Source organism: Rattus rattus, chromosome X (assembly GCF_011064425.1).
Source record: "Rattus rattus isolate New Zealand chromosome X, Rrattus_CSIRO_v1, whole genome shotgun sequence".
Lineage (NCBI taxonomy): Eukaryota > Metazoa > Chordata > Mammalia > Rodentia > Muridae > Rattus > Rattus rattus.
Window position 1 is genome coordinate 24,555,188 of NC_046172.1, and position 72,089 is coordinate 24,627,276.

The following is a 72,089-nucleotide window of genomic DNA, read 5'->3' on the forward strand; positions in this document are numbered from 1 at the left end:
CTATCTCACCTCCCTGGCATTCTCCTACACTGGGGCACAAAGCCTTCACAGGACCAAGGGCCTTTCCTTCCAGTGATGCCAGATAAGACCATCCTCTGCTACATATGCAGCTGGAGTCATGGGTCCCTCCATGTGTATTCTTGGTGGGTGGTTTAGTCCCTGGGAGCTCTGGTTGGTTGATACTGTTGTTCTTCCTATGGGGTTGCAAACCCCTTCAGCTCCTTCAGTCCTTCCCCTAACTCCTCCATTGGGGTCCCCATGCCCAGCCCAATGGTTGGCTGCAAGCATCTGTGTAAGGCTGTGGCAGAGCCTCTCAAGAGACAGCTACACCGGGCTCCTGTCAGCAAGCACTTCTTGGTATCAGCAATAGTGTCTGGGTTTGGTGTTTGTGTATAGGATAGATCTCCAGATGGGGCAGTCTCTGGATGGTCTTTCCTTCCGTCTCTGCTCCACTCTTTGTCCCTGTATTTCCTTTAGACAGAAACAATGCTGGGTTAAAATTTTTGAGATGGGTGGGTGGCCCCATTCCTCAACTGGGGGCCATACCTAACCTCTGGATATGGTCTCTACAGGTTCTCTCCTCTGTTTGTTAGGTGTTTCAGGTAATCTCACCCCCGTTGGGTCCTGGGAGCCTCTTGCTTTCCTGGCATCTGGGACTTTCTGGTGGCTACCCCCTAGTTGCTCATCCCCCTTTGCTGCACACTTCTGTTCAATTTCCCGACCCTCTGTACATCTCCCCCCTCTCCCTGCCTCCTCCCACAACTGATTCTGCCCCCCTTTCCCCTTCCCCTCCTCTCTTCCTCCCAAGTTCCTCCCACCCTCTCTACCTTCCATGATTATTTTGTTTCCCCTTCTAAGAAGGACTGAAGCATCCACACTCTGGTCTTCATTCTTGAGCTTCATATGGTCTGTGAGTTGTATCCTGGGTATTCCCAGCTTTTTCCCTAATATCCACTTATCAGTGAGTACATACCGTGTGGTCTCAGGATGATAACTCTTAAGGTAACTCCTCTTCATGGTTTAAAGTGAAGACTTGTGCTGCCTAGTTTTGTGTCAACTTGACACAAGCTAGAGTCAAGAGAGAAAGGAGGGGAGGGGTGGGAACCTCAACTGAGAAAATGCCGCCATAAGATTGGGCTGCAGGTAAGTTTTGTAGCGTATTTTCTTAGTGATTGATGGGGGAGGGCCCAGCCCATTGTGGGTGGTACCATCCCTGGGCTGGTGATCCTGGGTTCTATAAGAAAGCAGGCTAAGCAAGCCAAGAGGACTAAGACAGGAAGCACCACCCCTTCATAAACTCTGAATTAGCTCCTGCCTCCAAGTTCCTGCCCTATTTGAGTTTCTGTCCTGACTTCCTTCAATAATGAACAGTGATGTGGAAGTATAAGCCAAATAAACCCTTTCCTCCCCAAGTTGCGTTTGGCCATGGTGTTTCACCCCAGCATAGAAGACATCTCTTTTTTCCTCTAAGGTCATGTTTAGATCTACATATATATTGCAATTTTTCTGTCTAATGTTCTTCCTCTCACCTGAAGGCCCTTCTCCCGTAAATTGTATCTTCTGAGAATTGTGTCAGTGTCCCTTCTTCTCTAACATCTGCTATTTTATTATTTAATTATATTTAACAGAAAGAAGGAATGGGTAAATGGAAAGGGGATGAAGAGGGAAGGAAAGACGGATTTGTATCTCTGAGAAATGTTGGGGCATATTTTTGTGCACTGTGTATTCAAATGCTGATTTCTGTATCCAGAGATCCTGTTGCGGTCTGGACTTTGGTATTCCCATTATTATGAAGCATCTCCTGACTCGGTAGTTTGTAAACATTGTACTCCATTGCCTTCTGATTGGTAAAAGTAAAGGGCTGAACAGCCTATAGCTGGGTAGGAGAGGAAAAGGCGTGACTTCCAGGGAGTGGGGGAGAGAAAGACAAGGGCGGTGTGTTTCTCAGGTGTGGACCAAGTGGAGTTGCCATCAGGACAGCACTGAAGAAGGAAGATCCAGGAGAGACTAAGATGGTGGATAACAGGTCACTTGTCTGGGAAATAGGCCAGGTAAGCATTGTTCAGTTAGAATGGCTCAGAATCTGCCTAGCTATAGTGCCTGAAGTTTTGTTTTTTTTTGTTTTTTGTTTTTTGTTTTTTTTGGATTTTATTTATTTATTTATTTATTTATTTTTTATTATTATTAACTTGAGTATTTCTTATATACATTTTGAGTGTTATTCCTTTCGGTTTCGGGCAAACATCCCCTCCCCCTCCCCCTTCATATGGGTGTTCCTCCCACCCTCCCCCATTGCTGCCCTCTCCCCAACAGTCTAGTTCACTGGGGTTCAGTCTTAGCAGGACTCAGGGCTTCCCCTTCCACTGATGCTCTTACTAGGATATTCATTGCTACCTATGAGGTCAGAGTCCAGGGTCAGTCAATGTATAGTCTTTGGGTAGTGGCTTAGTCCCTGGAAGCTCTGGTTGGTTGGCATTGCTGTACATATGGGGTCTCGAGCTCCTTCAAGCTCTTCAGTTCTTTTCTCTGATTCCTTCAACAGGGTCCTGTTCTCAGTTCAGTGGTTTCCTGCTGGCATCGCCTCTGTATTTGCTGTATTCTGGCTGTGTCTCTCAGGCGATCTGCATTACATTTTGATCATCCGTCTTGAGTTTCATTTTTGTTCTAGGCATCTAGGGTAATTCAAGCATTTGGGCTAATAATACTTATCAATGAGTACATACCATGTATGTCTTTCTGTGATTGGGTTAGCTCACTCAGGATGATATTTTCCAGTTCAACCATTTGCCTCCAAATTTCATAAAGTCATTGTTTTTGATAGCTGAGTAATATTCCATTGTAGGATGTACCACATTTTCTGTATCCATTCCTCTGTTGAAGGGCATCTGGGTTCTTTCCAGCTTCTGGCTATTATAAATAAGGCTGCGATGAACATAGTGGAGCATGTGTCTTTTTTATATGTTGAGACATCTTTTGGGTATATGCCCAAGAGAGGTATAGCTGGATCCTCAGGCAGTTCAATGTCCTGCCTAGCTATAGTGCCTGAAGTTTTTAATAAACATAAAGGTGCCTGTGTCATTATTGAGAGCAAGGATGGGCATAGGAAAGCCCTTACTTTTATTCTTTTATTTTATGTATGAGTGCTCTACTGCATATGCATCTGCCTGCCTGAAGAGGGCATCAGATCTCCCTAAAGATGGTTGTGAACCACCATGTTGTGGTTGCTGGGAATTGAACTCAGGACCTCTGGAAGAGCAGCCAGTGCTCTTAGCCAATGATCCATCTCTCCAGCCCCCAAGTCAGTTATTCTTTACATTGGTTCTTGTTCTAATCTGGAAGAGTTGCTGCAAGGTGTGTAAGAGGCTAGGAGAGGTAGGAGAGGAGCTCATGTACCCTGAAAAATGAATATTTTGTGTTTGCTCTTAGCAAAACACAGAGTTCAAAATACATGAAGTTAATTAACAGAATTAATTTTTAAGATGTTTATTTTTGTGGTAATGGAAATTGGCCTTGTACATACTAGGCACAACACTCTACAACAACCAACCCCCCCTCCTCTGTGTGTGTGTGTGTGTGTGTGTGTGTGTGTGTGTGTGTGTGTGTGTGTGTGTGTGTGCATGTGTCTGTCTGTCTGCCTGTCTTATCTGTCTCTCTCTAGGGTATTTGTGTGTGTGTGTGTGTGTGTGTGTGTGTGTGTATGTGTGTGTGTGTGTGTGTTAATGTGAGTTCCAGGGATTGGAATTCATGTTAGACCTACACAGTTTTAACAACTAAGCTATCTCCCTGTACCTTCTCCCTGTTTTAGTTTCGTTTCTGTTTGCGGTAATAAAATACCCTGGCAGAACTATCTTAAAGGGGAAAGGGTCTATTTTAGTCCACAATTCCAGGTTACAGTCTATCATTGTGAGGAAGTCAAGGTGGCAGGCAGTAACTTGAAATAGCCACAGTCAAGAGCAGAGAGAATGCATGCATTCTTGTTAATGCTCAGCTTGCTCTCCACAGTTATACAATCCAGAACTTCCTTGCCTAGGGAATGGTGCCACCCAAGTGAGCTAGGTTTCCCCACATCAAGTAACAAGATAACCCTTCAAAGACATGTGCGCAGGCTAATTTGCTCTACATAATTCCTCATTAAAACTCTCTTTCCAGGAAACTCTAAGTTGTGTCAAGTTGACCATTAGAACTAACCATCATACCCCCATTTAATCACTTTAAACTAATAGATTATTTCTCCAAGGTGAAATGAGCCAATTCAAGCCAGATTAGATTATATTAAAGGCAGGTTTATTCGGAAGCTGCTCTCTGGTGAGTTTACTGATTCCAAGGACTGAGGCCAGGGGAGTCGCCATGGGGATGGGGTGAGGGAGAGAGGAGAGAGAGAGAGAGGAGAGAGAGAGAGAGAGAGAACAAAGCATAATGTCTGGATTATGTAGGGAGGAGCCTCTGGGGGAAGGGCAGCCCAGCCCCTGGGCTGGAAAGTTCAGGAGTTGGAGATAGGGTAAGCCAGGTAGGAACTAAGGTGCTAAGGTGTGCTGGGAGAACCTAGAGGCCAGGTCTGCTTTGATATGTAAAATATGCACCTCAGTCTCTTGTCCTGGTGTCTGAAATCAAACATAAGCATCTTTTGCAGGTTCTAAGACATACGTGTAAAAATTTGCTTCCGCCTTTTGTTTAGAGAAGATATATCCCCAAGATCTGCATGTTTATCTCCAAACTTACCTTTCTTTAAAACTGAATTTATTTTTTATCTCTGTGGTAAAATACATGTACATTTTTACCATTTTAACCATTTTTAATATTAGTCATCCTAAGTCTCTGTAAGTTCAATAATGCTAGATATACTCATATTCCACAAGTCTTTCGAACGTTTTCATCCTGTAACACTAACACTATTTGTGTTAGACTTTGTGTCACTATAACAAATAGTTGAAAAAAGAGGAACAGTTTGAAGAAGGAAATGTTTATTTTGGTCTAAGAATTTAAAAGTTTTGTATATGGAAGTTAAGGGGAACACTGAGACAGATTGTTGGAGTTAAGAAATGTATTCGAAGTCATTAATTCCATGGACAGACACAAACAGTCACATGGCTGTGGCTCGGGATTTCTGGACCCAACACCACAGATAGACTCTGGACACGATGGAGACTCTGAAGAGAAACTGGGTCAAGACAGGAGTCAGGGTTCCTTCTTACAGTTTTCTGAGGAAATAGAAAAGACGTAGAGCATGAGCCTTCAACCAGACTTTCTGATCCCCAGAAGAGGGCAGGAAAGGGATGAGGAGGGTGGTGTGTACCACTGGTAGCCATCCATAGCCCTTTGATGTATCTGAGCCTGAAAACTCCCCAAGTGAGAAATTAAGACACTTGCGAGTCTGTTAGCTAGATATTCACAGGATTGACTATCTCAATAGGTTGCCTGTTTGTATCGGTGGTGCTGGGAAGATGAGGATGACTATTACAAGTATTGTGGTCTAGCCAGAAATCTGGTCTGAGTCTAATAGGTTTTCGTCCATGGTAGCTGGTTCTATGTGTCTGGACCTCAAGTGAAGTAGCACATCATCAGAGAGCAGGTTGGTGGAGTAAAACTGTTCCTGTAAACAACCAGGAAACAGAACAGTAACAGAACTCAACCATGATAGAACAAAATCCCCAAAGACACATTGTCAAAGTTCTACTTCCTCCAGCCAGGCCACACCTTCTACACTTCTACCCCCTCTCAATAATCTATTCAAATTGTGAGTCCATCATTAGATTAAACTACTGATCACATTAGATGGTTAATGATCTAGTCATCTCTGGAAACTTTCATGGGTACTCAGTATAAACGCCTGTGAGCCTCTGAACCAAAACAAGTTGACAAGATTAACCATTGTATCACTACACACAATTCTCCTTCCATTCCTCCTCAACCCTTGGCAACTGTCTAATTTCTATCCCCATGGTTTTAATGGCTTTAGACACATTGTAGGAATGGAATCGTATATTGTGTGTCCTGGAACTGGCTTATTTTACTTAGCAGAATGGCTGCTACCTTCATCCATATCGAACATGCAGCAGGGTTTTCTTCTTCAAAGCTAATCTTCCACTGTACCACATTCCCTTTATTAATTTATCTGCCTTTGGCCATTTACGTTGCTTCCACCTCTTGAGTATTGGAAATAATGCCATGAGAAAGAGTGAGCAAGTTATCTCTCTGAGATCCTGCTTTGGATTCTTCTGAGTCTCTACCCAGAGGTGGGATTTCTGGATCATACCGTAAATCTGCTTTTAGTGGACGTACCTTGACACTTCTCTGCATCCTCACATCATTGTATTCTATTTTTTTCTTGTCTGGTAGTGATATCATGACAGTCATGCTGTGATAGCTCATTGTTGCTTTGCTGTACATTGTCCTGATACTTAGCATTGTTGAGTAGATTTTTGTGTGTTTATTGGCCCCCTGTGTATCTGCTTTGGAGAATTGTCTGTTCAAGTCCTTGCCTCATTTTAAAATTGGGCTATTGGGGGTTTTTATTCCTCAGTTATTGAAGTTCTTTAGTGTATTATGGATATTAAGCTCTTATCATACATGTGATTTGTGATTATCTGTTCCCATTTTATAGTTTTTACACTTTGCTGGTTGCTTTCTGTGATGGGAATTTATAAGCTTATGTTACTTCAATCTTGTTTTGTAGGCTAAATAAAACGCTTCTCATATTTGAAGCACAAGTTTGCAGACAACAAGAAACATTCTAAGATATCTACAAGAAGCACAACAGTGTTGTGGATTCTTCAAAATAATCATCTAAGTTTCACAGTGACGAATTTCTCTCTGTGTTCGTATAACAAGTCTTCTAAACCGCTGTATAAATCAGGAGGTTGAAATCAGGCACCTGTCTTATAAAGAACTTCAGCAGCATGTCTTCTCTGCCTCCCACACACCTTGGCTCATAAGTAAATAAAATCAATTTTATAAAATATTAAAGGGTAATGAAAAGATGGCTCATAAGTTTAGAGAACTTGATACTCTTGAACAGAAACCCACAAGACAGCTAATAACCATCTGTATTATAACTCCAGTTACAGGGGATCCAACACCCTCTTCTGGCCTCATTGGGCACCTAGCTGTATGTGGTGTACAGACATACATGCAGGCAAAATACCCATCTACATAAAGGAAAGATATTATTGGAAATGCTGTTGTACTCTATGTAACTGTATGAACAATGCAAACTAATATTACAAATGACTGAATACTAGATGATTAGTCTTTGAGGTGTATTTCTGTAAATCCAGCATGAAATATTGCTGTATTCTATCACTTCAATCATTAGAACATTCCGTATATGCCTTGTCCTGCCTAGTTTTGTGTCACCTTGACACAAGCTCGAGTCATCTGAAAGGAAGGAAACTCAATTGACAAAATGACTCCATAAGATCCAGCTGTCATACATTTTCTTAATTAGTGATCAATAGGGGAGGGCCCAGTCCCTTGTGGGTGGTGCTACCAGTGGGCACATGGTCCTGAGTTCTATTAAAAAAAAAAAAAGCAGCTGAACAAGCCATATGGGACAAGGCAGTAATCAGCCTCCTCCGTGGTCTCTGCATCAGCCCCTGCCTCCAGGTTCCTGCCCTGCTTGAGTTCCTGTCCTGACTTCCTTGGTGATGAACAGGGCTATGGAAGAGTAAACCAAGCAACCCTCTTTCTCCCCAGGTTTCTTTGATCATGATGCTTCCTCACAGCAATAGTAACCCTAGGACATGCTTTCTATACGACCCAAGCTCTAGGGTAAAACAGCTGACTTTCAAAAATGCAAAAGAAATTCTAGATACAATAAGCCCTTGTTTGCTTGTGATTACAAAATATATCTTTTTTTATTCTTTTAAAGTTTTATTTATTATTGTGTGCATTTATAATGTGTATGGTGTTGTGTGTAAGCGATAAAACATGCTTGGTCAGACAGCAATTTTGTGGGGTTAGTTTTTTTTTTCTTCCACCTTTACGAGAGCTCTGGGGATCAAGCTTAGATCATTAGGTTTACATGACAAGTAGCTACTTGAACTAGCCCGTGATTACAAAAAGTATTTTCTATATACTGAATCGATAATAATTAGGCATATCATATGCTAGTAATAACAACTAAAGATTATTAGTACAGACACACTCACTGAGAAATCTGAATCCAAAAACTCACAGCCAAGTTTTGAAACAAAATGTACCTCAAACTATGGCCAATGTTCAGCTAGGGCTTGCCAGGCTGGGCCATACAAATGTTTTCCGAGACGCCTAGGCTTTGTGTGACCAGTAGCAATACCACTGGGAGCTGTTAGCATCTTGACTATAATCCCCACTTATGATTCTACACAACTATAGACACTAGAAGACAGCGAAAGCTGAGTGGAGTGGCGCGCACTTGTAATCCTAGTAGTTGGGAGGTGGAGGCGGGAGAATCTGAAGTTTCAGACCAGCTTCTGCTACATAGCACATTCTAGTACAATCTGAGCTAAAGGATCCCTTGTTTCCCAAAGAAAAATGATAGCCAAATGTGTCAAGTATACTAGTAGAGTGTGGGACCTGGTACCTGTACTCCTCATGCTGGGGAGACTGGAGCACAAGGATTACTATGAGATCCAGGCCAGCCTGGACTACAGAGTGGGACACTGTCTCAGAACACTCTCTCTCTCTCTCTCTCTCTCTCTCTCTCTCTCTCTCTCTCTCTCTCTCTCTCTCTCTCTCTCACACACACACACACACACACACACACACACACAAAATATCAGGTATAAAAACACAACACAATTACCAACAGGTTGCTATAAGCACACCTTGCATGCTCTGTTAATATTCCAATGACAGTATCATAAGTCAAAGAGCAAATATATTTGATAAGACAAATGAAAGCTGGTTGTGGTGGCACAAGCCTTTAATCCCGGCACTTAGGAGGCAAAGACAGACAGACCTCTGTGAGTTCAAGTCTGGACTGGTTTGCATATTGATTTCCAGGATAGTTAGGGCTAAATAGTAAGAACTTATCTTTAAAAAAAAAAAACAAAAAAGACACAAATTAAAACCAGTAAGTATACTCCTAACCTTTGAAAGCCATTCGCCTCCAAATGATGGTAGCTAAGAGTGGGACCAACACTGAAAAATGAGACAATTTACAGTTTGAGCAAAAGGAAGTTATTGTTAAGTAAAATTCCCAAGAACCTCTCCTTGTGGGTTAAGATCCTGAATTAGGCCCAAACAGAAAAATCAAGATCAGGCACTCACATTAAGCTTCCATTTAACCAAGGGGAAACTAAACTGTTCATCTGATTTTCTGAGAAATAGATTCGAGAGATTTAACTGTTAATGAAGATTCCTCTGCCTTAATCCTGTCATAAGAAAGGGTGACCTCAGGTAACTTGATGTTGTTTTGTTACAGGTTTTTGTTTTTCTTGTTTTGTCTCTTTGTCTTTGCTTTATAAGAAGAGGAATTTTGAAATGTTTTTACAAAAAAAAAATTAGAAGGAAAAGAACCAGAAATGTATACATATAAGTATTATTAAATGCTGTTTTAAAATCATCCAGTTGAAATTTTAAGCTAATATGCATTAAAACAAGGTGCTGCCTAAATATGCTGTCTTAGGGGGAGACTTCGCTGGCAGTCGACTTGGGCTTCACTTGTATATTGAGCACATAGTCATGGCGGAAGGATGAACGGACAGTGCGATTCATCAGAGGCTGAAGTGGGCGGAAGTTGTCCACCATCCTTTTCTCTTTCTCTCCCTCGGATGTGAAAAGCAGGGTCCGAAACTGCTCAAGCTGCAAACAGAAGACATTATGAACATCAATCAAAACCAAGCTTTATATAGGGATAAATGATTTTCATTTTGTTTGTCGTGAGTCTCACTGTGTGACCCTTAGATCTCAATATTTAGACCAGGTTGGCTTCCAACTCCTGGCGATCCGCCTGCTTCTGTTTCCTAAATAATGGGGTTACAGACACGCACCACACCACACCTATTTGCTTTCATTTATATAATCCTACAACACTTCGTCTCAAATTGGATTCAGAAAGAGAACTTATTTCTGAGAGGCGTCTTTACCCCCTTGATAAGGGGTTAAATGCCATGTTGTTGGCATAGTTGTGTGACAGCAGCAGGAAGTAGTGAAAAGGCCAAGCTTTTGGAATCTGAAGATTAGGGACAAAGGCCCTTGTCCCCACATATTAGCTGTTTGCCAAAGGTGAGTTACGTCACCTCCTTGATTCTGAGGTATGTCAGTAGAGAGAAAAGACTAGAAAAATGCTATGTACAAAATGATTCCACTCTGTCATAAGATTATATATATTACAAAATCAGAAGGATTTGCCCAAATAGTTAATAATGCTGAGTGATAAAATGACCAGTGATTAAGATTATAAATGTAAGATAACATTTTAATTGTTTCATTAGCATATATGAATTGTATACTATAATGGGTTTCGTTATGAAATTTTCTTTTTTTTAAAGATACCATGACTGTGGCAATTCTTTTTTAAAGAGATATATATGGTGTGTGTGTATGTGTGTATGTGTGTGTGTGCGTGCGTGTGTGTGTGTGCATGTGTGTGTGTGTACACTGTAGCTGTCTTAATGCACACCAGAAGAGGGAATCGAATCCCATTACAGATGGTTGTGAGCCACCATGTGGTTGCTCAGGACCTCTGGAAGAGCAGTCAGTGTTCTCAACCACTGAGCCATCGCTTCAGCCCATAAATTTTTCTTACATGTAATATATTTGATCCTATTCGATTTGCTGCCCCCATCCCCATTATCCTCTACTTCTACTCCTGCAGGTCCTTTTGAAAATAAAGGACTAGCCCACACCTATCAAAACCAAAAGGGATGGCATTGAAAGTAACCACGGCAGGGACTGAGCCTCAGAGCAATTACCATTGTACTCCAACAAGTTCAACACAACCAAGTTGCTCAACAAATCAAGGCTTATCTAACATTGGTACAGGACAGCATAAAAAAAAAACAAAAAAAACACCCTCTAGAGTTGGGGTTGAAGCTCAGTGGCTAAAAGCAGCAGCTGCTCTTTCGGATGTCCTGAGTTCAATTCCCAGCACCCACATGACAGTTCACAATTGCGTATAACCATCATCCCATGGGGTCCAATGCTTCTGGTGTGCAAGATGTATATGCAGACAAAATACATGAATAAATCTTTAAAACAAACAAACAAACAAACAAACAGAAAGCCACTGCAGACATAGTTGGACTTCCTGGCAGCCATGGTATTACAAAATAGATGAGGATTAGATCTCATCCTGGCAGAGAAGGGAGAAATCTGTGCTGTGGGAGTGGAGGAATATTGTTTCTACATGAAGTTATCTGGTGTCATAAAGAATGATGCCAAAAAGCTAAAAGAACGAATAGAATCACAAGCCAGATACCACCCATCAGGCTGGACAGGTTTGGGGGTATTTGGGAGAACAGGAATAACCCCCTTTATATTGAGCCCTTAATCTTGATAGTTCTAGCTCTATTTTCAGGCTTTGTGTTTTAGAATTCCTCTCTAGTCTGTTGCAGCAATGAGTTTAAGCCCTTATGTCAACTATCACTGAGCTCCTGACCAAGGACCACCAACCCCTCAGAGTCCTAGAAGCAGATGATCCCACAAAGCCAATGTATGGTCTTGAGGAACCAAGATACTTCTATTAAGTCAAAAGACCTAGAAAAAAATCCGCTTCTCTCCCCCTTACAGTGAGTCCTCAAACACAAACCAGTTAAGACAGAATTGATGGCCCTGTCACCACTTCTTTCTATGCTTCACTATCGGGAAAGACAGAGGGTCTGGATTTAAAAACAGGGTTTGCATGAAATTCCAGATGGCCTTGTTCATCCTGATCAGACATACAAAACCCAGAGAAGAACTATTTTCTGGGACCATCTATTTTCCTAGATAATCTGGCTTGAGCAAATAAATTCAGGAACGAGAGTCTACAGACCCTACACAGGCCCCCAAAACCACATCAACGTCCTCATTCCCAAACCCATCACCCATCTCTTAAAGGGTTCTAGCTAACTCGTTCCCTTCACAGGACCTCTATCCCCTGCCTTTTGCTGTTTGAAATAAACAATCTCCTCTGTTGAGGTCAAACTCTGATCTCCTTCCGGCCTCCTGTTGCATTACTCTATGCTCCAAAAATCTAACACTGTCCTTCTTCATAACTACTTTCATATCTTCAAAAATACTATATGACCCAGTGAGTTTCTTTAGGGTCACTTACAGGAGGGTGAGCACCTGACCAGTGGCTAAGCTACTGAGGAAAATATCTCTTCCTCTTTCCTGACCTTCTTTTTTTCTTAAAGATTTGCTTATGTATTTCAGGTATGAGTGTTCTGTCTACATAAACACTTGCATGCCAGAAGAGGGCACTAAATTTCATTGTAGATGGTTGTGAGTCACCATAGGTGGTTGTCAGGAACTGAACTCGGGACCTGTAGAAAGTACTCTTAACCACTGAACCATCTCTCCAGCTCCTTCCTGACTTCTCTTCATGAAGGATGGTAAGCTGTAAAAAATGAAATAAACCCTTTCCTTACTATGTTAAAAGTTTATTGAACATTCTTTACATAAGCCACTGACGCTCCGGCTTACTTTTCAGTGTTACATCAATTTTTTTAAACACGAAGGGTAAACCAGGCATGGTAGTGCATGCCTTTAATCTTAGCACTTTACAGAGAGAAACCATGTCTCAGAAATAAATAAATATGAAGGATAGGCAGTATGGCGGACTGAATGTGTAGGTTACAGAGACCAGGCTTATGAGGGGTTCAGCTCTGGACTCTCATTTCTCCGTGACTGTAAGTCTGACCATAAAGAAATGTTTCAACGTAGTCTTATAAACTACTTGGATTCCTTCAGACCTCCAGTTTTCGTTCCTAGTTAAAAGAGCCCCATTCATTTTGCACTATGAAAGGATTTCCCTGTGCTGATTTTTATGGTGCTTTCCTGGTTTACAGAAGCCCGACAAAGGGTGGCTTCTCTTCTGCAGTGCTGAAGGTTAATGTGGGGGCCTCGTGTGTGCTCGGTAAGCAGTTTACCGCTTAGCTGTATCCCCGGCTCCAACTGTGCTATTTTTGTACACATTCCTGTATAAAGTTTGAATGCTAAATCCTTTTACCACCCAGCATCGCCCTTACCACACTTTATGGAATGCCCTGTCCTTTGTCCTCACTGAGCTGAGATGCCCTCTTCATCATAAAGTAAATTCTCTTATAGGCCGGACACAGTTTTGAACTTACTACTTTCTTCTTGCCAAGGCTACTTTTTCTCTGTCAGCTGGACTGGGCATTGCAGATAGCTGGCTAACTGATTTCTGAGTGTGTCTGTGAGGGTGCTTCCCTGAAGAGATTTGCACTGGGAGGCTGAGTGAAGCAGATGGTTTTCTTCTAGGAGAGGGTATCAGCCACTGTGGAGAGCCTGAATAGCCCCCAAAAGTAGAGGGCTCACTTTTTCTCTCTGCTGACTGGTTTTGCGGTTTGTTTTTGAGAATCTTAAAAAGCCTAGGCTGGCCTGGAACTGTCATGTAACTGAAGGTGGCCTTGAATACCTAATCTTCTGGTGGCTACCTCCCAAGCTCTGGTGTTTACAGGCTGAACCACCACACCTGGTTTGTGTGGAATTAGAGAACCTACTGGTTTGGATTAAGTTCCTGCCTGAGGTTCCAATACCAACATAAAAATTAAGAGGCAGGAGCTGGGGGGGGGGTGGCTCCTCAGCACAAGCACTTGAGAGACAGAGGCAAGCAGAACTCTGGAAGTTGAGACCAGCCTGGTCAGCAGGGGCTACATACATACATACATACATACATACATACATACATACATACATACTTACAGCCTACATACATAAAGAGACCCTGTTTCAGCACAAGAAAGAAAGATGGAGTTGGAGTCCTACTAGACTGATATTTCACCAAGAGGAAACTAAACTGTTTATCTGACTTCCTGAGGAATAGAGATTAGTGAAATTTAACAGCTAAATCCCAAAAAGGCCATTTCAATTGGTGTCGTGATAAACATTCCTCTGCCGTAATCCTGTCACAAGAAAGGGATAACTTGATGCTTTTTGGTTGTGGCTTATTTCCTGATTGTTCTGTCTCCTTTTCTATGTGTTACAAGCCCCACCATGTCTGGCTTGAACTGCTTTTGACCCGAGCCAGCATCCATCTGCCTCTGCCCTGGGAGCTCCGAGTTCTCAGCCCTTAAAGCCCAGATCAGAACACACCACTGGCTTTCCAGCTTTAAGGCCTTCGAGCTCTCACCTCTTGGGTACACTTCAGTCTGGAGACAGCAAACCAGCTCTGTCAGCTCCATAATCACAGGAGCACAAGAAGCCTGGCTCAAGAGAAGCCATTTTAATTCATCCCTATTTCTCCCCTCCTCCTTCTTGTCCTCTCTCCTACTCTTCCTCTTCCTTTCTCCTTTTCTCTCTCTCCACTCTGTCTCTCTCTCTCTTTGTCTCACTATCTCCCATTGGCTATGCATCTCTGTGTCTAAACACACTTTTTCTTGATTTTTTTTTTGTTATTTCTATGCCAGTACCAGGGCATTTAGTTTTTGAAGCTTTATAACTTTGTGAAACTAATCACTCCTTTGCTCTTTTAGAAATCTCCCTGGCTATTTATGCATATTTTGGACTCAGATTTTTATGTCTGGGGGCTGGAGAGATGGAGCGGTAGTTAATGGTGCTTGCTATTCTTACAGAAGATCCGAGTTTGGTTCTCAGGACCCACTCTAAGCAACTCATAACAGCCTCTAATTCGGCTGTAGCTGACACCCTCTGCCTGGTTTCTGGGAGCACCCACACACATGAGTGTGTGCATATACACAATTAAAAACAGAATAAAATGTTGAAGAGATGGCCCAGTGGTTAAGAGAACTTGCTGCTCTTGCAGAGAACCTGAGCTCAGTTCCCGGCACCCACATTGAGGCTCTTAACCATCCCTAAGCCCAGTTTCAAGGGATCTAACACTTTCTTCCCGTCTCCCTGGACACTAGGCTCAGATGAGATATACTCACATGCATGGAGGCAAACATTCGTATATATAAAATAAAAATAAACACAACTAAACCTTTTTTAAATATTTTTTTAAGATTTATTCATTTATTATATATAAATACACCATTGCTGTCTTCAGACACACTAGAAGAGGTCATCAGGTCCCATCACAGATGGTTGTGAGCCACCATGTGGTTGCTGGGAATTGAACTCAGGACCTCTGGAAGAGCAGTCAGTGCTCTTAACCACTGAGCCATCTCTCCAGCCCCAGAAGTAAACCTTTTAAAAGTGATTTATTTACTTTAAATCCTATTGACGTACTTATAGGAGCTAAATTAAATTATGGAGAATAAACAATTCATGGAAAATACAACAATTTTAGAAAAAAACTGGCATCTTTATGATGTCTCTCTAGCCAGTAATAGAGTATGAATTTAATTAAGTCTTCTTCAGTGTCCCGGAAGATTTAAGTTTTATTGTTAACACTTCTTGTGTTAAACAACTCAAAGGTATTTTATAGTTTTATTCTGATCATATCTAGGCCTTCCTTCCATTATATTTTTGTATCATTATATCTTTGACATATATTTAATATATATTTTATTTCTATGCATTAGTATTATATATAACCCACCAATTGCTAAATTACCTTATTTTGTGCTATTTTCTAAACTGATTTCCTCATTAATTTTATTTTCTGATCTGATCATATTGGAAATTTCTATAACATTTTTTTCATTGTGGTTTTTGAAACAGGGATTGAAGGCATGTGCCACTTCACCCAGCTCTATAACATATTTTTTAGGAGGGGAAAGTTGGTACATTGCTCAGCCTGCTTTTGAATAGCTAGCCTCAAGTAATTCTTCTGCCTGAGCCTTCTAAGTAGCTAAGACTGTAGGCATGCATAGCACATAGCTAATTCTAGAATATAATTTAATATACCATTTAATATGGTGATAGTCATTTCCAGTGGGCCTGGTGTTATGTACCTATAGTCCCATCATTTTGGAGATAAAGGTGGGAAGATTAAGAGTTCCAAGTTGTGGGGCAGGAGACCATGAGAGGTAACCTGGTTCCTGGTTGAGCTAAGGCTAGGAGTCCCAGAGACCCTGGTAGGACTTTGCCTGCTCCCAGAAACTAGGCCCCTGTCACTAACTGCAGCCCCCCCCATAGATTTGTGGCCATTAGTCACATAAGGGCAACACCCCAAGCCTTTCCACATGTGGATGAAGCATCCCTAAAGGTCATATAGGCTCAAGACAGAGATCTCCATGCTAATGAGGTACCTGGAGGTCTGGAGGACTTACCCAATAAGCTTCCCTTCCCAGACATGCCTCCCCACAAAAGGTATTTAACCTCAGGCCCACTTTCCACCATGGCAATAAATGATTTGGAATCAAGGACTGTCTCCTTCCATCAGGATGTGCAGTGGGGGAGCCATGGAGAAGGCCTTTGCCTACAGAGCCACTGTTTAATTTCCCATAGATGTCCTCTTTGCACTCTCAGTCACAAGTCACCAAACCAAGCCTGCAGCCTGCTGTCAAGCCAAGGACTCTCCTGGTGGGAGCAGCCAGAGGGAGTGCTCCCCTTCCCACACTCACACCCGCCTCCCTCAGGCCCCAGGCTAGATCCAGCCCTCCTGCCCAGGTTCTGTTCTCAGCTCTCTGCGACTTCTAGTGGCACCTGAGTGTCCTTGAGCCTGGGAACCCCAGGGCCCTAGCCTCTTCTCTGGCTCTGGGATGCCCCCCACCGCCCCACCCTCGGCTGTCCCCATTTCAGATTGTGCTTCCCTATCCCTGGAGCGGTGTCCTGGGGCTTCCCTATGGCCCAACACTTGTCCAGCATGGAGTAAGTGCAGTCAAACTTCTCTCATCCCACCTGGCCTAGTGGCCAGGCCCTATGGTAGAGTAGACTCCGGACCCACAACCCTACAGCAGTCATCTTTAACTACACAGTGAGTTGGAGGACATATGAGACCAAAAAAAAAAAGCACTTCCAGATTAAACACAATTATTGGTATTCTGTATCCTTGAGTTTACACATAAATATTAGAAAAATACTGTTGGCACTCAGGAGGGAGAAGCAGGAGGACATTGTAATTTCAAGGCCAGTTTGGTCTAATAGTGAATTCTAAGTCAGCCTGGAAACTGCTTCTATTAAACGTGTACTGATATTTTTCTTGTCATTATTCCCTAACCAATATAGTAAGAAAATTATTTACATAGCATTTACACTGTAGGGCAATATAATCTTTTAAAAAAAGTAATATAGATGTGATTTAAAGTGTATTGGAAGATGTATAAAATATAGATCTGATTTAAAGATGTGTGTAGTCTATATGCAAATTTTAAAGTCTTATGCAGTGCCATGTAAGGTCCTTGAGCAGCTGCATGCTTTGTATATTTGTGGTTCTGAAACAAGTCTTCCGCAGCAACCAATGGATGACTATATTTACTTTTGAAAATATACTAATTTGACTTTTTTGTTTATGAAAGTGTGGGGTGTGTGTGTGTGTGTGTGTGTGTGTGTGTGTGTGTGTGTGTGTGTGTGTGTGTGTGGTGTGTGCCTATGAAGGCCAGAAGGGCCAAGGAGGGCGTGGGATCCCCTGGAGCTGAAGTTAGGGGTGGCTCTGTGCACTACTGAGTGCTTGGATCTGAACACCCGTCTTCTGGAAGAGCAAGTGCTCCTAACAGCTGGGCCACCTCCCTAGCTCCTGTATATACTTTTGAATAAAGATCATTTGGCCATGTTAAAGTCTCTATTCCTCTGTATTTTATTAAAACTTATTAAGGACAAAATAGAGCTGGGCAGTGGTGATGCACACCTTTCATCCCAGCTTTCTAGAGGCAGGGGCAGAGGTAGGGAGAGCTCTGTAAGTTTGAGGACCAGCCTGGCCTACATAGCAAGTTCCAGGACAACCAGGGCTACACAGAGAAACCTTGTTTCCGAAAACCAAAAAGAAAACAGCAATGAACAGTTACAAGCATCCTTCTGCTTCTGCTCTAGAGCTGGGTTCTGTTTCTAATGTTCTATTTCACCTTTCTTTATCCTTATGTATCTATCAGTCTAAAGTTTACTTTGCTAGGAGCAATAGTGTATTGTCAGTTAGCTTGCCTTCAAAAACAGAGCTTAGAAGTTTTGTTTTCTTGTGTAAGCGCTTTGAAATCAATATGCATCCCACTATATAGCAAGTATGAGAAAATATTAGGAACTATCTGTTTGGAGCAGGGGTTGCTGGGAGTTGAACTGGGACTAAGGTAGATTCCAAGCCCATGAGTAAATATTATTCCACTTCAATCGTAAACTAAACAAGACTGCGTTATAGGTATAGTAATTGTCACTTCAACCATCTCTCTAAGGAAATATTAGACCATAGGTTTATTACTTATTATGAAGAAATATTAAAATTTCCTCACAGTCATTATTAGAGTCTCTCTATCCTCTGCCTTCACCTGGGTCTTTATTTTAAATAGAGATTCACAGTTACTGAGGAAGCACACAATTCCTAAGCAAATATAGAAGCAAATAGCATATGTCCTTCTACGCTTTAATTCTTTTTCTTGACTAAGACTGGGAATATAGTCCCAAATGCTTGCCTCGTGTGTGCAAACCCCTGAGTTCAATCCCCATCACCACAAAACAATAAAGCAAGCACACAAACCGTTCATGCAAAGTTCCAGGCCAGCCTAGGTTACATGAGCCCTACTTCTCCCAAAAGAAACAAGCAAGCAAACAAGAAAGGATGATGTGATGACTCGAGCCCAGCTTGAACAGGCAGATTACCACTCCTCAGACGGAAAATGTACAGGGAATACCTGATTGTGGTCGACCTCAACTGGCTGCTTCTTAATGATCCAGGTAACAGACTCTGAGAGGGGAGGCGTAGTGAGAGATCCAGAGTAGGTCCAGTAATCTGGGCAAGTAGGCATCAGACAGGAAGGGTCAAATGATCCAAATTTCACCAGGGTATCCTGTCCAAAAGAAGGATTTTCTGAGTTATTGGATATGGTGAAAGACTTGGTTATCAGGCAGTGAATCTCCTGGAGTATCCAGGGACCAAAAAATGGTCCAGGAGAGGTTAAGGGGAGGTTAAGATTAAGGGGAGGTTAAGACAATTTCTGAAACAATCATCAAGACTTAACACAAAACACACCGTGTATTTCTGACAGTTTTCTCTAGGAAAACAGAAAAGGTTCTTCAATTCTCTTGGGGGGTGTTAGGTAGTGGCTGTTCATAAACAGACAGGCTTCTCTGCTTCAAGAGAGACGAATACAAATTTGTCCTTTTTAAAACTAGTACAGAGCTAGGTGTGGCTCGTAGGAGACAGCTTGCCTGGCATGCTCAAACCCTGAATCGCCTGCACCGCAGTGAAAGAGAAAGGGAGGGAGAAAGGAAGGCAAGAAGGAAGTAAATGCCAGAAGCCTGGACAAAGGAGAAGGAAAGAAAGAGGGAGACAGGAAGAGAGGGAGGGAGAGGACCAAAGGCAGAGAACAGAGGCCTGCTGTAGTGATACCCGGGAAGCAGCCCCTATGGGATTCTGAATATTGAAGAATTCATCTGGGGAGCTGGACTAAGGATCTGGAATTCTCCACTCCTGGACAAGTCACGTCTCTGTGAATGTTTTTCTCCCTGCCTACTGGTGGGAGGTAGCTAGAGGAAAGAAGGTTGCTCTGAGTGTTCCTACAAAGACGCAGAAGGAGCTGGTATCAGGAGCAGAGTGGGTGCCTCAGTCAGCAACTGCTCAGCAGACCCAGAAAGCTCCACTAATGCAACTCTTCTATGATCAGGCAGGGTTTTAACACAGTAATCACCACCAATACACCACCACCATACACCACCACCTGCACCAGCTCTCCCGCGCCACTGTTGAAAGAGACCCACAAAGAGTCCATTTAATTTGTCTTCCTGCTTCAAAGTGTGTTGTCTACTCCAAGATTCAAACATAAAACATACTTCAGGCGATGTAAGGGGGGAAATTACCTTGTGCTTAATTGATGGCAAAGTGTCCACCAATTTCTGCAGTTCTTTATGATGTTTACCTAGCTAAAAGAAAAAAGAAGAACTGTTATACACAATGGCCACTCACTGTAGAAATCCAAACAGAATTCGAATCAAAATTAACCACCTGGTGGTTACATATAAACAAACCACGGGACAAAAACTAGACTCCGGCTGGTAATTACAAATATTATAGACATCACTAAATTAAATTAGGCACAGAACACGATGAACAGGCTGTTTGCTGACAAGAGCAGCGTGTCTAGAAAAAAGCGTCTCCTGCTCCCATTAAGTATCACCTTACACTGATTTTTTTTTTTTTAGTGTTTTCAAATTTATTTTTATTTTATGTTCATCCTTGTTTTGCCTGCATGTATGTGTGTGTGAGGGGGTCAGAAGCTCTGGAGCTGGAGTTACAGACAGGTGTGAGCTGCCACATGGGTGCTGGGAATCGAACCTAGGACCTCTAGAAGACCAACCCCACCTCCAAGATACGGTCTTACCTTGTAGCCTGGGCTGGTCTCGAACTCTTGATCCTCCTGCCTCAACTTCACTTGCCTGACGTGGCTTGTGTCTACTGTGCTTGGCTGTGTATTTTTTTAAAGGTTGATTTTCTTTTTCTATGTATGTGTGTATGTGTAGGGATATATACATGTGTGGGCAGATGTTCACGGAGGTCAGAAGAGGATGCTAAAGCCACTGAAGCTGGAGTTCCAGGCAGCCGTGAGTAGCCTGATACCCATGCTGGGAACTAAGATTCAGGCTCTTCTACAAGATCAGCAAGCACTTTAAACTGCTGAGCCATCTCTCTAGCCCCTGGACTACATTTATAAACCATTTGAAATATATTCATAAGAGTTTTTTATTTTAATGACTGTTTATTTTTACCATATACATGGAAAACATGCATGCACACTTAAGAGTTTCATTCTGCAGTCCTGGCTGGCCTCAAATTCACAGAGATCCACCTACATGTGCCTCCTAAGTACTGAAATTAAAGGAGTGTGCTATCATACATGGCCTGGTACTAATAATCTTTTAAAAATACTAATTATATATAATAATAATATAATAATAATATAATAATATATAATAATAATAATATAATTATATATAATAATAAATTTTATTGTGATTTTCCATACATATATGTATATCATATTCTTTAATAATATCCATTCCTCTTTCCCCTCCCTCCCTTCTCCTCTTCCTCTTTCCTATTGATCTCAATGTTCTTTTTTGAGACAGATTCTCTGTTTTGCCCTGGATGGTCTGGAATTGGCTCTGTAGAGCAGGCTGTCTTTGAACTCACCTGCCTCTGCCTCTGCCTCTGCCTCCCAAGTGCTGGGATTAAAGGCATGTGCCACTATACCTAGCCCAATGTTCTTTGTTGAAAAAGATTTATTTATTTCATTATTTTGGTTTTTATTTTTAGTGTGTGTGTGTGTGTGTGTGTGTGTGTGTGCGCGCGCACGCACACACACGTGCATGTGAGAGAGAATGTGTGTATGTGTGTGTGTGAGAGAGAGAATGTGTGTGTATGAGAAAGAGAGAGAGAAAGAATGTGTGTGTGTGTCTGTGAAAGAGAGAGAGAGAGAATGTGTATATGTGTGTGAGAGAGAGAATGTGTGTGTATGAGAAAGAGAGAGAGAAAGAATGTGTGTGTGTGTGTGAAAGAGAGAGAGAGAGAATGTGTATATGTGTGTGAGAGAGAGAATGTGTGTATGAGAAAGAGAGAGAGAGAAAGAGAGAGAGAATGTGTGTATGTGTGTGTGAGGGAGAGATAAAGAGAGAGAGAATGTGTGTGTATGAGAAAAAGAGAGAGAGAATGTGTGTGTGTGTGTGTGAGAGAGAGAGAGAGAGAGAGAGAGAAGAGAAGAGAAGAGAAGAGAAGAGAAGAGAAGAGAAGAGAAGAGAAGAGACGAGACGAGACGAGACGAGAAGGTTAATGTACATACGAATGAAGGCATTCAATACCCCTGGATGCGGAGTTATAGGCAGTCATAAGTTGGTGGATATGTATGCTGGTAACTGAACTGGGTCCCTATGTGAATAGCAATTATTCTTAACTACAAGCAATCTCTATGATTTTTTTCTTAATTCTAAATTTTTTCAAATAAAAAACTTAGAATGTTTTATCTTTTCAGTGACACAATATGTCATTTGAACTTGGTAAAGATGAGTTTTTGTTTGTTTGTTTGTTTGTTTGTTTGTTTGGGACAGGGTCTCTCTTTACAGTCTTAGATGTCCCAGAACTCATTATGTAGAGCAGGCTGGCCTTGAACTCAGAGATCTGCCTGCCTCTGCCTCCCAAGTGCTGGGATTAAAGGTGCACCACCACATCCAGCTTGATTTTTTGTTTTTACCTTTAAAAATACACCTATCACAGCCAAGCCATTTTCTTCCAGTGCTGCATCCTCAAAACTTTCAAATTTGACTGCATTCCAATGTACCAAGTGCAGCTGAAACAAGAGTAAAAAAAGAAATGGCTTTATACATGACCGTGTAGGATTGGTCCAAAATGACAACCCCATCCAACATGAAACATTTAATCTTGTTTCATCAGCCAAAATAGAGCCACTGAGATGTATATGACAGTCTGGTGTGAACTAAGAACAACATAAAGAATGAGAAGAAGGCTTTGTGGCAAGAAGAGCAATATTACTTTGGAAGAAGAAGGTTTGTTAACGGAGAAAAAATAAAATTCACATAGGAAAGTAACTTTGCAGAGAGGGATCAACATTTCTTCATTCCCATCCTGATTTGCATGAAATACTAATATCCCAAATCCATTTGCATCTAAAGAGAGAAGAAGTTTATATTAAGAGAAATGCACTCTCCCTGTGAAAATTAGATGGGAACTAAAGACAAATTTCTCCTTGGAGGGATGATCACTTAGAATGTTTTCCCTTTTAGCATCACATTTGAAACTAAATTATGGGAAAAGTTGCACGGAGAAATTCTATTTGTTTGTGCTCAGCGTGCATTTCCATAGCAGTCATTCTTCACCACCATTCTCAAACCACGGCTTCATCATCGCCTGGCCTCCTGCAAGTGAGCCCCTGCAAGGCCCTAGTTAGCTACCCCCTCTCCTGAAAAGGAGCCCATCTGTACGTTCTAGTGCTTTGGCCTTTTGATCTCAGAACCTTTTGGCACTTTTCCTGTTTCTCTCTCTCTTTCTTTTGCCATCGCTGTTAGTCACTTAGGCTCCCACTATTTCCCTCTTGGATAAACCCAGCCTTACAGCTCTACAGTAGCTCATGTCTCTAGGAATAATTGCACTTAACTCAGAATTCGGAAAGATTTCAGTTGTAACTTTAAATATTTATTTATTTTATTTTATGTAGATGACTCTTTTGCCTGCATCTATGGCTGTGTACCTTGTATATATGTCTGCTGCCTGTTAGCGCCAGAAAAAAGGCGTCAGATCACCCGGGACTAGAGTTATAAATGGTTGAGGTACCAGGTGCATGTTGGGGAACTGAATTCAGGTCAGAGGACAAGGGCTCTTCCTAACTGCTGACCTATTTCTCCTGCCCCAGAACTCAGTTTTTTTATCTTCTTGTGGTTTATTTCATGTATGCTATTTAGAATGGATATAATTTTTACATGTCTAAGATGGGAAGACTGAAGTATGTCCCCGAACAAGCTAAATTGGATTTAAAGCATTGCCTGAGACTTGCTGATAATTTATTTGAACTAGAAATCTCAGAACAATCCCCCATCTTTCCACATCCATTGCCTTTAGGACCTTTTAAAACCTTTGCTGTTCAACCCAGGTGTGAACACCTTTAATTGCAGCACAGGGGAGGCAGGGGCAGGAGAAATCTCGGTGAGTTCAAAGCCAACTTGGTCTACATAGTGATCTCCAGGACAGCCAAGATTACAAGAATACCCTGTCTCAAAACAAAAGATAAAGAAAAGAATAGAAGGAAAAGAAACATACCTCTGCTGGGTAGCATTTGCTGTCCACAGTGTGCTCGGAGCCCCAAGCATCGATGGCCCCCCAGTGAAAATGAAACTGCTTCAGTCGGTAGTTGTGTTCCAGGGGTCCTCCCTCAATTACTGAAAGACACATCCAGCAATTCAGGGAACACGGGGGAAAAGGTGGGCCTTGCCCTTGAATAATTCGGACTATGTGATATCACATAGATAAAGTTCACTTTACACAGCTTCACTAATTTTTGCTTCTGTAGATTTTGGCCTCAAGTTTTCCACTGTGTGAAATACAATGCAAATTTCTCTTGGTGTATTTACCCAATTCAATTGGAGGAACGTAAACTATGCAGACAAAAGATACTGTAAACATTTACGGTACTCTCTTGGCAGAGAGCATGTTTACCAGCTAAGCCATCTCACCAGCCCCTCTCTTTTTCTTTCTTTATACACTAACACCTTCCTTTTCAACTTTCAGGGTTGTTTGAGACAGGGTCTCATTATGTTGCCCTGGGTGGCCTGGAACTTACTCTGTAGAGCAGGCTGGCCTCAGACTCGAAGAGATCCACCTGCCTCTGCCTCTGAATGCATGGATTAAGGGCAGGCATCACCATGTCTGGCTCTTTTCAACTTTGGGGTTCTTTTTGGTTGTTCGGTTTTGGTTTGGCTAATTTTTTTAGATTAAAAAAGTTGTTTTATGTGAATGGGTGTTTTGCAAATGTCTGTGCACCACTTGTGTTCCCGGTACTTATGGAGGCCAGAAGAGGGTATCAGATCCCTTCAAAATGGAGTTACATATAATTGTGAGCCATCATATAGATGCTATAACAAACCTATTTCCTCTAGAAGAACCAGCGTTCTTACCTGCTGAGCACCCTCCAGCCCCCTCTCCCCAAGATTTGAACATACTAGTGTTTTTCTTTTTCACTTTTGTTGAAATGGAATAGGAAGTTTGCAAGTCAAAACGTACCACCAGGGAAATGTGGCCAAAGAGTACACAGTTCCAGTTAGATAAGTGAGTTACATTTTCAAGACCTACTACACAGCATGGTACCCGTAGTGAGTAGCAGCATCAATTCCAAATGTTGTAAATGAATATATTCTAAATGCTCTCACTACAAATAAATAGCATGTGAGGTGATGGGTATGTTGACTAACTCGATATCCTCATTCAACAATATCTACATATACAAAATACCACACTGTATCTCATAGGCATATATTGCTACTGTCAATAAAATAAGAAACATAATAATTACCACCCAGCTCCCTTCAGATAGAATAAACCACACACCGGGAGCCATCACACCGTTTGCCACAGTCTTTAGTGATGAATAATAAACAAAGGATGTTTTGTTGAAATTATTTTTTTTCTGGGAACCAGTGAAATCAATATAATATAAAAATATTCAATATTGCTACTTATGTCCACAAATAATGGAGTCTGGCAATCCCAAGGACCAAATACACTGATGTATTATGCAGTGGTTAGCTCTGAATCCCACTGGCCTCTCAAAATTTCTCACATGCTTTCTTCCTCAAAAATTGGGGAATGGAGAACTGGGGAATGGAGAACTGGGGGTAGCTGCCAGAAAGTCCCAGATGCCAGGAAAGCAGGATGCTTCCGGGACCCAATGAGGATGCGATTAGCTGAAATAGCCAACAAAGGGGAGGGAGAACTGTAGAGACCATATCCTGAGGTTAGGCAAGGCCCCTGGTTGGCGGATGGGGCTACCCATCCATCTCCAAATTTTTAACCTAGAATTGCTCCTGTCTAAAGGAAATACACGGACAAAGTGTGGAGCAGAGACTGAAGGAAAGGCCATCCAGAGACTGCCCCACCTGGGGATCCAGCCCATCTGTAGACCCCAAACCCAGATACTATTGCAGATGCCAAGAAGTGCATGCTGACAGGAGTCTGATATAGCTGTCTCCTGAGAGGCTCTGCCAGAGCATGTCAAATACAGATGCGGATGCTCACAGCCAACCATCAGACTGAGCATGGGGACCCCAATGGAGGAGTTAGGGAAAGGACTGAAGGAGCTGAAGGGGTTTGCAACCCCATAGGAAGAACAACATGAACCAACCGGAGCCCCCACCCCCAAGAGCTCCCAGGGACTAAACCACCATCCAAAGAGTACATATGGAGGTGGCTCTAGATGCATATGTAGCAGAGGATGCCTTTATCTGGCATCACTGGGAGGAGAGGCCCTTGTTCCTGTGGAGGCTCTATGCCCCAGTGTAGGGGAATGCCAGGGCAGAGAGGTGAGAGTGGGTGGGTGGGGCAACACCCTCATAGATGCAGGGGAAGAGGGGATGGAATGGGGGGGTTGTGGAGGGGAAAGGAGGAAAGATAACATTTGAAATGTAAACAAATAAAACATCCAATTAGCAAAGAGAGAAAGAAGTAAAAACAAAATAAAATTATTAATAAAATTGAAAAAATTTGGTGGTGCCAAGTGTGGTAGGCATGCACCTTTAATCCTAGCACTCAGGAGGCAGAGGCAGGTGGATCTCTGGGAGTCTACATAGCTAAAACCCTGTCTGAAAAAAACATGGGAGGTGTGGGGAAAGACATTTTCATTAAGAAGCAGGTAAAGTTACCAAGGATAAGTTTTCTTTGGAGGGCAGGGGCGAGGTAGTTAGTGACCCAAATCTTTAATTTAATAGGAGCACAATACTATAATGAACTGAAATAAAAACACTCCTCCTAAAAAAGAAAGCAATCGTTTTTTTTCTGGAAATAGGGTTTTATGTAGTAGAGGCTGGCTTGCAACTCACTACATAGCAGAGGATGACCAAGAACTTTTGATCCTTCTGCCCCCACTGCCTAAGTGCTGAGATTCCCCATGTGTGCCAGGCCTGTTTCGGTGACAGGATGACCTACCTGTAATTCCAGCCTAGGAAGGCATAGACAGGAGATCCCCAGAACAAGCTAGCTAGCAAGACTAGCATTAGTAGCAGGCTCTCATTTTAATTGAGAGACCAATCAAAAGGGAGGAAAAATGATTGGGGATGACCTCTGACATCAACCTTAGGCTTCCACATGTACATGTGATACCACGAGTATACAAAAACAAACAAACAACAACAAAATCCCTCACACCATACACATACACAAAACATGGAAATGGGAAAAATAAGTTAAAGCCAGACAAATTCATACAAAAATACACATTTTCATCCTGACTTACAATGAAACTCCCCTGGCCATGATGGGTACACAATCTCACTGGACACCATGCTGGGTGAGTGAAAAAGCTGCCCCCTTGAAGTAGACTTACATATTCTCCTTGGTTGACCTGTTCCTCAAACTCTGCCAGCCTCATTAATTCTCATTGGCTCCATGGCCTGTAGATTTAACCATGTTTTTGATCCCTTGATCCCTGGGCCCAAAGAGGTTTGAGGACCAAAATTATCTCTGGCACTTTGTGTGCTTAGCATCAGATCTATGTCAACTGTACAATCGGGAGAAGCAAGGCAGGGAAGTGTTCTACCACATAATATGATTGGCAGGGTGCACTCTGAAGGAAAAGAAGTGTGAAATGAATTAGTTGTCTACCTGTCACTGAGACCCATGATAGGCAAGGAGTTAGATATGAGGTAACCAAAGAAACAGCAGCTGTATGTTGGGAATTGTGTATCGTGGGTTGGGAAGTAGGAAAGATGGGAGGAAACCAATGATCTGAACCTGCACATTGGGAGCCAACCTCCTATGGTTCTGAATGCCCCTTTGGAGCTAAATATTCTTAAAGCTACAGTTAGGTTCGTCCCCATATATCAGAAACCCAGGCCACAGAAAACAAAGGGACTGGCTTTCCACCTTGCCGGCTTGCTTGTTTGCAATGCCTGGTGAATTTCCTCAGTTGCTAGACGTGCTCACTAGCAAAGAGTCTGCTTACAAGCTCCGGGATTCACACGGGATCACTTGCACTGCGAGTTTTTAGAAAAAGAGTTATTTTTATTGTATGTGGATGAGTGTGTTGCCTGCATGTATGGATGTAAAGCACATGAGTACTTGCTGCCCATGGAGTTCAGAGGAGGGTGTCAGATGCTTTGAAACTGGAGTTACGGGTGGTTGAGAATCACCATGGAGGTGCTAGGAACTGAACCCAGATCTTCTGGAAAGGCAGTAAGTACTCAATGAGCCATAGCTCCAGTCACACGTGGTGGTTTTGATGCTCCCTTTTAAGAGGATCATGGGAAGAAATACCCTAAAAGGGAGATCTGGCCTATCATGATTTGAGAGGGGACTAATTGTCACCTTACTTATATGACTATGGCACCCACCTCATAAATATTGATTAAAACGTCTTTAAAATTCAGTGTAGTGCTGGTACCCGACCTTCAGTCCATCTTGGTTTGCCTCATTCTCTTCTGAGTGTACGGCTTGCTTTACTTCACTTAAATAAGCTTCTGCTTGAACTGTCTACATTTCACCTGAATTCTTTCCTTTTCAAAGACAAGAACCAAGGAGAAGCCTTACCCAGCAGCATCATTTGCCACCTGTGCTGTCAACCTATAACTTGATGGCCAGTCATCCCCATCCCTGGGTATTCATACAGTTGTATGATCCCCTCCCCTGGGTGTTAACTGAGACTCACCACATGTTTCTAAATAAGGAATTGACAGGATGTCTCTTTGGGGATTGGGTTATAAAAAAGACTGCCTGTCATCCTGCCTGCCCTCCCTGACTTTTCTCATATGCTTGTTTGCAAAGCTTGATGGAGCCCCCTGCCACGTGATAAGTGGTCCTATGAGAAAGTCTTCAGGACAAGAAAATGAGGTGGTCTCGAGCTATCGCCATTTGAGTGAGTTTGCAAAAGAATCCTTTGCCTAAGGAACCTTGAGATGAAAATGGAGATATAATGATACGTGCTTACAGCCTTGTGAGAAAATCAGGTGCAGAGCACTCAGCTAAGCTGTGTCCAGATTTTTAGTCGGTGTGCATGGTATATACAACTCTCCCCTAACCAGCCCCTGCCATACCTATTAACTTGCCCCGATACCACCTCCTGCCTATAACTGACACACACTACAAACATCACACAGTCTCACACCTCTGTTAACGTGGAGATCCCCTATGTGTCACCTCTTCCAGGAGATATATATGTATATATATATATGTATATGTATATGTATATATGTATATATATGTGTATATGTGTGTGTGTGTGTGTGTATGTGTGTGTCACAGCTCTTACTTCTATACAGTAGCAGCACCCCTTTCACTGTACTATAAACTCCTTAAGACAGGAGTCAAACCTTCTTCCTGTTTCTCTTTTGAGTGCCTGGATAACTTTGACCCGTGCTGAAGCCCTTGTAGGAGAAGAGACATTCTCAAGAAAAACACTTGTGCACTCCCCTTCAGTCAGTTTGGAAGGCCTAGAATGGGATCTGTTATTAAATCTCTCTCTCTCTCTCTCTCTCTCTCTCTCTCTCTCTCTCTCTCTCTCTCTCTCTCTCTCTCTCTCTCATACACACACACACACACACACACACACACACACACACAAACTTGACTCAAATTTAAATAAAAACTGTCTCCATAGCTTCTTCAACAAATGGGGCTGGGAAAATATCCGCACACAGAAGAATGGAAGTAGATCCCTTTTACCTTGTATAAACGTCAACAACACAGCAGGCATGGTGGTGCATGCCTATAATCTTAGCACTCACGAGTTTAAAACAGAAGAATCAGGAATTCAAGGCTATGCGAGACCCTACCTCAAACAAATAAGCACTCTTGCCCCCAAATGAACTCTAAATAAATCAAAAGTAGCAATATAAGACCTTAAGGGGCTGGAGAGATGGCTCAGTGGTTAAGAGTACTGACTGCTCCTCCAGAGGACCAAGGTTTGATTCCCAGTACCTATATGGTGGTTCACGACCATCTGTAACTCCACTTCCAGATCTGATGCCCTCTTAGGACCTGTGTAGGCACTGAATTCACACATTACAGAGACATAGGCTGAACACCCATACACATAAAATAATAAATTTTAAATTAAAATGTCCTTGAAAAGGGAGAGGGAGAGAGAGAGGAGAGAAAGAGAGAGCGAAGAAGTAGAGCAGAGAGAGAGAGAGAGAGAGAGAGAGAGAGAGAGAGAGAGAGAGGAGAGAGTTTTCAGCTAAAAAGTAAGAAAATTGTGTCATTTGCTGGAAAATAATGGGCGTGAATCTTGAAATAAGCCAGACTCAGAAGGATAAGTAATCATTTGTGGATACTATTTTTATAGATATATAAAACCATGTAAATATACATATATGGAAGGAAAAAAGTAGCAGGAGGAAAGATGGAGAAGGAGTGGGATACGGGGTCCCTATGCTTAAAATATATGATATCCTTTTAAGTTATCTTTATGAAACCTAACGTTACGTCCAATGAATAAAGACGCATTAAAGAAAACTGCCTGTCTAACAGAGATAGGAGGCAACCCTTACTTCAGCCCCTGCTCCCAGGAAAAGAGCAGGCCCTTTTGTCATCCCAGATTTTAGTGGTCTTCTCTCAAGTCTCGCTTGGCCCTCCAAAGACCCACTTTGGAAATTGTCCCATTGATTTTCTGTTCAATTTGTTATCATGTTCTTCTCTCTTGCTTTGGGTTTAACTTCTTCTTCTGTTGCAATGTCCTAGGGTGGGAAGGAAAGTTTAGTGATGGGACAATGCTCCTCTCTGCTATGGACCTTTTCATCTAGGACTTCCCTCCAAATGCTCCTCCAGCTGCATCCTGTAATGGCTGCCAAGGTGTTTCTGCCCCATAACTTCCCTGGCTCCTTCTCCTCCACTTTACTCCGGATCTTACAACATACTCTGCAGCAGCAGCATGTCGTGGGGCATTTTCGTTTATATACTATTTTGATATCCATAAGGTAGGTGCTCCTTCTAGAACTGTTTCTTGCTTTTCATCATTTCTAGGATGTCTTTGCTTCCTTTCATTGTTTTCTTTATTGTTTGCTCATTGGCTCTAACTTTTCCCTCTTTAAGTGCTATGGATTGTTTTTGAAAAAGGTTGAAGAAATAACAATGAAGAATAAGCAGGAATTTAAGAGGCAGTCAGTCACTGAAAGGAAAAAAAAAAGAGGGAGACAGAAAGTCAGGTAATTACTAGAGATTGATGGTATTCTATAGGAAAAAATAATCAAACACTATAAAAAGAGGTGACATTTTTAGCCTTCTCCAAGAAAGTGAAAAATAAGTAACTTCTTTAGAAATTTTCTTGCGTGTTTATAAAAACAAATATGACCAAACCATAGGACCAACTTTTACACATCCACTCAGTCAGAGAGGCAGGACCTGAGGGGTCTTAGTCAGGCAGCTCTATAGTCCCCGATTACCTATTGCACGGGAAACATGAGTCATTTGTCTCCACCTGACACAACACACGCAAATGAACAGAATAAGACTTTTTAAATCTACAATTTGAAAGAAAAGGATGAACTTAAATTAAAACAGCCATTGAAGCCAAGTTGTGGCACACCTGTAATACCAGTACTTGAGAGGCAGAGGCTGGAGGACATGGAGTTCAAGATCATCCTTGGCTACATAGAAAGTTGGAGGCTACTCTCAGGTACATGAGATCCAGTCTCAAAAACAAAACAAAACTGAGTCACAGCTATTTAACTCTGAACACTTTTGGCTTTAACTCATTTTGTTAAGAAAACCTATTGACCAGCTTCCTAAGATTCCCCACTCAATGCAGCATGACAACTGTCCACACGCTAGGTCTACCAAGGGCGTTCGCAGCTCACCAATACCCTAGAACCTGCAGAAGAAAAGAAAGACTACCAGGAACTGTGATAGACTCAGCTCTGAAGGGACTTTGTAGTGTACCCAGAGTGAATTATAAGGATAGATACCCACAACTGCTCTGACAGAGATGACACTGGAGCTCCAGTATAGTCCCAGGGAACATTGAGATTTAGTTTGCTGTTTTGAAATTTTCTGGAATTCTTACACATGGGGGGTAATAGACTTCCAGGTAAATGGCAACAGACTCTAGAGTTTTGGGGACATTATGAAAACAAAGTCCATAAATCTGTAAGGAAAAGAAGCAAACTCCTTCTTAGTTTGAGGCATGATAAGTAACACATTCTGTGTCTACTCTAAAGAAAAAATCAGGGCGGGGTGGCAAGATGGCTCAGTGGGTAAAAGGAGTTACTGTGCAAGCATTAAGACCCAGGTTTTAAACCCTAGCTAGCATCCATTAAAAAAAAACCTGGGCATAGCTAGGCTTGCTTGTAACCCTAGCACTGAAGAGAGAAAGAAGGTCTCACCAGTTCAATGGCTGGGCAGTCTGCTGAAATGAAAGCACTGGCTTCAGTGAAAGGCCCCCATGTGCAGGGAATAAGGTGGCTACCAATAGAGGAAGACACTGCCATCCTTTCCTGGTGTCTGTATGCATGTACACAGGTACCCATATCTACATATATTACACATGCCTGCCTACTATACACATAAGCGCTTTACACAACACAGAGCAAAACAGAGGGGGTGTGTGGATTTTAGTCCAAAAGACAGGTTTAGATGCTTCCTAAATCATAGCAGAGAAGGATGCTAGAAAGAAGAGATAGAGACAGGGAAAAGACCTAGAAGAGAGGTCTTTTTGCTCTCCATGGAGCCAAAAGGACCAGAGCACCATATCTAAACACCAAAGAATTACAAGCAAATGCAAATAAACAAAGGAGTAGCTGAGATCTGCACGCCAATTAATTATGTGTATGTTTTTTAAGTTACACTTTTTTAATTTATCCAGCATCACTGTAATAGAATCGCCTCATATTCATGAAAGAAAGCCATTTTCTCTGAGCTCAGGAGCTGTCAACATCAGTTTGAATGGTATCTGGTGTCTGCTAATGTTCATGAATGGTGGTCTGTGTGCCTTGTAGGACATTGAGTACCATCCCTGGTCCTGAATCACTAAATGCTACCTTTGTTCTCCTTCGCCACTAGTTGGAATACTCAAAATGCCTACAGAGTTTTCCAAGAATCCCCAGTCCAGGGACCTGGGGAGGAGTGAAGCAATCGGAGGATGGTGTCCAAACTGCCCCTAATTGACAACCACTCTATTAGCTATACTATTTTGAATAATAATTGTTTCAGAGTAGTAGTTAGTAGACATCATCAAATCACAGTGTTCTGTTGTTGTTTTGTTTTGTTTGAATTGGATCTTACCATGTAGGCATGGCTAGCCTGGTTATCACTATGGAGACCAGACTGGCCTTGAACGCACAGATCCACTGGCTTCTGTGCCCAAGTACTGGGAGTAAAGGTGTATGTCACCACGCCTGGCAGACCTAAGTAATACACTTTAACAAAACTAGCATAATGTAAGTTTCTTCCTTCTCTGTGACGCGTCTTAACTATTTAAAATCATAATCTAGCAAATACATAAATATTATTTTTTTGCCCCATTTCAGGCAAATTGCAATCTGATACATTAAATGTGATTAATATTTCTATTTAATATGACGGTTCATGTAAAGTCAGAAAGCAGAGGGAAAGTTGTACATATTGAACATATACATAGAAAATAAATTTCTAGCAAAGTTAAATTTCACATATTCTCTTTTATAGTGGATATAGAAGGCATATGTAAGCAATAAAATATCACTTAAATTGGATGGAAGCAAATGATTATACAAACATTTTACATATATTCAAAAAGTAAATGTGAGTTTCATGCCACTGTTAATAAAAAAGGTCACTAGTATCATGGAGATAGAGAATACATGATGTATTTTTTTCAGATTTATTTATTATATATACAGTATTCTGCCTGCGTATGCCTCATGCCAGAAGAGAGGCAGCAAATCTCATTATAGATGGTCAAGATCTTTGGAAGAGCAGTCACTGCTCATACCCTCTAAGCCATCTCTCCAGCTCCAGATGTGCTCTATTTTGATATAATGTAGTTCTTTTCACTATACAAATGACTCCCAGATCTTTCCTTTACCTGATTTATCTGTAGAATCTTCAAAATTCCACAAGAAAAGGAGTACCCGGCTGTTTTCAGATGTGGAGGCAGGTGGCTGGGTCATAAGAAATGGTGAGTGGTTTTAAGCCAGGGTCATAAACACTGTCCCTCCATCGGATGTTGATAGGTGACTGCCGTCACCTGCTTAGGAACAAGGTCCAAGTTCTCCCAGAGTGGAGGTACTAGGAAGAAGCAAGTCCAGGCAGTGTAAGCAACTGCTACCTAGTACATAGACCAACCCATTTGGGAAGAGCACTTGAAGGGGCAAGACAGCTCACAGTCTCAGAAATTAGCTATTTGGGGCCTTAATCAACTGCGTAAAGAAAGCAGATCATGGCAGGTCAGAAAGCACATTGTGGGGGAACGTTCATTCTGTCACCTCAGAAAACCAACTCATCTCAGCCTGTTTGCTAATGTGATCTGAAGCCAGTGCCATCGTTCTGAGGAATCGGCACAATATCTGGAGAGTAGACTATAGAAAGAGTTTTCACAAATGGTGTTGTTTGTTTCATTGCAATTCATTGACCTCCAACCACCTAAACAAAGTCAAGTGAACCTTCAATAAGGGACTTTATCTCAACAAAGGAAACAGGGTTAAAACTGTTGGAAAGCACCCTTTAGTTCAGTATCGTCAGTTTTCGGTTGCTCGGCTGGTGTAGCCTGCCTCTTAGGCAATGACTGCGTCACATAGGTGTGCATGCTTCATTAGCCTCTATAATCATCTGTGAGGACTAAGCAGCCACCTTCTAAGACCTGGGTGAATACCAGCATTGCTGAAGTCCCCAAAGTTCACATTTTTCCACAAGAATGTGCACACTATCTCTTAAGGTATATACATACAGTTTGTCCAAAACACGTACTGGCTATCTGGCTCATGCCTTCTTCCATAAAGCCAAGCCAAGGTTTTGGCAGTAATGTATCACAGACTTCCTGATGAGAACACATAGAAGCCTATTCAACGACACAGAAATGATGAACAGAACCCACATCTATCAGTTTGGGGTGATCTCCCTTGCCAAACTGAATAGCTGCACCCAGAAGAATCCAAGTAGATCTACATCACTCCACACAAAACTCGAGTCCAAATGGATCAAAGACCTGAACATAAAACAGGATACACTGAACCTGAGAGAAAAGAAAGTGGGGAATGGCCTTGAATGCATTGGCACAGGAAAACATGTTCTCAACAGAACGCCATTACCACAGTCACTGAGATCAACAACTAATAAATGGGACCTTATGAAACTAAAAAGCTTCCGTGAGGCAAAGGACACCTGAGATGGGTTGCAGATGCTTGGCCCAGAGAGTGGCACTATTTGGAGGTGTGGCCATGTTGGAGTGGTTGTGTCATTGTGGGCATGAGCTTTAATACCCTAGTTCTAGCTGCCTGGAAGCCAGTATTCTGCTAGCAGCCTTCAGATGAAGATGTAGAACTCTCAGCTCCTCCTGTACCATGCCTGCCTGGATGCTGCCATGCTCCAGCCCTGATGAAATGGACTGAATCTCAGAACCTGTAAGCCAGCCCCAATTAAATGTTGTCCTTATAAGACTTGTCTTGGTCATAGTGTCTGTTCACAGCAGTAAAACCTAACTAAGACAGCATCTTTGCAGGTTTTTTGGTCTCATAATGTAGAGTTGGGGATATATATATATATATATATATATATATATATATATATATTTACATACACACATATATATGTAAGTAATTATGTATACATACATATATATCCCCAACTCTTTCTCTATATGTATATATACAAACACATATACGTGTGCATGTTATATATGTGTATATATATGTATATATACATATATATGTATATATTCCCTTTTCCTCCTGTAAGTCCTTTGTGTATATATTATGGCTTACAGTTTATTGTTTTTATGGGAGTTCTAAGTATGTGAATGATTGGGCTGCTGTATCTACATCTGTTTTGTTTTTATGCCTTCTGCTCTTTTCCTTCTGTGTGTTTCGTCCTATTCCAATGTGTTAGTTTTTATTATTTTATTATAATTTTAGAAGCCTGTTTTCTAGCCTGATCCATAGAATGAGTTACAGGACAGCCAAGGCTAAATAGGCCCTGGAAAATAAAAACTAATAAGAATGATAATAATTAATTAAAAATGCCAGGCATGGTGGTAGTGCACACCTTTAATCCCAGCACTCAGGAGGCAGAGGTAAATGGATCTCTGAAGTCAATGCCAGCCTGGTCTATGTAGTGAGATCCAGGACAGCCAGGGTTATATAGGGGTTATATAGCCCTGTCTCAAAAACATCAGCAGCAACAACACCAACAATTATAGGAGCGTCTCTATTTTCTACTGAGAGACAGAAACATGGCGCTCTGGCTGTTTTGGAACTCCCACTGTAGACCAGGCTGCCCTCAAACTCACTGAGATCCACCTCCTTCTGCCACCAGAGTACTGGGATTGAAACTGTTCACCATCATCTCCTGGCCAAAAAAAAACATATATTTTCAATAATAGGAAAACAAATAGAAGCACCAAGAATGGACAGATTTAAGGCCAACCAGAAAAGAAGGCTGCAGACATGGGTCCAGAGTATCTGAATTTGGTTCCAGGTACCCACATAATGGGCCCCAGCCACATGTTAACTCCAGCTCGAGAGGATCTGTCGCCCTCTTGTGGCCCCTGTAGGAACTTCCTCAAGTACATAAACATACATACATAACAAATTACACATAAAAGTATACGTAAATAAAAATCAAATAAAACCTTTTTAAGAAGCCGGAGCTAACACAGATGGACAGAAGTTAGTACCAATGTCCCGTGCACCTTGTGTACGACAGCTGTGCCGTTAGCCAGGAAAATCTCCCATATACATTGGTGCCATCCTCACCCTAGAAACACAAGGACAGAATCCTATCGCTGCTTCGCTATTATGGAGAAGATATTTCACTTCCTTTTAATTTTGCCCAGAGCCAAATTCTCCCAACTTGGCTTTAAGTTTTTGTTTATCTGATTTTTAGGTGCCCCACAGTTATGTACTGAGTATCCCTTGAGGACGTAGACCAGCTGTTCCTCAACGGGAGAGAATCAGGCCCCAAAGAGACATTTGACCATTGCAGTGCCTCGGAGTAGGGTTCTACTGACACCTACTGGACAAAGGCGAGGTAAACACCCTTCCCTACACAGGACAGGCAAAGATTATACTGCTGGAAATGTCCGCAGAGCCAGAATTGAGAAGCTTTCACTTAGAGCCCACAACTATACATGAACTCAAAGTTTGATTCCCAGCCCACTCAGTTTCAAAGATCCCCGACCCAAGGAAACCTCCTGTTCTTGTCCCTGTGATAGTCACTAATATACCTGAGAAGACCATTCAAAAGGCAACAAGTGAGAATGTCCTGTGAAGATGACGGAAGAACTGGAATGCTGGTCATCAAGTCCCTAAAATAAGGTCCTCTGTCATCCTTGATAAAGATTTCACTGGAACATGGGGAACTTAAGCTCTTACATTTTTTTAATTCCCCCTCTCCCTTACTTTCTCCTTTTAAACAAAAAAGCAGATGGAACTGAGTTCCTGGCACTCTTCTGCCTTGAGAGAGGAGGATTGTGTTGTGTTCTAAGAGGTCTTATTTTCACATTTCTCATAGAAAATAAAACAGCAATGTTTGGGTCAACTACAGCTCAACTTGGTAGACTGAGCTTGTCCATGAGAATCTGTAATCACTGTGGTAGTGGTTCAGTGGTATCTGGTTCATCTCCCAGGTATTGTACCCTAGGTTCAATCCCCAGGACTGCAAATGATAGGTATTATATAGTTATTATTATAATAAAAGATTCTGCAGCTGATAAACACCAATACTTATTTGTCTTAAGATTGATTTTTTTTTTTTACTTTTATGAATGGGGTTGTTTTGCCTGCATGGCTGGCTGTACTACACGTACCTCTTCCTCCCCTCTAAACTTTAGATTCCATGTTAAGCATACATTTGCTCTTAACTCTTATTCATGTAGCTTCAATCCCCAGCACCTCATAAATGACGTGTGATGGTGCATGCCTGTAACCCCAACACTCTGGAAATGGAAGCAGGAGGATCAAAAGTTCAAGGTCAGCTCCATTCTCATAGTGAGTTTGAGGTCATCCTGGGCTACAGGAAGCCCTGTCTCAAAAGAAAAAAAATTCACCTGGTAGGTGGGTTTAAGCCCCCACTGAAAGCTATGTTGCCCCCACTTGTCTGCTCTTACTCACTACCACTCACTCTCTTGTTGAAACAAAACTTTACTCTTAAAATTTTAGTTAAAACAAAACACAAAATCTCAGCAACATGACTGCCTAAACATGACTCAACAAGGACCACAGCAACAGATGTGCTATGGTGGGCAGGGGAAAGATTACAACGACTCAACCCTAGACAAAGGTGCAGGTGACCGAGGAATCTTGAGAGCAGGAGAAATGGTCTTCCCCAGGAAAGAGCACACCAAGTGACTATCCAATACCAATGGTCATCCCTGAAATCATACACGGAAGTAACAATATACAGACTGAGCAGGTTGTACTTACATATTTAGGAGTGTGTGTGTGTGTGTGTGTGTGTGTGTGTGTGTGTGTGTGGCCATGAATTTGAAAAATAGCAAGGAGGAATACATGGGAGGGTTTGGGAGGAATAAAGGCAAGGGGAAAATAATGTAACTATATCATAACCTCAAATCTTAAAGAAAATTCAGGGGGGAGCATTACAGATGTTGGCCAGAAAGAAAGCAGTTCAGGCCCAAGTTACTGCAGTCCACTGAAACAAGGCTTGCTAGCAGTCGGGACAATGTCTGGAAGCTCTAGAAACATGAGGAGGAAGTTATGTGGTTGATATGGAACCTACATGGAATCTCAGTGAAAGGAACAGGGCTACTGACACACGTACAGCTTTGGGACAGGAAGACAGCCTGTAAAGAGATGCTGTTCTCCCCACTCCTCCCACCTCTCCTCCCTCCCATCCTCAGGCACTTTGTCACTGAATTTAGAATAGCTCAAAGTATTGCTCTGGTTCCTCTCTGCACCGGAGCTTTTCAGTGTGATATTGACTTAGCTCAAGAGGCTGCTGTAAAACGGAGATGTGCTATAAATGAATGACACTAAGGTCTTTCACAAAAGGCTTAGCACAAAATCATGCAAAAAACTCACTTACAGTTCTTAGAGTGGTTTCATGTTAGAAGTATAATATCTTTGATACAGTAGGTTAACTAAAATATATTAGAATTAACTTATCTAATTTGTACTTTAAATTATTATTTATTGATTGATTGATTATATATGGGTACTTTGCCTACATATATGCGGTTTTGTCTACATTTATGTCTGTGCAATGTGTGTATGCCTAGAGCTTGCAGAGATCAGACATCAGGTGGCCTGGGACTAGAGTTACAAACTCTGGTGCTAGGAATTGAACCTCGGTCCTCTTGAAGAGCAGTCAATGTTATTAACCACTGAATCATTTATTTGTACTTAAAAAAGCGAAGTCACTAGAAAACAGAATTGCTTACATGACTCACATATGGTTCGTGTTACTCATTTATTATGCAGCACCATTTATGAATAATTTTTACACTACCTGTTAAATACATCAACATCCAGAATACAGTGGATTAAAAAAAAATCACCAAACTAATTTCCTTTTCTGTTTTCTAACCCACACTGCCTCTCTATCCTGTCTTTTTCATGAGGAGTGTGCTTTTCCCACAGAATCAAAGACTTTCGTAGTAGGTTTTGGCCTTAAGACAGGGGTATGAACAACGGAGTACACAGGCTCTCATTAAAGCCTTACCGACAGTCACAGAAGCACAAATGGCTTTGCTGGACTATCAGGCTTATGGGGGAAACCCAGAAGCTGAACTGACCAACCAGTGGAATCACATGGCATTGTTACCTCAGAAAATAAAGCCTGCATTCCCTGTGTCTAGCTCCAGGGCTTCCTGTTAGTTCCTGGGAGCCAGAGATGGCCTTAAACTCAAGAAATTCCAGTGAACTCCCAGTCTTAAATACAAATTGAAACATCTGGGGCATTTATCATCAAGGAGTTATCAATGTGTGTTGCTGTCAGGAACTGCTTTCATCACCAGGTCACCTATGCATCTGTTGCCATGGCAACAGCCATACATTCCCAGCATACCTTTGGTTCAGCTCCCACCTTCACCTGGGAGTGGTTCTGTCATTTCAAATAAAAGGCAGACCTATCTTGCCCCTCTTTTCTTTCTCTCTCTTCTCCTTCTCGGCCCCTGCCCCAGGTCTCCACCCTCCCAATAAACCTCTCCATGTTGTCCTGGTGTGGTTTGTCCGAAATTTCCATCCCAACAATGTCGTTTTGGTTTGGTTTAGTTTTGAGACAGTTTCTCACTCTGTAACTCGGGCTGGCCTGGATCCACACTCCTCCTGCTTTACATTTCTGAATATTTGTGTTGGAATCACAAGCATGGGCTGCTATATCAAACATAAAAAGACAAAGTCAACCAACCGACCAAAGGACCTTTAAATAGGTTGGAGAGCACCTGCCTTCTTGCAGATGACTCAAAGATGGTTTCCACCACCAACATGGAAACGCGCAGCCACCTGTAACTCCAGTTCCATTAGATCTCACTCCCTCTTTTGGCCCCAGAGGGCACCCACACACATGTGGCACACACACACACACACACACACACACACACACACACACACACACACGAATCAATATAATGAAATTAAATGTATAAAAGAACAAAGTCTTAAATGTGCTTATTGATTTATTTTTGTCTGTTTAATTATGTTTGTTTGTTGATGCTGGGATTATCGTATACAGCTTTAGCCACCATCCACCATGCCCAGCTAAACAGAGATTATTAACAGAACTGGAGATTATTAAAAGACATTTTTTTCTTCTTTTTTCTTTTTTTCGGAGCTGGGGACCGAACCCAGGGCCTTGCGCTTGCTAGGCAAGCGCTCTACCACTGAGCTAAATCCCCAACCCATTAAAAGACATTTTTAATGTAGTTTTTTTTTTTTTTTTGGAGACAAGGTCTTACTATGTATCTGGAACTCACAGAGATTTGCTACCTCTGCCTCCCAAGTGCTGGGATTAAAGGCATGTGCCACTGCTACTGGTTTAATATAGAATTTTATGGATGGAAGTTACAATTAAAAAAACAAGGCTAGAACAAGATATACCCAAGTATGAGCTTCTTAAAGAGAGTCACCTAAATAAGCTGTTCTCCCCCATCAGATTATATATGTATCTATGTACATACATACGTATGTATGTATTTTTATTCTTGTGTCTCTATATGGGATGTGTGCCTAAGGAGGCCAGAGGGTGGTGACAGGTCCTCTGGGGCTTGAGCTGTCCAACATGGGTGTTGGTCTTCTGCAAGAGCAGCTTAGTTAAGCAATCTCTGTAGCCCCCTGAGCAAGCATCATAAATAAAACAATGTTGTGAAAACTCCATACAGAAACATTCAGTAGAATTTCTTTTGAGGATGGAAACTTCGAGTATGGCCAACTATTATGCACACAGGGTTCTAAAATATTAATGAATTTAAATTGACATGTAAATACATGAGACTAGTGACAACATTTCTTTCTGTTCCTTTTTGTCATTTGTTTCTTCTTTTGTTTTATCTTTGTAATTTCATGTTTTTTAATGGCTGTATTTGATATAGTGCAGGTCAATAATTTTAATGTTCCTCTTCCTTGTATAAAAGAAGGCAGATGTGATACACAGCTGTAATCCCAGCATTCAAGAAATAGAGACAGGAGAATCAGAAATTTAAAGGCAAACTCAACTACACAGAAAGTTTGAGGCCGATCTGGGGTATATGAAACCCTGTCTCAAAAAGAGCGAAATCCAAATAACTAAATAAATACCTAGAGAAAGATGGAGACCATTAAGCAACACTAATGTAATAACAAATCTGTCCCATTTTTATCGTCCATCATCTTCTTTATGCCTTTCATTAAATTAAAAATCACTAAGTCATCAAATTCATTTTCCTGTGTTTTAGGATCTTATGCCTAATTTTTTAATGTAACAATTAAGGTAAATGGCACTCTGAGAGAAACTAATTTTATTTTCATCTCTGGCAATAGGTATGCAGTCTATTAAGTCTTTAATAGTTCCTGATTACATCTCAGGAAAACAGTAAACAGCAGTTTGAATAGACAGCCATGATTACTGGACAGGGAAAGAAGGTGAATGGCGATGAGCTTCTGCATTTTCCACAATCTCCTACTTCCTTTATTCCTTGGTCTGTTTTATATTATAAAGGTCAGATTGGAAGCTGGGTGTACAGATGTGTGACTGTCACACTGGCACACCCAGAGACTAAGGCAAGAAGATTATCCAAATTTCAAGGCCAGCCGAAGGCTAGAGAGAGGGCACAGAGGTCTTGAGTTCAATTCCCAGCAACTACATCGTGGCTCGTGACCATCTGTAACAGGATCCAATGGCCTCTTCTGGCATACAGCATACATGCAGACAGAACACTGTATACATGATAGATAGATAGATAGATAGATAGATAGATAGATAGATAGATAGATAGATAGATAGATTAATAAATGTAAAACAAAACCAAAACTTCTCAAGACCATACTGTGCTCTAAGAGTCAGAAGCTACGTAAGAGCAGACAAACAGTGGATAAAATGGTCAGATTTGACCTCTGACACAAGTACCGAATCTATGAAGATGACAAACAGGATGAAGATAAGAATGATTATGACACTAAAAAGAAGCAGCCAGAACTGAATTTCTAATCTTTAACATCCTTTCCTGTCTCAGAGTAGCCAGCCTTCTGGCAGGCTATTGAGTTGTCAGGAACAATGAGTATTGTCTTTCCGACTATGCAGGGGTAGGATATAGGCCTGCAGACAGGGAAATATGCTCAGTGGGGCAGCAAAGATATTCTCCTGCCCAAAAAAGGGTTGGGATGCTGTTATATGCCAAGGGTCAAATAAAAGGAAACTGCCCAGTTTTCCCCACAAACTCAGAAACAACAACATGTCTGAGTTTGAGGGAGATTACTCAAGGAAGGTTGGCCCTCTCTGTCACTACCATCTGCTGCAAATACTGTCCTAATGTTATAGCACATGGAATTTTAGATGTGTAACTTTTAACCTTCTGCTAAAAAATAAAAGAAGAAAACTTTAGTAGCTGGATGGGTATGACTAATGTTTTCCATCTCAGGCCACAGACGACAAAGTACTGAATACACAGAAAGCCACTCTGGCTAGTATGTGGGCATACTTGTAGGAAGCCACACCCAACGAGCAGAAATTTTTTATGACTCAGGCCAGTTTCTTTTAATGAGAAGACACCCAGGGCTGAAAGTAAGGGAACTTTCAGTTAACATAGATTTATAGAGCAGTTTCAGAACCCCAGGCTTACGTGAGATTAACACTGTCATTGGCAAACGTTTTCTTTTACCTATCTTTTACATCTGGAGTCAGAGAGAAACTTAGGTCTCACTGCAAACCAGCATTCAAAACGTTTGTATGGTGCTTTGTTGAGTTGTTTTGTCTTCTGGGAGTGGAAATTTCCTCTTCAGTGCTAATAGTTAGCGACCTCATCTGCCCATAAACTCAAATGAACCGTGTCACAAATGTACACAGCATTCTTTCTCCTCATCTCAATGGTTGGTTCTTCTCCAGAGGGCAATTTTGTTCCCTAGAATTCATTGAGGACTGTCTACTTTTGGTTTTTAAAACTGGGGGGTGGTGGTGGGAGCCTGGGATGAAGGGAGTAAATATCTTCCCCCACAGCCCTGCACCCATGCTAAGGTAGACAATCCCTGCAACACCATGACATGGGCAATAACTTGAGTCTCCAGGGGAGCAGCAGGGCACTGAAGGAAGAACATTTCATCTCCTATGGTTACAGCAGAGCACACACGGGCAATACGGTCAGCTAGAATTAACTCCTGGATTTATAACGCCACACGGGATATTTTGGAGCATGAACACAATGGCTCACTTGCAAAACCTAACATGCAAATTCTATAAACGTCAGATGCAATGCAACACCTGGGCAGTGGTGGTGCACGCCTTTAGTCCCAGCACCCAGGATGCAGAGGCAGGCAGATCTCTGTGAATTTGAGGCTACTCTGGTCTACGGAGAGAGTTCCAGGGTAGCCAGGGCTACAGAGAGACTGTGTCTCAAAAGATAGACAGACAGACTGACTGACTGACTGACTGACTGACTGACAATCGATCCACTGTAACAATTTGTAGTTTGTAAGTCAACCTTAGTCAAAGGGAATGAGATAAGATACCAGACTTCAAGACATTTCACCATCTTCACAGCCCTTGTTCCCTTTCAGCATGCTATCATTTAGCACGCTAAAACAGGTGGAAAAGGACTTTCCATGTCTGCTGTCTTTACAGTCACCTTCACAGTTCTTAAGGTGTAGGAGCCCACACTGGAATGTCTACAGGTGATTAGCAAGCAACCTTTTTACTCTCTTAAAGGAGTGGAGTACTCACAGGCTCGGTTCCTGGTTCTGTATGTGCAGGTATACAGACTGCAGGACCTCAGTGGCACCAACCTCGGAACCCGGAACCGTCTCCACAGCAGCGTGCACGAAGAGACTTGTAGACTCACTCTCAGGTGACTCATCACTGTCATCTTTAGCTTGGAACACTCAGCAATGGCTAAACAGCTCGGGAGCCTAAAACCTGGAGGAGGACAGAGGAAGGAAAGCTAAAGGTGACAAGCAGCGAAAAGCACAAGGAAACCTGGGAGAGAACAACACTGGGATGGCTGGTGCCCATCCCGATGTGGGGGAGGGGCAGGGAGAGGCGATAGTTCATTCACTCTTGTTCTTCAAACCGAGTGCCTTGGTGGCATGCAGGGCTCTGAGGACTGACTCAAGAGCTTGGCAGTTCCCTCAGACTTGGCAAACGTTAGAGGCCCAGAGAAAAGATTCTTCTTCGTACATATAAATAAAGACTGTGGTTCCTACCATACCTTCAAATTAAAAGAAAATGTATTGTCTCAAGTCGTAATTAGTTATCCAGTATGGTATTTATATATGGGAAGAGTTCAATGATTAATGCTCCTTTCAGGCAGCCTGAATAAGAAAATAAATCATTTCTTTCTGGCTATTTTTTTTTTAAGGAAGCCAGAAAGAAATGATTTATTTTCTTATTCAGGCTGCCTGAAAGGAGCTTGCTTTAAAAAAACAAAACAAAAAATAAATAAATAAAAAACTCCACAAAAACAACAACAGCAAGGGCTGGAGAGATGGCTCAGTGGCTAATAGCATTAGCTGCTGATCCAGAGGTCCTGAGTTCAATTCTCAGAGACCACATGATGGCTCACAGCCATGTAATGGGATCAGATGCCCTCTTCTGTCTCATACTCTTCCGTCATAAGGGCACACATGTAGAGTGCTCACCTACATAAATAAAGAAATCTTAAAAAGAAAACCAACAGTAAGTACATCTACCAGTGGTTGCCGGTGGTTTGGAATCAAAGCTTAGTGAGGCCTGTGGCTCACCAGTTTTTCATGTAAACTGGCCCTGGGTTCTGGGAGACATGGACAAACGTTAAGTCTTGGCTTTGTGTACCTCACATCCACTGTGAATATCTCAGAAGCAATGCTTTATAAGTGTTACTGTAGGTCCCACAGTTCTGGTGACATCCAACTAGGAAAGTTCCTTCCAACAGGTCCCTCACCCCTATTCACTATTTAGCCCACTCTTCTCCCAAAGCCTTTGTAACAAGTGAACAAACAAAGTTCTGGAATTAAAAAAAAAAAAAAAAAAAAAATGACGTCTTTCAAAACCATCCATTCCTAAAGCCACTCTTCTGCCTTTTGTGCCTGGTCAATCCCTTCTTACCTTTGTGAGCGATTACAGAGCCACTTCCTTAATGCTTCCCCTGACCCTGTGCTCACCATGTTAGCCTAACATCCTCTTCTTGGTACTTATCACAGTCGCATTAAGTAGCTAATGAGAAATGCAGTTTACAACTCCATTCTACCCAGAGCCTAAGCCCCAAGTGGGAGAAGTTGTATCTTTCTTGGTCAGAGCTGCATCTCTTGGGGGCAGTGCCTTACAAAGCATGGGTTTGGGGACTGGAGAGCAGACTGAGCAGTTAACAGCATGGGCTGCTATTCCAGAACACTTGGATTGGAGTCCCAGGACCCACATGGTGGCTCACAACTATCTGTGACTCCAGTTCTCGGGGATCCAAAGCCCTCTTTCTGGTCTCCATAGGCTCTATAAACATGTAGTAGTACACAGACATACATGCAGATAAAATACCTATATACAACATAACATCAAAATATAATAATAAAACATGGATTTGAGGATTTGAGAAGGTTTCCTTATAGTTGGTAAAGTTGTTGATACCAATTTTAAGTACTGAGGACTGAGACATGATAGGCATTTGGAACAGTACTAATGGCCTTTCCTAGGGTTTTGTTTTGTTTTGTTTTATTTATTGTAGTGTTAACTATCCCAGGGTCTCAAGTATGCCAGGCAAGTTCTTTACCACAGTTATACCCCCAGACCGCATTGTTTATATTTTTGATATACCCTTTCAGAGGAGCATCTCATATCTCTTCTTCTAGGACCTAAAAGATCCACTAAGTCTTGCTAATCTAATAAGAAAATCCCAGAGTGTGACCCCAACCTAGGCACTCAAGGTGGGAATTCTCTCAACGCCTTTTGTTGCTGTTTCAACATTTATTATCATATCATTTCCTTTGTTCCAGATACTGTGTTGGATATTGTGATTCAGAGTGACAAAAGTCATACAAAGATAGTAAAACCTGATACATGCTTTTATGTTATTCTGCTAGAGGGAAAAAGCCTGTTTCCCCTCTGTTGCTGTATATTTCAGCTTACACTTCCAGGTCGCAGTCCATCATTAAGTGGATCAGGGCAGGAACTGAAGCATGAGCTTGAAGCAGGATAACCATGAAAGAATGCTGCATGATGGCTCGCTTGCTTTCTGGCATGCTCTGGCTCAAGCTCAGCTAGCTTTCTTATATAGCCCAGGACCCAGGGATGGCCCAGGGAATGGTGCTGCCCACAGTGGGCTGGGCCCTCTAACATCAGTTAATAGTCAAGACAATCCCTTATAGATACAGACATAACAGAGTTGACAGGTAATGCTAACTAGGACAGACTCACATTTGCACATTAGTCTTTACCACCACTGCTGACTAAAACATAAACAAGAAAATATGCCATTAGTACCTGTTTGTTTTAAGCGAGGGATATTGTGGTGAACAAATACCTTTTTTAAAAAGTCAATGGCTTTGTCATTTCTACTTCAAATGCAATCTACACCAGACTTGTTGACTGGTGGAACATGCTAAACATCTTTTGGGACCCGAGTGTTTTAAAGATTGAAAAATGTTGATCAAAGCCAGTGTAATGCTATGTGCCTATAATCCCAATACTTTGAAAATGGAGGCAGTAGGATCAGAAATTCAAAACCATCCTTGGTTACATAGTTAGTTTGAGGCCACCCTGAGCTACATAAAACCCTATGTCAAAAAGGGACATGGGGGAGCACGAGAGAGCTCAGTGGGTAAAGGTAAAGGCCATAGAAGCCTGGGGACTTGAGTTTGATCCCCATGGTGGAAAGACAAAGCTGATGTCTGGAAAGTTGCAGAACTTGTCCTCTCACTGACACATGTGTACATACCCACCCATGCATCAAAATAATAATAAATATGAATTTAAAATAGTCTTGCTCAGAATGACTACCAAAATACAACCTAACATCCTCTACATGTCACAGCTGAAACAGAGTGGGCAGAATTTCTCATATGTTGTAAAGTAAAATGCATGGTCTTACCATGAGGTCTGCGCTGTCTTATATGAGGTTGAGCCAACCCCCAGTAGTACTGAGAAAAGGAAACCGTCCACAGAGGCTGATGGCTGCTAGGACGTGAGCGAGAAGGAAACAGTAACGGGACACTTAGTGGGCAAGGGGTTGGTTTTGAGGCGATGGAATATCTTGGAACTAAATAGAGGTGATGGTTGGCCAAAACTGTGAAGAGTGTAAGTGCCACTGAATTTTTCACTTAAAGAACTTGGGACTTTTTTATCTCAACGTTTGTATTTTTATAGAGCCAAGAACCAGAGAAAGATGCAGCAAACCATTTCACAGTGTTTACCATTTACAACAGCACCGTTTCAGCTGGTGATGGAAAAGGCCGCCCTCAACGGTTTGAGCTTGCCTAGGGAGCAAAGGCACACACACACACTCACACACACACACAGAGAGAGAGAGAGAGAGAGAAAGAGAGAGAGAAAGAGAGAGAGAGAGAGAGAGACAGAGACAGAGAGACAGAGACAGAGAGAGACAGACAGACAGACAGACAGAGACAGAGAGAGAGAGACAGAGAGAGAGTGAGAGAGAAAGAAATTGGTAGAGTCTCCAGGAGTATTTCAATACAGACTTGAAGTGTTCTTCCCAGGAAGAATGTAAGATGAAAAAAATGAAAATTACACATGCAGAAAACTGGCCTCCTGACCCCCTCCCTCCAGTGACAAAGCACGGAAGCAAAGGATGCGATCCTATTCCCCTCTCCTCTTCAAGCCCATCCCTGCTCACCAGCAGCCAGAAGCTGGCTGCTTCCCTCTGTACTGCTATCCCTAATCTTGCTCCTTTCCGTCTATGAGGGAGGAAGGCGGGGAACCCTAAGTAAAAGGAGAGAGAAGTCACCAGCAACCACAGCGGTGTCCAGTAAAAACAAGAGCAGAGCTACTTCCCATAGTTACTCTACAAGGGGTAGTCAAAGGCTCCAGGCAGAACAGTTAAATGTCAACAAACCAACGCCCTAGGCAGCCTCTCACCCAGTGGCCAGCATGCAGTGAGCATCACTTTGTCAAATGCACATCCTGGAGCAGCAAAGGGCGTCCCTCAAACAAGAAGAGAAATAAGTTTGTGAAAGCCAGTGAGAGTCCTCATTTTCAGTCCTGACTCTCGTCCTAGGGGTTTTGCTGGCGATTTCTAAACTGTGTGTAAGTTAGCTCAAAAAGGTATTTAAAATTCTCAAACCAAAGTTAAACTCAATTTTTTTATATTATCATGATTTTGAGTGTATATATATTTGGATAAAGCACATATACCAAGCCTGATTCAGTATTTGAACATAATCTTGTAAGAACTATAAAAAGATTGGCATGCTAGGGGTGGGGAGACCGCTCAGCCCGTAAATCAGCTGGTACGCATGTGTAAGGTTCTGAGCAGATCTCCAGCATCTGTGTAAAAAGGCGGGGGTTGCAGAGCAGGCCTGTAATCTCAGGGCGAGGTAAGCAGAGAATCTCTACAGCTTGCTGGTCAGCTAATCTAGTCAACTTGTGAACTCTCAGTTCAAAGGTCTCCCAACCTTAGGGGTTGGGATTTAGCTCAGTGGTAGGCGCTTGCCTAGCAAGAGCAAGGCCCTGGGAGTTCGGTCCCCAGCTCGAAAAAAAAAAAAAAAGTCTCCCAACCTTGTCTTTAAGAAAAAGGGATGACTGAGGAAGATGCACACACTATCTTGAGAGTGTCTTAACATAATAGCTTGTTTTCAAATATATTCTTTAACTGAATTAACTGAGCAGCCTTACAGAACAATAGCCCACTCACCACCTCAATTCATCATCTGATTCTGTTTTCTTTTCTTAATCTTTTATTATGGAAAACTTCAATTTCATATAGTGGGGCCGCTGTACTTGCATGCATGGATTCAGCCAAACATGAATCAAAAATATTTTTTTAAAAGAATTGCACGTGTTGGACACACCACTTATATTCAGTTTGAATTATTTTTATAATTTAAAATTGTTTTTCACTGGTTGCCAGGGCACAAACCTTGAGAGGCTGACGTAAGAAGATTTCTAATTTGAGACTAGTCTAGGCTATCTAGTAAGACTCTTTACAAAAAGGGGACAACAAAAAAAATGAAAATATTTAACATAATAAGTACTTAAAATTAAGCACATTTACAGAGGACTATAAGATATTTCAATATGTGTATATATGTTGAGTATATCATTTTATACAAAAAAGTTGAGCATCTTCAGATTTTGGTTTCTGAGTATTTCATACCATCATTCCATGAATATTAAAGGATGACTGTATAATGGGAAATACTGTATTAAACCCAGCTACGGATCCAACATTGTATTTCAACAATTACCTATCCACTAATAATCATGATTTTATTAAAACTCCCACTTCCTCTTGGGTCCTATTAAAGATTTTTAAAGTTTATTTGTATAATTTATGTGTATGTGTCTGTGTGTACCACATGCATGTAGGAGCCTCAGAGGCCAGAAGTGGGTGTCAGATCCCTATCACCACCTCCACCACCACCTCCACCACCACCACCACCACCACCACCACCACCACCAAGCTTGAGTTATTTGTAGTGTGAGCACCTGGCGTGGATTCTGTGACCTGAACCTTGGTGTTCCGAATCAGCACTAAGAGCTCTCAACTGCTGAGCTCTCCCTCCAGCCTCTCTCTGAGTTATTTTAAAGCAAAGCTTGGATATCTTATTAATTTGCCCTGTGGCTGTATTTTCATAGGAAAAAAATCCTGTTTCACAATAAAAAGAAAGTAAGTAGAATCACCTCTGATGGTGTGAATTAGAGGACATGAAAACTATCAAATTTTCAAAACGTTAAGAAAACTAGCACAAAGCCCATTAATCCTATAGAGTATCAACCTTAGAGTAAACATCTTAAGGTTGGGTGAGAGTTCAGATTAAAAATCTATGTTTAGCCTGAAACTGTATACTGTTCGGCTGCACTGAGGTTGAATAAAATGATTATGTGAATTGAAGAGCGCGAGGTTAGGACTTACCCTTACACTTAAGCAAGAATCAGCCAGGCGGCCATAGCAAGCACTCTTAATCCCCGCACTCTGGAGGCAGGAGGATGTGGAGCTCTGTAAATCTGAGGCTAGCCTGGGTCTGCAGAACTAGTTCCAGGATATCTACGGCTACCCTGGCCAGGGGTGGGATCGGGGGCGGGGAGGGGGGGCAAGTTAAGCAAGAATTCAGAACTAGAGGAACAGGAAGCACATTTGTTCAATAACACCGTGAGTTCAAACAGTGCAAATAATGAGAAGAAACTCTGAAAACTTTAGCATTACATAAATACTACAAATGCTAGTATGATCCAAAGCCAAAATGCTATTCATGATATCAGCCCGAAAACTAAGAAGATATCAGTTTTGGATTGTTATTTTGGGGCTTTCTGCATATGTGTGTGTGTGTGTGTGTGTGTGTGTGTGTATGTGAGTGTGTATGTGTATGTATGTGTGTGTATGTGTGTGTGTATGTGTATGTATGTGTGTGTGTGTATATGTGTGGTTGTTGTTGTTGTTGTTTTCTTTTGTTTTTGTTTTTTGAGAATGTCTAACTCACTTGGTAGCCCTGGCAGGCCCAGAACTGGCTACATACACCACTGTGACCTTGAACTCAGAGAGATCTACCTGCCTCTGCCTTCCAAGTACTGGGATTAAAACATGCATAGCCATGCTGGCTTCCCCTCACTTTAGGGTTTTTTTTTTTTTTTTTTTTTTGGAGTCCAAGTCTCACTCCGTTGCCCTGTTCAGGCCGGAACTCACTAGGCAGCCCAGGCTGGTCTTGAACCTACAGGGAATCTTTGCTCCTTTGTCCCTAGTGTGGGGGTCTAGGCCTGCAGTGCTACAGCCAGCAGTTCGGGATGATTTTAAATGTCATTTTTAAAAGCCAGTAATACCAAACAACTGCAACCACTCTGGATTTCCTCTAAAAACTGATTTGAAACTAACGTGAAATTTCAAAAACTATCAGGAGATATAAGGGAAACTTGCTCAGCTCTGTGCTTTCTCTGAATTGAGTTGCATTCCCACACTGAAGCAACAGTGGACAGCACTGTACTTCCACACTGATGAAGGAATATGCCATCTCCCCACCCCCAAAACTTGCACTCTATGAGGAAAACCAAATACTTTAGTTTTTCCTACCTTTAAAAATGTATGATAAAACATGCATAATTACCATTTTAACCAATTTCAGTTCTACAAATTCAAGAGCATTCATAAAGCTATGTTGCCATCACTCCTATCTGTGCTCAAACCGATTTCTTCATCGCCAGTGTAAACTCTGTACTTATTAAGTAATACCTCCTCCCCACCCCTTGCTCATCTCTAGACTATGTGTCTGTTTCTTCCTTTGTGGCCAGTGTAGTAGAACAGGAATCTCTTCATTAAGCCTAGATGCAATGACAGCCACAGCTTAGTACAATGAGACCACAAGAGGCAGGGGTTCTAAGTTTTAGGGTAGAGGCATCAGAGAGGATTCAACAGGAGGGGTGAGAGTAGAGAGAAGGACAAGGAACGTTTCCGGCACAGTGGTGACACGAGGAGGGTGGGTGATCAGGCACCAAAGCCAAGGAGGGCAATTGATGTCGAAATGGGCAGAACTTAGCTTTATCCCTCGAGCAATGGCAGTGTTGGGTACATAGGCAAAGGCTCCACAGACAAACTGACTCCTTTCTTGCTAACCGTGTAAGTGGGAGACTTAGTAACGTTCAGGAAACATAATACCAGGTACAGTGTGTACTCAAGAGAAGGAGTATGCTAGCTCAGCCTTCAAATGGAAGGTTGTGATAAGACAAGGCCAAGGGTACAGTGGCTGGGCACAAGAACTGAACAAACAGATGCATGGCCATACACATGGCCAGAGCACAAGTTCTGCACAGGTACACTCTGGGGACCTTAGACCTGTCAGCATGCTTCCAAGAAAAGTCTTGCCTATGGCTTCATCCCTTCACTCAGTCATCAGGAAACCCCTGACGTAAGGCTGGGTTATTTGGCAAGCAGAGAATGAAGAAAAGGCCTTCAGGACACCTTGCTGAATGCCTCACACTCAACAATCACCCTGTCAGGTAACAGGGTTGTATGTCATGTGACAGGTTCATGGTCCTGTCCCAGAAGCAAGGCCTATGCAGATCAAGACTGGCTTTCTTAGGGGTAGGGGTCCGAAGGCTCTAGAAGACCTAAGGTTACCCTTACACTCTTTGTAATTCTCCAGAAGGACCTGCAGTACTCTGGAAATCTGCACCTCTGTTGCTGATATCCCTGTACGGGGCCCTGACTCTTCAGACTGTTGTGTTCTAGGGGAAAAAACAAACAACAGGACTGAGGGTGCGGCTCAGCTGGTGCTGTGCTTGCCTAAAATGTATGAAGCCCTGTGTTTGATCAATAGCACCCCCCAAACAGCACATGGTGGCTCAGGACTATTGTCCTAGTTCTCAGAACTCAGGAAGTAGAGGCAGGAGAACTTTAAAGTCATCCTTAGAGCTACGTAGGGAGTTCAAGTCCAGCCTGGGTTATATCACACACACACACACACACACACACAGGCGTTTATGTGCACATACATACACATACATACAAACACATATACACACACATATATTGCATGAGGCCACAGATATATTTATATATTACTATTAAATATACTTAATTCAAAATCTCTTTCTTGAAACTAGGTGAAAAGATATCTGAACCTCCTTTTCAGCACCCCAAGTCTTCTATGAATACCTAAAATTGCACTGGCCTAGGAGATAGCAGGGCTTCAGTTGAAGGCGGGGCTGGATGAGGATCTGAGATTCGATTGGGAGAACATAAGTGTCCAAGTGGCTAGAAGCGTTTTGGATGTCCTTCCATGTAATGGATTATTTCTGGTGGCTCTGGCAGCAGAGCACAGGACAGGTAGCAGCAGGCAGAGGAGAGCCAGAGAAGTCAAGGAGAATGTGATTATTTCAGTCACCCTTTGTTCATTTTTAGTTTCTTCAATATAGCCACTGAACATCTGTTAAATGCCAGACACTCTTCTAGGCTCAGGGGAACAAAGCAAAGATGTGAAGCTTAGGTTTTAATAGGAAGAAACAGATAGTAAACAAGTAGTATGGAGTAGTCAGTTATAGAGTCTATTCAAGTATGTTCAATGAACTATAGATCAGGACATAGTAAATCTGGAGTGCCACCGGACTGGGAGTGTTATATTTGGCCTAACTGACAAGGTGACATTTGAGATATGGACTGAAAGGGGGTACTGTTAAACACCCCTTTTGTTAAATAGCTTCAAGAAGGGGAATTCTAAGTAAACAAAATGTTTGTGCAAGATCCAAAAGTAAGAACACACTGGCCATATTAAAGGGGCAGTAAGGAGGCTAAGAAGGCCAAAGCAAAGTGACCAGGAAAAAAACAAGGAGCCAATGAGATCCAGAGGCAACAGATGTCACATACTGTAGATTTCTTGACCATAATAATGGGCTCTTTCTCTAAATCAAGGCTGATCAAAATTGGCATTGTTAACTAGAAGACTTCTGGTTTCTAGGGACTGTCTTGTGAATGGTGGGGTGTTTATTTGCATTCCTACTATCTTAGGCTTCAGTTAGAAACTACTAGCACCTACACCAGAGTTGGAAAAACAAAATTATCTCTGTACATTGCCAGATGTTACCTGGTGAAAAAAGTTGTCCCAGGTTGAGAACAGTATTCTCAGGGAAATGAGGGCAAAATGAGGATTTTTTGACCAAAGGAATATATATGATATATATGTGATATATGATATATATTATGTATATGTATGATCAATATATATATATATATATATATATATATGAATGAATGATTACTTACTATTACATACTAAAAGTTGCCTTGGAGCTGCATATGTTACACATCTATAATCCCTGAACTTGGGGAGCTGAGGCAGGAGGATCATGATGAGTTTGTCATCAGCCTTGGCTGCAGAGCAAATTCCAGGCCAGTCAGAGAAAAACAAACCAAAAAAGCAAATGAACAACAGCCACAAAATGGCCCTGAGAGTGCTGGGAATGTAGCTCAGTGGTAGAATGCTAGTTTGATATTAAAAGGAAGGGAGTAGAGCTCGCACTCAATGAACAAATAGAAGAAGGCATCAAGAGTGTACAGCTGGCAGAATAAAAATTAATCCTTGAACAGAGAAACAGAACCTGGCATGAGAAACGAGGAAACATGGCGGTCTTACCATCTATTATACCCAATTGGAGACACCAAGGGGAGAGCCAAGAGGAAAGCTCCAAGGTAATTGGCAATGCATTTCTGGTGCCCGGAGCAGTTAACAAAAAACACACACACACACACACACACACACACACACACACACACACACACACACACACACAAATCAACTCCCTCCAAGAGTTACAGGTGTACCAAGGAAGGCTGGCAGAAAGGGACAATTAAGGGTGCACCTGCCCACAAAGGAATAATGAATCCAGACAGAACTGAAAGTTGATGGTCAGGCATGAACAGAGTTTGAAGAAAATCGAAGTAAGTAGAAATTCAGCTTAATTACTGCTAGGCTATACTACCTATAACAATTCTTGATCTACGGTCAATCCTTTCTGTTAAACTGAAAGTAAATTTCTTGAGAGTTATTTATAACTTACTTATTGAACTCATACTGTCCAATCTTGTTAAACAGTAAATAAAGTTTAACTACCAAACATACCACATGATCTACCACAACATATTACTGCGTTTCATGAAAAGTCACCCATGTCTCCATTTGCTCAGAGAGATGTACCAATGTGCCATGGGGAAGCTAAGTTTTCCACACAGATGTGCCCTTTGCTAGCACTGATTCTTCATGTAAACCCTTGGATTTTATTGACATGTCTGATGTTTTGTAGACTTAGAAATGTATAGAGGAGAAAGTGTGAAAAGGTACTAAAGAATCATTGATAAACTGTGTATTTACTGTGATAAGTCATGTGAACTCTGCCTGATTTAACTTTCTCTGTGCAAAACAGATAGAAAGAAAATGTACTCTGAATAAAGGTTACAATCACATGGAAAGAAACTGTGCATTTCTCATCAGATTGACTCCTGATTTCAACAGGAAGCAGGCCTTTTGCAACTCCTCAAATCTGAATTAGAGATTATCTTGCCAAATCTTGATGGAGAAAGCCCGTTTCCTCCTCTCACCCACTTCTTCCCTGGGAGCATGACTCCCATCTGAGAGTGGTACCTTGCTGCTTTGGGCTTTCAAGGCATTCTAGCCTGATTTTAAAAGTTGTGAATTAAGGACAAAACTCCTAAGAATAAGAAAATTTTTTCTATGTCCTGTGAACATCAGCTACTCTGGGTATTGTGCAGGGATTGCTCAGAGATCCATGGCAGTTTCACCCACAAGAAAAAAATGGAGCTTACTTCTGTTCTGTTCATAATCTAGTCAAGCCTTTGAACATGTAAAGACACCAGATTACCGACAAAGGAGACCAGGAAGCAGAGAGCAATGTAGTTTTCAATGGCTAAGAAGGCACCCATTGTCCAGAACTAAGGTGTGCCCATTAGCGCCAAATGTTTCTCAAACATATAAAGGGAGGGCACTGAAATTAATATCGAAAAGCTGCCACCAGCTCCAGGGCAGAAATACTTAACAAGGAATGTTGCAAACAATAACAGCTACCAACCATTCTATATTTTGGAGGTAGCTCTCCTCTAGGTCTAGGGCGTGGCATAAAAAGTTAAGGCTACAGTGAAAAAGTTTCTGATTTTTGCAAGCAGTGCTGTGATAGTGCTCCACAGCTTAGGGATGGCTGTGAGCCTGTCACCAGATCCGGGCTAAGTGGGGGTGGGGATGAAGAAGAAAACACCAGAGTCTTAACTGTGCCTCAGTTTCTATGCAACCTTGGAACTGATAGCAATTACCCATGTCTCCCAGCTGTTTTTTTTAAACAGGATGAACATTTTTACTTAGGTTCAACCAACTCTGGCAACATGCCCTCACAAGGGACTGCTCCTCCTGTGCCCCACCCCCCAAATTCTCTCAAGTGAAAAAAAAAAATGTGGAGGATTCTGGTGACTCCCAGTAGTAAAGAAAAGGGGTTAGGGCAGAGAGGACGAAGCCCAGTTAGGCTCGCTGGAACTGAGGCAAGACTAGCAGAACCAACAGCTGTCACTGCCGAATTTGTCGGGAGTAGAGTTGCGGTCCTCTCTGGGTCTTTTCAACCTCCCTGAGGTTCCCACTCCATTAGGCTGCCCATCCTTACCTGGACGTTTCTCCGTTTGCCCAACAGTCCTTAACAAGTGCCACCGGCAAGTTAGCTTCCCAGGACCTGCGACTGGCTACTGTCCATCAAGGCCTCGCCCCTTGGCACCCGCGCCACGCCTCCCAGAAGCCACGCCCCCAGCACTTCTAGCACCACAAGAGCCATTAGGGACCGCCCTAATCCCGCCCCATCTAGACCTGGCGTGCCTCTACTCAGGCTTAACAGACCGCTTCGACTTAAGCCACGCCCCTCAGCCCGAGCCACTCCTCTGAGTTCCTTCAGAAGGGGAGGGGGGGAAGGAGAACCTCCCAACCGGGGTCAACCCTGCTTGCTCCCTTCTCTGCCTGCCACAGGCAACGTTTCTGGGATAAAAGCAACATTTCTTGGATAAAATCAGAATGCTGGCCCAAAAGCCTGGTCTAAAAAGTGTCTTTTCTCAAGTTTCATCCATTTTAGAATATCATGATTTTGACATGCTAGGGACAGGCGACATCACTAGGGAAAGAAATGCTGGATGCTTTCTTTCCCATTACCATTCAGCTCAACTTACCCAAGTTTCTAAACATCCTCTGAACTTGCACTGTGGGTTCATGGTTCTTCCAGCCGGTTTGTATATCCTTTTAAAACGAGAAAGGAGCTGGAGAGATGGCTCAGTGGAAAAGAAAATTGACTCTTCTTCCCGAGGACCTGGGTTTAACTCCCAGCATCCACTTGGCAGCTCGTACCCGTCTAACTCCAGTTCCAGGGCTTTTGACACCCTCATACAAGACACACGTGCAGACAAAACACCAATCAACTTTAAATACAAATAAATTATAAAAACCTAACTTAAAAAGGCAGGACCATGGCATTGTGTTCTAGTCCACTGGCCTTATCTAACTTTAATGCAAGACAGAGGCAGAGGCAGCAAACAGGCAGGCTCCAGTCTTAGTCTCTTACAGGTGATTTTTCTTAGGTGACAAGCACCTTCTTACTATGTCGAGACTGGTTGTTTTGACATTAAACTGAAACTCTGGTTGTGACTCAGTGCTCTGAGAGTATGCATTCAGTTATCCTTCCTCCTTCCAGTCCTCTGCCCCGAAAGAAATGTGGAGAAGTTACAACCAGCTTGCTGCTCTTGTACTTAAATCCTTGGCTTATTCATTCAAATCACATTTATGGTGTTGATCCTCTTCTGGCAAACAAGACGAACCTCAAGGTGCTGATGGTTAGATGTTACCCCAACTCAGGTTGGGATGTGATGACTCCTCCCCCCAAAAAAAGTCTAAAGGAAAGATGTAGCAAGGAGTTGATAGGTAGAAAGGATTTAATAGTCACAAGTCCTTCTCTTCAATTCCATGAATGCACTTCTTTCCTTAAAATAATTTTTTCAGGTAAAAAACTGTCTTCATATACTTGAGCGTTTTGTAAACATGTATTTCTGTACATGTGTTGGATCCCTGGAACTGGAAGTATGGATGGTTATGAGCTGCCATGTTGGTGCTGGGAACCAAACCCTCATGTTCTGCCAGAGCAGGAAGTGATCTTAACCACTGTGCCATCTCTCCAGCCCCTGAAAATACATCTCTTTAAAAAAGTTTTCAGGAGGGGTTGGGGATTTAGCTCAGTGGTAGAGCTTGCCCAGGAAGCGTGCCAAGGCCCTGGGTTCAGTCCCCAGCTCCAAAAAGAACCAAAAAAAAAAAAAAAAAGCTTTTCAAGGTATCTCACAAAAGGCAAACTAGTTTATCTTTAGAAAAATAGCAAGTATCAAGTCTACAACCCACTGCTAATTATAATTACTTCTTAAAGCAACTTTGCTTACAAATAGAGCAGCACATAATAAAAACTGAACATCTATTGCTTTCTGTTCATAGTACAAGCACGTATGTACTATCTCAAATCATAGTTTAGGTAACATAAAGTGCATATACAGTAACATGCATTGAATTTCTCATGTCACAGGTCTTCTCTATCCCATTAAGAAGAATATTATTGGGTAGCGAACACAGAAGGACATTTTATAGTACTTAGTACACTTGTTCATACAACAAACCCCCCATAAATCTTTAGCGAGTACCCACCTTTTCAAATGTACACAAAGACACAATTTCTGCTCTCGTAGCTATAGGATTTACTGGCTGGCTGTCCTCCTTCCCATCCCAATAATAAAAACATTAGGATTGCACATCAGTTCTTTCTTTCTTTCTTTCTTTCTTTCTTTCTTTCTTTCTTTCTTTCTTTCTTTTTCCCTATGATGTGGACCTCACATCAATTCTTTCTTGCTTCCTCTCCTTCTATTACATTTCTGGCTTAAAGATGGTGAGAGCAGTCAAAATGTTGTCCTCAAAGGAACACAGCAAAAAGAACATATTACAACAGAACTCTTGATTAACCTCATCCTGGCCTCATTTGTGACATGCTTTTATTACAACTATATAAGAGAAAGAGCTTCAGAACATAATGAGGAATTGTTGGGTAGAGAGGAAAATTGTCTAGGTGGGTAATTAGAGAAGAGTGAGAATGAAGAATATTATTAGTAAATGAGAACTTGTGGGAGAAAAATTAATTGTTAAATAAGAAGAAAATGAAGCCTAATGCAATGGCATGTACCTTTAATTCTAGCAAAAGCAGGTAGGTTTCTGCAAGTTTGAAGCCACTCTGGTCTATGGTCGTGAGTTTCAGGCCAGTCAGGGATACATGGTGAGACCTTGTCTCCCAAAAGTTATAGGGGGTTAGCAGGTAGTGGGAAATTGTGGGAGAAAGCAGACAGTTGTGAGAATGTCAGACTTTGTTCTGGGAGAGAATAGAAAATAATAGAAAAACAAAGAGTTTTAAAGAGGTCAAGTCCTTTGGCAAAATTTCCCATGTAATGGTTATAACTTTAATAACTTGGCTGCAACACAGTGTCCAGCTATTTGGTCAAAAACAATTCTGAGGGCTGGAGAAATGGCTCATCAGTTAAGAGCACTTCCTACTCTTACACAGAATCCTGACTTGGTTATCAGCACCCACACGGTAGAACACAACCATATGTAACTCCAATTCCAGTAAAGCCAATGCCCTCTTCTGGTTTCCTCGGGCACCAGGCACACACATGATGCACAGACATACATGCAGGCAAAACGTCCATAAGCATTTTAAAATAGAAAACAATGTAGTCGGTAACATGATTTTAAACTAAGGAAAAAAATCAGGTTTCTGAACACAATGGGAAAAAAATCCTTATTAAAAATGGGCTGACAGATTGACTCTGTATTCTATCTGTTCTTATCAAGGGTATGATGGCAATTTTAATATCCTTCTAGTACTCAAAGATTAAAACCACCATGTGGTTTGTTAGCTTGACTGAATGTAAAATCACATAGAAGATGTTAAAACATACCTGTGTAGGTGAACGTAAAATCACATAGGAGAAGACTGGGAAGACCCACCCTGAATATACACAGCACTATACCATGGGCTGGTGATCTACACTGAATAAAAAGAGCAGAGTAGAAAGCAAGCCTAGCACTGGTGGCCTAATTAGTTTAACTGTCAATTTTATGGACCTAGAGTCACCTAAGAAGGCTGTCTCCATTAAGCTTGTCCAGTTCATATTGGCCAGTGAACACGATTGTGAGGAACTTCCTTATTAGTTGATGTAGAGGGCCAAACCCACTATGGGCTGCACAAATCCCTAGGCAGGTGGTCCTGGGTTATATACAATAAGCCAGCTAAGCATGAGTCTGCAATTGAGCCCACCCAAGATGTTCCTCCATGGTTTCTGCTGTATTTCTTTGGCTATAAATTACTTCCTTGGGTTGAAGGTGGAATAGAAAGTAGTCCTGGCTTCAAGTTCCTGCTTAAACTCCTTCAATGATGGACGTGACCTGGAAGTATAAACTAAATAGATCCTTTCCTCTTCTAAGTCGTTTTGGCCAGCGCGTCTTATCATCATAACAGAGAGGAAAGCAAAACAAGTGGAATTCCTCATCTGTCTGTTTCCTGGCTCGCCATGTTATGAACTGTTTTGCACTGCCACACCATTCTTGCTGTGGTGGAAAGAGCCCTCTGGAACTGTGAGGGAAAATAAATCTCTCCTCTCTTAAGGTATTTCCATCAGATACTATGGTGAAAAAAATGAAAGCACCCAATACAATTTGTTCAATTGATTTTCTAAAGTATAGTGCTTCTTAAATTTTAGTACAGAAGACTTCAACCGTAAGCTCAAGGGATGCAGCCGGAGGGGAAAAGTGGTCCTGGAAAAGAAGGAAAAGGAGGTGCAGCCTCTGGGAGTGACAGTGCTGACAAGAAGTCTTAGGGTCCTAAAGGTGGTGGCAATTCAGTAAAGGTCAGACACATTCTATGTGAAAAACATGGGAAAAATCATGGAAGCCATGGAAAAGTTAAAGTCTGGGATGAGATTCACTGAAGTGGCCAACCAACATAGTGAAAATAAAGCCAGACAAGGGGGCGACTTGGTGGGGCCATTCAAGAAGCAGCCTTTGCCTTGCCTGTAAGTGGGATGGATAAGCTTGTGTTTAGAGACCCACCAGTTAAGGCAAAATTTGGATATCATATTATTATGGTTAAAGGGAGGAAATAAAATTACATGAAAGACTGAAAAAAAATTAGTACAAAGAAAAGTCTCAAATTCTAATGAGGATGATATTGTAAGCTAAGCGCAAATATGTATCCTAAAGAATCATAGCAATAACATGATCCCTAGAACTTATGGAGGAAGGACAGAGCTGATTCTCAAAGGAACTGCACACAGGTTCCTTCCAAGTACACCACTGCTACAATCAGAAAGCACACTACAGTAAGCTAATTCTCTGTACTGTTTGAATGGTCGTGCTAATTAAGTAGAGTGCACAGTTCCAGAATGGGCCGTCTTTACCATGGGAGCATTTCAATTATTGTCCTGTGAATGGCAAGAAGGTTTCAATTCACATTTCAACTTTGATCTGTTTAGAGTAGCTGCCTGAGTGAGATTTGCTGTGAAATTCTGTGAGTCTATCCTCAGAAGGAAAAAGTTCTGTGACTGATTAACAATGTCTACTGGCCACTGGATGGCTGAGTAGGTGCATGAAACAACCGATCTGGCATTTCAGATTTGTAGCAACAGAAATCTTATATAACATCTTTTGCAGTCCTCAAAAGCACTTCTCGGCATTGGGCTGTTGACAGCTGCACCATGGCAGAGAGCTCAACATGAACAATAGCTAATATGCGACGGTGGGCATACTGAATAATTTATATGCTTTATGTATTGAGGAGTAATTTAAGGTTCTGTTATGAAAATGACAGAATGTAAACAAAAAATATTTGGCCTGTCTTAGTTACTTTTCTATTGCTGGGAAGAGACACCATAACTTAGGCAACTTATAGAAGAGTTTAATTGGGAGCCTGCTTACATAAGTTTCAGAGGGTGAGTCCATGACCACCACGCTGGGGAGCATGGCAGCAGGCAGACAGGCACGGCACTGGAGCCCATACTGGAGAGCTTACATTTTGAGCTAACTAGGAAAGGTACAGGCTTCTGAAACCTCAAAGGCCACCCCTAGTGATAAACCTCCTCCAACAAGGCCACACCTCTTAACCCTTTCCAAACGCTTTCACAAACTGGGAACCAAGCATTCAAACATAAATGTATGGATCCCATTCTCATTCAAGCCACCACATGCCCTAATGTACCCAACACTTCTTTATGAAGGCAAAGGAAGTTTGGATGGGCATGGCAAAAACATTTTGGAGTAAACTCCAACAGTCTGTCAAATTAGTAATTGTAGACAAAAGTCCCTGCCTCCCACTTCCATGCACAGATGTGAGAATTTTAGACAAGCAAGCATAACATGTCAATAGCATCTAAAGATTTCAACATAATGTCCCAGAATTAACAAAAGTTCAGTATGGTTATTAATGTATATAACTCTCTATGACTTAATGCTCATTCATAGGCTGAAACCCACAAATAAGAACTTATAGATGTCTTAAATTCTCACTTTAAGAATATAAAGTTGAGCTGGCCATATTGGTGCATGCCTTTAATCCTCCTTAGCACTAAGGAGGTAGAGGCAGGTAGATCTCTGTGACTTCTATGGTCTTTTCCCATGTCATTTACACTGAAGCCATTTCCACATCCATACTTTCACTCACCCTGCACCCCAAGGCCAGTGTTAGACAATCCACTCTGTTCTCTAAGAGCTGAACCCAACCTGGCTTGGTTCATGAGAGAGTACCTACACCAACCCCACCCCTTCCCATGTTCCTCTGAGCCACCCAGTTCCTTGAGTTGGCCATGTCCATGTCCTGCCTCTATGGGTACTTATTTTCAGTTTCTTGTGAGTTGACATTCTTCAGCATCTTAGCCTTTTCTTGAGTTCTCTTGTGATTAGCCCCTCCTGTGAGAAACCATTCTATTGCTTTTTTAGAGTGACAGTCCACAGCTTTGGATTCTTACCCTCATAGGTGTCCCTAGCATTTTTTCACACCCTTAACATTCCTGTCTTGATAGAATGAACTGAAATTTCCTGGAAAGCAGGGCCTAGAATTTTGTGCATTTTTATATTTCTCAGATCCTATGATTATTTGATGGTTGAGTATGATCAACTAATTCTAATTGTAAACTGGAATCCTACAAAGCCTAAAAGTTATTGGGAATGATGCGAAAAAGAGAAAAATCATATGAAACTAGCGTATTCAAAAGACTCACCAAAAAGAAAAGCTGGATGTCCTAGTTAGAGTTACTATCACTCTAATGAAGCACCATGACTAAAAGTACCTTGGGCAGGAAATGGTTTATTTGGTTTACACTTCCATATCACTGTTTACCTTTGAAGGAAGTCAGGACAAGAACTCAAATAGGTCAAGAACATGGAGGCAGGAGCTAATGCAGAGGCCATGGAGGGGTGCTACTTACTGACTTGCTCAGCCTGATTTCTTACAGAACTCAGGACCACCAGCCCAGGGTGGTACTATCCACAGTACAATGGACCCTCCCCCATCAATCACTTATTAAGAACATGCCCTATATGCTACAGCACAATCTCCCAGAGGCATTTTCTTAACTGAGATCCCTTCCTCCCATGATGGCTATAGCTTGTGCCAAGTTGACATAAAACTAGCCAGTACGTTCAGTATGGTGGGCATATGCCTTTAAACCCCATTGCTCAGCAGGCTGAGCACTGTAAGTTTAAGGCCAGTCTGGTGAGTTCTAATACAGCCAATGCTGTGTAGAGAGCTCTTGTCTCAAAAAAATTTTAAAGAATATAGTGTTGGGGGATGACAAATGGCTCAGAGGTTAAGAGAGCATCGGCTGTCCTTTTCCAGAAGACTTGGGTTCAATTCCCAGCACCCATCTTGTGGCTCAAAACTGCAACTCCAGTTCTAGGGTATCCTATGCCCTCCTCTGTGTCTGAAGGCACTGCATGCAAATGTTGCACAGACCAACAGGTAGGCAAATCACCCATACCCTTATGAAAACATACAAACTAACTTTATAGAATATAATGTTGGCAAAAATTACACTCAGTTTGTCTGGGTTAATTTTTATTTCCAAGGAGTAGTGATTAACTTTCCATGAAGTAAACAAAAAAAGTTAGTCTGTGGGGGAGAAATATCAAAGTTCATATTGGTTATGCCTGCCTGCCAGTCTGCTGACATGCTCCTTGTTGTGGTGACCATGGATTAACCAGCTGAAGCTGTGAAACTGTAAGCAAGCACCCCATTAAAGGCTTTTTGCTATAAGTTGCTTTGGTCATGGTGTCTCTTCACACCAATAGAACAGTGACTAAGACAACTACTATGCATAGTGTTGCAGTAGATCACGGCAGGGCCGATGTGAACTTCACATACCAATTTCATCTCCTTCATAGCCGAGAGTGGTATGGCTAGATCACAGGAAAATTCTGGCCTTAGTTTTTTGAGGAGCCTCCACTTTGTTTCCCCTGGTGTCTTCATTCATTTACATCCTTTTCAGCAGTGTATAAAGCTCGGGTTCCCTTTTCTCATCAGCTCTATCAGCATTTTGAAAATGTCTCGTCTAACTGTATAAGATGAAATCTCATTGTACTTTTCATTTGGAATGGATGAGTGAATACCAGGGCCACAGGGCCATAGTAAGAGCTGGACCTCTCTGCAGCCTCCTCCGGCCCTGCTGCCCTGTCATGTCTTATAACTGAGCCATGTCCTCAGCTGACATGACTCCATTACTTTCCATGAAGAGAACAAGGTTACTACTGTCCACCAGGTTTCCCTCAGCCAGAATCCCTAATGGTTCTTATCTGCTGCCTCCCCTCCACTCTCAGTGCCTTGGAAGCCCTGCAGATTCACCTTGTCAAGGTTTCTTGGTTTGTGCCTCCTGCCACATATACACACATGCTGCCATTACTAATTACTGTGTTCTATTCTACCCCAATACTGTGAAAACTGTGCATACTAGTACATGTCTACAATACCAGAACTGAAACAGTGGAAACAGGAGGATGAAGATGAGGAGTTCAAGGTCATCCTTGGCTAGAGAACAACTTCAAATCCAGACTGGGATATGTGAGAACCTGTATCAAAAGAAAAAAAATAAAATAAAAAAATAAGTTGTGCCAAACAACATACCGTAATCCATGGAGGCTCACTATGATTATGAGCCTATTAGCCTTGACTTTACTTCAGACCTGAAGAAATGTAAGGGTATGGCAAACAAGTCAGCATGAACACATAAATAATGAGGAACCTATCTATACTTATACTTTTTCTCAGGGCAGCATCTGACTATGTAGCCCTGGCTAACCTAGAACTTGATTTGTAGACCAGGCTGGCCTCAACTTCACAGAGATCTACCTGCCTCTGCCTCCAGAGTGCTGGGATTAAAAAGTATGCAATACCATGCATAGCTTAAAAATCAATTATTTATAATAATTTTAGTGGAGTAGTAATAAAAGGATATTTTAATCAAAGCATATGTCACATTTGCATATATGTGTGTTTGTGTACTTTTAAGATCAGATCTGCCTATATAACTCAGGCTAGAGTTCACACTGAGATCTTCCTGCATCAGCTGTCTGAGTTTTTGTGACATGCTCAGCCAATACACATCTTTTTTTTTTTTTTAAATCGTGATTCACCAGATTCTGTGGAATGGAAACATTCCCATTAGAATAAGAAAAATGAAGCCAGGAGTGGTGGCACATGCCTTTGATCCCAGTACTCAGGAGACCCAGGCAAGTGGATCTCTGTGGGTTTAAGCCCAGCCTGATCTACATAGTGAGGTAGCGGCCAGCCAGGGATACATCCAAACACACATGCATGCATGCATACATACATACATACATACATACATACATACATACATACATACGTGAAACTGTGACTTAAAACAAGCCCCTGCCCTGCCCAAAAAATAGTAATTGAAGAGATGACCTAGTGGTTAAGAGTACTTTTTGCTCTGGCAGAGGACTGGAGTTCAGTTCTTAGCACCCACATCAGATGGCTCCAGTTCCAGGGTATCTGATGCCCTCTTCTGGCTTGTACCAGTACTGTAATGTACATGATGTACAGACATGGTACAGGCATGGGCATGGGCACCTGCACAGGCGGGCACACACACACACACACACACACACACACACACACACACTAAGAAAAACTTCATCCTTTAATTGTAGTGGTTACTCCAGTTAAACAAAACACTAAATCTAAATTAGTTTTACTTACTATAACCCAGACTCTCAAGATGCTGAAGCAGGAGAAATCACTATAAATTCAAGATTACTCTGGACTATTGGCTCAAACATTGTCTCAAAATCTACACACAACAACAAATGATGAACAAAAGAACAAAAGTCTTAGTGACTAGCTATTAGTGTTGAATAAGGTGATTTTTTTATTGTATGAGTACTTTATCTACGTGTACACCTGCATGCCAGAAGAGGGCATCAGATCCCTTAATAGATGATGGTCACGAGCCACCATGCGGTTTCTGGGAATTGAACTCAGGACCTGGGGAAAATCAGCAGCCAGTGCTCTTAGCTGCTGAGTCACCTCACCACCCACCCCAAAACTATTTATTTAGTTTTCTTTTATGCGCATTGGTGTTTTGCTTACAAGCATATGTGAGAGCATCAGACCCCCTGGAACTGGAGTTAACAGACAATTGAAAAGTTCCGCGTGGGGGCTGGGAAATGAACTGAGTCCTCCAGAAGAACAGCCAGTGCTTTTAACCATTGAGCCATCTTTCCAACCCTGAAAAGGAAAGAAATTTTAAGGTACTTATAGAAGACATAAAAATCAGGGCAATGACCATATGACAAATTGAAAAGTGATCTAGGAACATGCAAAGAATGTCTATACTCACCCATAACACTGAGGACAAGGAACTTGTCATGAGGGGGGTGGAGCAAGAGATAAGTTACACAATGTATACAAAGGAAATAACCATTGCCCTTCAATACATAGTGATATTCAACATTATTGTGAAACAGAGAGTCCAAACCAGTGAACGATTCATATATCACTATACCATGGCTTTGCCAAAATTTAGGATCTGAGGACTGGTAACATCTGGTGAGGGAAAACAGACACTCATATATCACAAAACATGTGTATGTTGATATATCCCTTTTGGAAAAAGTGAACAGATTAAAATCTTACTTTTTTGCATATCGGGACACTCTCTAGTTTAAATGTATTATCAAAAACACTCATCAAAATGTGTGAAAATTTATCTGAACCTAGAATATTTATAAGAATGAAGAAAGCAAAGTGATTCCCTCCCTTTAGTTTTCGAATGGTCTCATTATAGATAGCCGAGACTGGCCTTGCCCTCACAACACAGCCTGCATTAGCCCTGAACTCTTGATCCTCCTGCCTCGCAAGGGCTGGGACTTTAGAAATGTGAACAGCATGTCAGTAACACGCCACTGTGCCCTGACTGAATCCTTATCTCTCTGTGTGTATTGTCTTTTCCTTCTCATCTAGTCTCTCTTTTTTTTTTTTTCCGGGAATTAGGTCAGCTCTTTCCTTTGGGAAATTTCCATTGCATTTAACAGTGTCATTGCTAGAATGGCTGGGCTGGCTTGGCTGCCTCTTCCTCTGGGACAGCTTTTCTTCTCTCAGTGTCCTCGGTGCCAAGGTGGAGGAGATGGTAAAAGCCTTCCTCGGGTGGGTGGAGAAAGAGCCGGTCTCCAACAATATCCTGCCCCCACCATGTCTCTCAAAGTGGAACAGATGTGTCCCTGCTCATAGCTTCCTCCTTGTTGCTTCAAAACCCAAATGTCCTACTTAACCTCAGAGCCATCCAAGCTCATCTCCCCACTCACGACTTTCCAGGAAGGACGTGCCATGGGGGAGGGAGGAAAGCCCAGGCATAGACCCCAGGGCACTCCCACTGCCACGGTTGATGGAATGCCCACTGGGGGAGAGCTCATAATCCCACTATCTTAGACCTCAGAGCAGCTCAGGGGTTGGTTGTGATTTCAGTTTTGGTAGCAAGGTTCCAGGTAAGTCAGGGTAGCTGGGAAAGGGACATTCTCCTCATGCCATTGCTCCCAGCAACCTTAACACCTGCTCAGTAGTCATCTATTAGTCACCAGACTAGGACAGCACAAATAGAATTACCATTATGCATGACTCCATTTTATTAATTTTGATTTTAGACGACTACCAGTCTTTGGAGATAAGCAAAAACATCTCCTTTTCCTGGGCATGGTGGTTCATATCTGCAATCCCAATACTCAGGGAACTGAGGTAGAAAAATTGCTAGTTTAAGTCCAGCCTAGGCTACTAAGTAGCTTCTAGGCCAGCCTGGAGCTACATAGTAAGATCCTGCTTCAATAGCCCAATTACAAAACCAAAAACACTTACCCATGCCTAAGTTCAATCTCTGTGACCTACATGGTAGAAGGGGAGATCTGACTCACCTAAGTTCTCTTTTGACCTGTACACCTGTAGCATGACATGCTTACACACACACAAACACAGACCTACATCCCCAGTGGGCATGCACACGCGCGTGCTCGCGCACATGCACACACACACACACAATAAACACATAAAGCAGACAAAATAAACAAGCCCCTTTGTCTGAAGATGGAGCTGCCTCAGGATGTTGACCTTCCCAATGAGACACAAATGAGGACATCCCGGACCACTTGTACTTTCCTCATCAGTGATGGAAAGCAATGACATGTACTTCCCAAGTTGGAGAGCCCTTAAATGAACCAGATAGTTTGGTAGCAAAGAACAAACTTTATGCCAAGAAACTCCCCCAGAGAAGACTCAGCTTTTTCTTTTTCCCATTAATTTATTTATTCACTTTACATCCCAAGCCTGCTTTAAATGGAGGTTAGTTATTTTTCCTGGATGCCTTGTGTTTCAACCAACACGTTGCTATCGGGTCATCTATACATAACCACAACCCCCATTTCTTTTCCTGTTCATTTCTTTTCTGGCGACTATTGGGAATGTTGAACTCTATCAACAAGAAACAAAAAAAGGCGAAGAGTTTTATGTGTGAGCCTTTGGTTTAAAGGATTTATTTCTTTTAATGTCTAGACATACGAAGACTTGAAATTTGGGCCTGTGACCTTTTTGTGACTTTAGAAATGAAAATTAAACTGAAAGTCATGGCAACATATGCCCATAATCAAAACAATAACAGGGAGACAGAGGCAGGCCAGCCTCTGGGCTACATAGTAAGGTCCTCTTTCAAAAACCTAAAGGAAGGAGGAAGAGGAAAAGAAGACCAATCAAACCATATAACATGAGTGAAGGTCAATTCTTAGTAATGCTTGGGGCCATTTAATTATAGATTTCTTTTCTGTTCATTTTAGCTGTGTTAAGTATTAGGTCTCATTGTCTCTGGTATACTTTGTTATCTGCAGCTCTTTTTAGTGTTCAGTATTCACTTCTTTCTAGTGGTGACAATGCTGGATATTTCAGACACAGAACATTCCATCACTGCAGAAAGTTCTATTGCACAGCATTGTTCTTTGACTTTTGAGAGGATTGGAGGATTGAGGTAAGGGCTGAGATAAGGTCTCACTATGTAGTGTAGCCTTGACTGGCCTGGAACTTGTTATGTGGTGCTATGTCCTGTGTTGCTTGGGGACTTAACTGGGGAAACAAGGCAATGAAGAAAGGACAAATGAATTCTTAGAGCAGAGCCAGGATCTGGTGGGCTATGTGCTCTCTGATGGAGATATACCACCAACAGCAAGCAGGAAACTCAGTGCATTTATTTTATACATCTAATGAAGAAGGCAGGTTCATATATACAGCTCTATAAGGAGGCAAGCTTAACTAATCTCAATAGGAGGTATCTATAAGGGAACGTTCTCAAGGCACAGGCCTCAGGGAGGAAAAAGTCGTGGTTGACATTATTAGTATTTGTATCTATGACACTCAGACCAGAAGGCAGCTTTGCCATCCCTCTGTGCCTCACCTGGGGAAGAATTTCCTATTCCCATGGACCTGAGACACTAAGGTTCTTGACATGACTGTGTTCAACACACATTTACTAGGGGATTCCTCCACTCCCCCATAACATACACCAGGCTGGCATCAAACTCAGAGATCCATCTGCATCTACCTCCCAAGTGCTAGGATTAAAGGTATATACATGTATGTATATACATACATAGACTTTTACTGTTGAACTCTAGGGATGACCTAAGTCAGGTCCTTTGCCCCTGCAGGGTTTTTTTTTTTTTTTTCTTGTTGGTTCTTCTTGAGGCTGCGGAGAGGGAAGAGTGTCTGGAGAGGGTAAGACTTTATCTTCCGAGATATTTAAGGTTGCTGTATAATAAAATGTTTACTTATCTAAGCCTAAGTTACTATGCTACTGTAGCTGACCTGTCTTCTCTCTTCCCCTGAGGCCAGAAACTGCAATCTCTGGCACTTAGCACCTCTTCCTAAAATAGCAAAGGATGAATAGCCTTTGTTCTATCTCAGCAGGAACTGCTGGGCTTTCAGCCTGCTAGTAGGAGGTCGCAGGAAGAGAAGGGGATATTTTGAAAAGTGATTGCAGCGTTTATTACTAAGTTGTAAAAAGTTTCCTATGAAAGCTATCTAAGGGGGAAAGCGGAAAGATCCTAAGTGGGGAAAGGGAAAAGTTCTTCTAAGTGGAGAAAAAGAAAAAGTTTCTTCTCTAAGCGAAGAAAGGCAAAAAATTCTCCTGAGGCAAAAAAGTTCCTTCTATCTCTCACTCATATCTTTTTTTTTAAAGATCTATTTTATGTATATGAGTACACTGTAGCTGTCTTCAGACACACCAGAAGAGGGTATCAGATCCCCATTACGGATGGTTGTGAGCCACCATGTGGTTGCTGGGAATTGAACTCAGGACCTCTGGAAGAACAGTCAGTGCTCTTAACCGCTGAGCCATCTCTCCATGCCCTCTCTCACTCTTTGTCCTCACGACTTACACATCTTTCAAAATACATGATTACATGTTACAAATTTCATCACAAGTTCAAAATTCAAATCATAAATTGAAATAGAAGTTTCCAACAGAGAATGTTTGCATGCATACCCCTCAGGAGTAATTATCCGGCTAAACATCCATCACCTGTCTCAGCTCCCCAGGTTCACTGAAGGGTTAAAACCATAACTGTTATTAGTGAAAATTTGTATAGATAAACCGAGTCAATATTTTATCTTCTGTCCTATCACCTATAATAAATCATTAGTTCCATTTTTAGGACCTGTGGGAGCCGTATTGGATTTGGGCCTAGTTGCCTTGTCACTGTGTGGCCTTAGTCTTAGATTGTAAGATCAAAAGCCTCTCCCTGTAATTTAAGGCACAAGAAGTTTGCATTCATGGAATGTTTTCAGCCGGAACATGACCCTTCTGGGTCTCCAGCAAGGTTTGACCCCTGCTGAGCCCTGCCCTTGCATGTGAAAGCCTTTTGTTCCCAACTGGCAGTCTGGCTAGGTACTTCTCACCTGAGTCAGAATTAGGCTGGCCTTCCTGGTTATTTCCCTAATTTATTCAGGCCACGTAGGTCCTTTGTTACCAAAGTCTCAGCCAGGGTTCCCCACTGTGCTTGGCAGATACCTGCTAAGTGGTGTTCTTTGGATACCTGCTAAGTGCTATACTTGGGATATATAGTTTGGTCAATAAAGAAACCAGAGGCTGTCTTCCTCTTCTGGCTTGACACGAGTAACCTGTGTG

General features: G+C 42.0%; 1 protein-coding gene and 1 pseudogene across 1 annotated transcript; one reads left to right on the top strand and one right to left on the bottom strand.

Annotated features, from left to right (window-relative positions):
- Window positions 1–8,778: 8,778 nt before the first annotated feature.
- On the bottom strand, window positions 8,779–44,586 carry Ca5b (carbonic anhydrase 5B). The gene is given in 9 exon segments (XM_032890350.1): window positions 8,779–9,783; window positions 18,831–18,986; window positions 19,996–20,058; window positions 22,380–22,475; window positions 23,960–24,078; window positions 33,903–33,927; window positions 33,929–34,069; window positions 34,071–34,105; window positions 44,396–44,586. Coding segments are annotated over 9 exon segments (957 nt in total). The 5' UTR covers window positions 44,538–44,586; the 3' UTR covers window positions 8,779–9,603.
- A 16,568-nt stretch (window positions 44,587–61,154) lies between these two features.
- On the top strand, window positions 61,155–61,526 carry LOC116888245 (annotated as a pseudogene).
- Window positions 61,527–72,089: the final 10,563 nt, after the last annotated feature.